The sequence below is a fragment of the Capsicum annuum genome, chromosome 1 (genome assembly GCF_002878395.1).
Source record: "Capsicum annuum cultivar UCD-10X-F1 chromosome 1, UCD10Xv1.1, whole genome shotgun sequence".
Taxonomy (NCBI): domain Eukaryota; kingdom Viridiplantae; phylum Streptophyta; class Magnoliopsida; order Solanales; family Solanaceae; genus Capsicum; species Capsicum annuum.
Genome location: NC_061111.1, coordinates 59,404,140 through 59,476,228, shown reverse-complemented (window position 1 = coordinate 59,476,228; position 72,089 = coordinate 59,404,140).

Genomic DNA, 72,089 nt, shown 5'->3' with positions numbered 1-72,089 from the left:
AAACCCCCAAATCATATTGGAAAAACCAAAATCATACAACATTCAAGTCATGAAAACATTGTATAAAATCATGCCTTTAGTTGGAACTAACAATGAGGGAAGATAACATGCCTTAATTAACAAAGTAGATGGAGAGAAACCACCAACAAAATCCCCAAATTAGTCCTCTAGTTGAAACCCTAGCATTCTTGCCCAAATGCTCTTGAGAGAATTATAGAGTATTTATGAAGAGTTTCTAAGTGTTAATGAATAGAATAATAGGGAACATAACCTCCCAATAGGAATATAAGTCATGGGACTTTATTAGGATAAGTGGGGAAATATCCAGATTGCCCCCACTTAAGTTGCACAAAAATCCCGTCATAGGGATACGACTAAGCCTTATGAGTCGTATCCTCCTTGTACGAGTGGTACCCACAAATAATATGCTTGGCCTCCCCATTGGATCCAACAATGTCCAAGGTATGACTCGTCCAACTCAAGTCGTATCCAAATATACAATTCATAACCTTTACCCGTATAGGTCATAACCGTGATCGACCCAAATGAGTCCAACCATCCAAAATCAATCAGTAACTAAACCATAAATCAAAAACATATATCCCATATTGAATGAGTTTCCAAAATAATAATATATAAAATCTGAAACTAAATTGAACGATCATAAATCACATATCGTCCAAGGGTGTCATCCCCAATACAAATACCAATACTATGACTGACACCAATACCATTGTAACGACCTAATTTGTAGAACCGGAATGCTACACAGTTCTCATGACCCCGAAGGACCAGAAGATAACCCATGATTGATATCTGTACCTGTATACTACATAAGATAACATAATAATATGGCAACATGCATTGAAAGGACATAAGGTTCGATCATGAACATAACTAAATAACATAACATCTGTGTGGGGTAATAGAATACCCAAAACAAAACTTAAGTCTAAAACATGATAGTCTGTATCTAGTCTGCATCTAGTCTGAAAGCCTCTATTTTCTGAAGAGTCTGAATAAGGAGTTGATGGTACATATACCCAACTAACTCTAACTAATAAGCTAATCAATGAGATACTATAAAATCATTATGTCGTTGAAAGATGAGGACTCACTTCTACTCTTACTGCTGAATCTAGAATCTACTGCTATCTGAAACTCATGTCTCTGAACCTATGATGTAACATAAAAATAAAGCACCATAGCGCAAATGCGTCAGTACATATGTACCGAGTATACATGTGAGGTAGGCTAAATGCAAGGGTTCACATGCATGCTAATGCTAGCTGACTGTCTAACATGAACGTGAGAATGCATACATAATTACGTAACTATAACTAACAATGTTATATCATGATTACTGAATTTGAATACTGATAACATGATAATACTGATAAAATAAAGGACTATATCTGAATAATACTGATAACATGGGTGACTGTAGCTGAAAGTCTTAAATCTGATGGAACTATCTGAGTTTTGTACTGTATCTGAGTTGATTATATTTGACAGTCCTAAAATTTGAAGAACTATCTGAGTTCTATTACTAAGACTGATTGACTGTATCTGACAGTCCTGGTTCTATAACATAAAACTATGGGAAGTAGTATCTAACCGACATGTCCTAAATATGCTATAATAGCTGAGCTGGGGTCCAATCTATGCCCTGATTGGAAGGGTGTCAATACCACGCCACTGGTAAGGATAACATGTGAGTAACCCTCATATAACAGGTAAATCTAGCGAGAACAGTGGGAACCCTCACATAACAGGTTAAGCCACCTCATCTACCCTCATATAGTAGGATACGATGTTTCAACCTATGTTGGCTACACAGTTCTGGAACGCAAGGATTGCTTCTAGGAATCACACCCTCGTATAATAGGTGAGTCCCCATCCTTGGGTTCACTCGGTGCTAATTCCTACTCCCATCTGAATGGACACTGAACATGATTTACTGAACTGAACTGAGCATGGACTGAGTTACTAAATTTTTGTGGCTAACTGATATCTGACAACTGACTGAGTCATGAGATCATGGAGATTTTTCCTGAGTCATAAGGCTATCTGAAGTCTAAGAGTTCATAGCTTGACTAAGGGTATCGTGAAAATATAACATGGATCTAGGCACATAGCTAATATTTTAAGTACAAGTAACCCCAGGACTCGATGGAAAGAAACTGATATGACTTAATATTCTTGAACACATGATAATCACCACAATACGTTTATTGAAGCATTTCATCAAACGTCTAATAGGCATAATCTTGTACATTTATGGGGATTTTCATGATATCATGCTAGTTAGGCAAATTTCCTTCATCTAGGCATTTTATCAAACATATGGTAGGCATAGTATATGTAAACATCATGGTATAGCAATTAAACATCATAGTTCACTTCCAATTTCATCATACAAGGTTTTAGTAATGAGATTTCATAAATCTTTATCTATACTAATCAACCCACATAGAATTTATCATCAAATCATGGAATAACAATCAATTCCTCATTTATCAACATGACAGAGAACATACAAAGCATGAACACATGAAGAAAATCCATAACTTGTAGTTGAAAAGGGATTCTTGGACTTCATGGACGAAAGGAGCCCATGAATGAACACTATGCATACCTTAATTCGTGATTTCGTGAAGATTGATGGTGAAACCTTCTTAAAATTAGACCTTCTATGAAAACCCTAGCTTGAGTTCTTAAGAGTATTTAAGAAAAACATCAATATTTTGGATGAATAAGGGCTAAATCCCATGTTTGGAAGCTTATATAGGGGGTAAATTAACCCTTTTAACCCTGTACACATAATTTCATTTTCAATAAAATTTCCCGAATTGGGCCCTTGGTGCGACGCAACATTATTGCGTCATGTCACTGGAAATTGATAATTAGGAAATGCATGGTGGCGCGACGCAGAGCTATCGCGTTGCCACCTTGTCTACGACCTAGAAGTTTGGTGCAACGCGCCAGTATCACGGAGCAACACTGGAAATTAACAATTTTCATTTGAGCTATCTCCGCGATGCGCTGAGGGCTCACGTCAAACACTGTCTCACTAAAAAGGCTCTAACTCTTCGCCCAAGTGTCAGATTTGGGTGAATTATATATCGATGGAAAGCTTATTCAATTTTCCATGTGATCGAAAGTGAAAATTATGGAAATACCACGTGTAAGAATGAATTCTTATTTCTAATCAAGTTCTAACGTCCTTGAGATGATTTTCAAGATAAGAAAAAGCACAGGTATTACAACCGTCATCACCCATTTAAACCCATAGTAGTCCTATAAAGCCTCTAACCAAAAGAAGAACAATATCCGGTTGGGACATGCCATAAACCATAGCCAAAAATAATATCCATAAAGTGACCAAAGTATGTAAAGATATCCATGATATGAAATAGATCCTTTCAAAATATGAAAGCTCATCACTTCAATTCAATAGCTATCTAGAATCTGATGAATAAGTAGGAGGAGTAGAATGGATGATTCCTGTATTTCATGAGGATACGACTGCCCGAAGATGGGTGAGCAGGTGAATGCTAGCATAAACTCAGGATAAGGATAAAATAATGTCATCCAGTAAAACTAAGTAAGCGAACCACATGCATACAACCGTACGTATACATATATATAATAATGTCGGGAAAGAAAGCTAGGTTTAGCATGACTTTAAACCATTAACCTGGGTATATGTAGCTTAACTTTCCTAGAGCCACCCATGGGCTATATGGGTCCAGTGTAACCCCCTGAACGGGCCTCAATACATGTATCCGCACACATCGGAGATACCATAAGAGTAGGGGATTCACAAGTACCCTTTGCTCTCCATGATACATATGTAAAGTGTACTTAGAGGATTCCCATGTACCTCATAGTATCATTTTTGTTCGCTATGACCAACCTTTATATCGGCAAACATGAGTTTGCAGTATCTTCCCATTAGACTCGCACCTTCACGGTTAGCTATCACACCCCCACCATTATTGGCCAATTAAAACCATTACCATTCAACCAAACCATTATTCCATTATTAATAACCAAGGCTATAAGTAGTGGTATCAGCATACCGACTATAACTTGCAAGCAATGTCCTTAGACAACCCTTTTTTTTTATGTAAAGGGATTCCCATGTACCCATGGATTACATTATCACGTTAACTTGGGGGAATCCCATGTACCCCACAAGTGTTCAATCATTATATTTGCTTAGGAGATTCCCTTATACCCTGTAAGAAAGTTTAATTAGCCATAACTCTCAACACCAAACCATTACATTTAACCATTCCAAACCATTTAAACCATGTATGTCATTAAGGCGTCTATTACTAAACCGTACCATGCAATAGTTCCATTAATTGTCTGGTAATATAGTAAAAGCATTCTCATAGGTATTTTATCAAATATGTTGGGGGCATAGTGTTTCTAAAACAACTTCTAATAACTAATTTACCATTCCTATGCAACCAATTGTCCAAACCACTATTAAAGCATGTAAAAATACAATTAAAATATGAGAAAACAATAGCCAAGCATTTAAAAACAAAACCCCAACATATATTTGAAGACCCCAAAGCCATACAATAATCATTACATAAAAATATTGTATAAAATATGTCTTTAGTCAAAACTTATAAGGAGGGAGGAGTACTTGCCTTAGATTACAAATATGATGGAGAGAAATAACCCGTACAAGCCCCAAATTGATCTTTAAGATGAAAACCTATTCTTCCTATACCCAACAGACTTATAAAGAGTTTCTAAGTATTTTAGATTTGAATAATAAAGTATATAATGTCCCAATAGTGATACAAGTAGTGGTCCCTTTAGAGGTTAAGTTGGAAATATACGAATTACCCCCAACTTAAACTGCTTAAAATTCTGGTCAGATGGTACGACTCCCCCATACCAATCATACCCTTCAATTCGAGTGGTACCCTTCATTCGTACCCTAGATCTCCTCCTTGGACCCAACACTGTCCAGTATACGAGTTACCCAAACCAAGTCGTACCCAAACTATATGATTAGTACCCTTAAATCTTATCCCTAGCAGAATAGTTACAAAGAAAGTTTGAATATGTCCTACTATACTAGTCCATAGTATAACTTGTACCCTATCTTACGACTCATGGTGAGCTACTCGTACTCAGATCTAAGTTAAGTTACTAAATATCAGATTAAGTGAAGGAAAAACCTAAACCATATGACCCATCACCAACCATAAGACTCATACCAACCGAGTCGTACCCGTTCTAGAAACCAATCCAACCTACCAGCCAACACTAGTTGCATACGAACAACCCATACCAACCATACCCCACCATATAACTAGTACCCATAAATTGTATGTTGTCCAGAAACCAAAAATATAGGAAATTTTCTAAGGTTCCAAATCCCAGGGTATTTCAGTTCAAGATTAAGGCTTCTTTTTACGCTATCTCTGGAGAATTTCTCTTCAAAAAGGCATGTTGGACACTTTCTTATTTAAATTATCTTTAAGTTGTGATATTTACTTGATATTATTATGTTTTGATGTTTGTTTAAAGTTAGGCTTAAGAGATTTGGTTGTAAAGTAATGTTATTGGTTTCCTCTAGTTTCTAATGGTTTCTATGCGAAGAAAATAATAGATTGTAAACTAAAATTGTGACTTATGATAAGGGTTGAATTTGGTAATATGGTTTTATAATGTTTATGGCTTTTACTTGATAAAAATATGAACCTCAACTCACTCCATAAATTTATTTTGTAAAGAGATTTTCTAGTGTTGAACTCCTCATTTGAAACATTGTATGGAACTAATGAAAAAATGGTTTACATTGGATTTCAAATTGAAAATTGGAGTTAAAATGGTTTAATGGAACAGTATAGCATAATGTAGATGGCTTGCAAGTCTTGGTATGGCGATACCAATTTGAGAATGCCTTTATAAAAAACTCCATAGTTAATGGTATGTGAAAATATTTTAATTGGGCTTTAATGGAAATTGTGTAGCTTCACCGAGAAGGTGTAGTGCTTGTGACCAATACTTGAAACCACGTTTGTCTACGTTGGGGGGGTCTATGACCACTGTGTACTTGCTTCACGTGGTTATACACAATTATTCCTTTGGGAAGTTATTGTCTATTGTTGAATTTATCATAATTTCCTAATCCATACGGCTAACATGGATTGGGGCTTCTCCGGTGGGGGAAATCAAACCCATATAGCCCGTGGGTGACTGAAGGTTAGTGAAAGCTACATAGTTTAGGATTAAATTTTAAATGGTCATGTTCTTGTGTTCCCAGTCCCATGCCCCTTACTATACTATTATTATGGATGATGAATATGAGTTTAATGACAGATTTTGGTAAATACATATTTTATCCTTTTCCTTAGATTGCATGCCATACTCATTGTACTGACCATCCCCGGATGCTACATCATTTCATGATGTAGGTTTGGAGGCCTTTTTTTATGACCCTATGCAGCATTAAGTGGTTAGATATTTTATTAGATAGCTAATAAAATAATGTGGATGTTCAATTTATTATTAGTGTTGTCACCTAATTTTTTCTTTAATTACTTTTTTGATGCTTCTTGGCCCTAAATGGTTTTTGAAAATTAAATAAGAAATAAGATTCGTATTTTTATCTCTATTTTCTATAATTTTTTAAATAATAAAAGAGAATCTATTTTCTATCATATTATAAAATATTTTAATTAAATATAATTAAATATTTTAACATCGAAATCACAAAAAATATTTTTTGATACTCGCATTCGCATTTTTCTAATTTTAATTTTAGGTGATATTATGACCATATATATACATTTTGTTATATAAAATAAATATTTTATATTTTATTCTTATTTTTATGTATATATTATTATTTTTACACATGTATATATATATATATATATATATATATATATATATATATATTGTTAAATCACAAAAAGCTATTAAGTCGAGCACGTATACAAATTATGTATGTAATCTATATACATTAAATAAAAAATAATTTTTAGAATATCAGAAGCATTAATAAATTTAATTTAATTAGAAAAAGAGTATTTGGGCTAACAATACTCCATTTTTTTTTATTTTTTCAAAACCAACTTTTATTTTATAAATTTCAACCAACAGTTCGAAAATCTACCCGAACCTAGTATGAGTCCTATACTCGTCTTTCCATTCCACCTCAACAGATACGATTTAATCTGATCCGTTGATTTATTTTGAATCTGAAGGATCCCCAAATTTTCAGTTATTTTTATATATAGTTATTTTTTGCATTTAATTATCTATTTATTTATATATTTATTTTTTCTCCTTTTCCTTCTCACTTTAAATTAAATTCGAACAGTCTGATCAGATATCGAACCGGTCAAAAAATAGTCATTTGAAAAATTCACTTTTTATATATTTATCCGTATAATACATTTTTCTTTTCTCATTTTCACTATTATTTTTAAGGGGTAATCTTTAGGATCGTTCGATTAAAAGATTGGACATATCAAAATCAATTCAAAATCATAGGACTAACACAAATTGATCCAGTCCGTTGAATATTTTTCAAATTGAGGATTTCAAATTTTTCAGTCATCATCATATATTCAGATATATATGTATATAAAGTATTTTCTTTATTTGATTATTTACTTATTTATTTACGTATTTATCTTTTACTTTCTTTTAAAGTAAATCTGGACAAAGACCAAACGGATAGAAAAAAAATAATTAATCAACCGTTTAATATAGTTATCTCTCTCTATATAAAATATTTTATTATTATTAGTTAAGGTGATATTTATCGAACGTCAAAAATCAATGCATTAAATGCAGTCCTACCACGCGTCTGGCAAAATCAAACGTGCGTGATCCTCTTTTTCCAACAAGCAGTGACATATCACTTTCATTTTCCTAAAATGGTAACAATAACCAGCCGATCCCTTTTTCTTCTTTCTTCTTTCTCCCTTCTCCACCACCACCAAAAATGCCATAACCCTAGTTTGCTGCCATGGCAGACACAACCGCCTACACCTGCATGAGAATCTCCCCCAAACCACCCCAAGCCAGTAAATCGCTAAAGAATCAGAAGAAACAGTCCCCATTTTGTGAAAATCGGCCATTAATGGCTCTGAAAAGTCCATTTGGAGGAGATTCTTGATTCAAAATTTAAAATCTCCCTCCTTTCCTTTCTATTTTTTTAATTTTAGGGTTTCAAATCCGGACTTGAAGTTCGAATTTGTGCCTATAAATAGGGAGGGGTGTGCTTTGCTTGAGACAAGGTTTTGGAAACGAAAAAAATAGAGGTTGAAGATCCAAAATAAAAACAAAATTTTGAGTGAGGTTTTGGATCTATAATAAAGAAAAAGAAATTTGAAGAGAGGTAAAAAATTCGGACAGAAGAAAAATTCGGATAAAACAGCAGTGAAAAAAGTTCTTGAAAGTTGTTTTTTTTATTTTTCAAATCAAAGGGGAAATTTGAAAAGAGGTTTTTGAGATAAAGGGGTTTGAAATTAGAGCAAAATTTGGAAGAAAAACAGAGAGAAAAATCAAAAGAGAGAGCAGCTTATACTTCGAAAAGGTTCAAGCAAAATTGGGTCTTGAAATAGCTGGCTTCTTTATAGTTTTTGTGTTAAAATTGGTGTCCTGGGTTGAGTTCAGGGTCGCCAAAAAATTTGATGTCGGTCCTTGTTTGCTGTGCCAATAAAGGTGCGAGTTTCGTCTTTTCACCTCATTCCCTTCGTCTATTTGTTTTTAGGAATATGTAATATTTTCGTTTTTGAGTTTATGTTGTCATTCTTTCATCTTTGTGGGTAGATATTACTTTCAATCCTGAGAAAGAAAAATCATCTACATATGTGAATACCCAGATCCGTAAAAATGTGTATATGCGTGTATACCTTATTGTGGTGTTGTTATTCCTTGTAAAAAATAAAAAAAAGAAACAAAAGCCAGACTTGGACAAGAATTATTATCCTCTCTATGTTATATTTTGTGTATTCTTTGTTGAATTTTGTTCTCTTTCCAATTTGGTTTTGGGACTATCGGAAGCAAATAGTGAAGAAATCGTTCTATTCCTTTATTTCCCTGTTCAACCATATTCTGTAAAAACGTACATGTAAGTTCGTTTAGATATTGCCATTTGAAGTACCTGCAAATCAAATTATGAACATGGGACTTGTAGACACGTAAAATTTATTGAATCAAATTCATATAAAATTTGAATTTGATCCATATTTTATTGGGTCTAAAATTAGTTTGGGCTATAAACCTGTTTTATTCTTCATCAAAGTCCATCTCACCTTGAGGCCCAAACTCATGCTACGTGTCAAATGACATGGCATCCCAGTCAAATTAAAGACCAATGAGGCAAGGCCAAACGATCAAATGAAGTGGTAATCCAAGTCAAATTCAAGAGCCAATGAAACATCGCCAAGTGTCCCAAATGATATGTTTTTGGCCAATTACAAGCAACCTTGTCACATAACATTTGTGATAAGCTTGAAAATTGAATGGACCAATCAGAATGAGGCAGAAGAGATTATTTACACTTGGACTGCCTACCCCTACAACTATAAATAGGAGGGTTACATAATTTTCTGAGGTCATTCAGCAAGCATTGGAGGAAGCTTTTGCATTGACTACACAACTCTTCAACGAATCGACTAACGGAGTTCTGCCCGAAGATCAACTCGACAAGACAAAGTGTTGTCAGACAATTCCTGGAGATCTAAACGCATTTCTAGGAGGCTTAAATCATCCTACATTCGAGAATCACGCTGCGAAGGCCCTCGAATCACAAAAAACTTAGGAGAGAAGAATCGAGAGAATAACAGAATTGTACCCGCAAATTTTGTTTATATAAAATCATTATTTCTTTTTATTTATTTTTGCTTGCAATTAATTTTTCGCATCCACAAAAATTTATTGTGAACAAATTTTGGCACGCCCAGTGGGACCATTTCTACTCTCCATCTCTTCTTCCTGCGAGATCAAATTTAACCACTACTATGGACTTCAAAAATACTAAAGTTGTCTCATGCAAGAACTCTGCTACTGCCATAATCTGATAAGATTAGCCATGTTGGTCCCGTCACTCGGCGCAAGTTGAAGACTAGTGGTTGGGATAGATCTGAATACTTCACTTCTTTGAAGAAGGCAAAAAAGACCAAATCTCATACGGCGGCTGGAATCGCAACTCCTGGGGGCAACTTGACATCCTTGCTATGTGATGAACTCTCTCAGACTGGCGTCAATTTTAGTAGATTAGAAGATTCGACTGATGCTCCAGTTTCAACAAAGGTCAACGCCTTGATGGCTGACATAACTGATATGGATGAGAAATTCGTAATAATGGAACAAACCATTGAAGTTTTAAAGAAATCTTTTGAAGATAAAGATCTTCAAATCGCTCAATTGATGAACAAGTTGGAGTCCTTCGACCCTGGAGAATCAAGCCACGACCCTGCTTATCCACCTGGCTTTACTCAGCAAAATAAGAGTGTTGACGAGTCACCTAGCAAGACTAAATCTCAAAAAGAGAAACAGTCTACTTTGGTTGGGGCTCTATCTATTTAGCAGTTGCAATACATGATAACTAACTCTATCAGGGCTCAATATGGCGGAGTACCACAAAGTTCATTGTTTTACTCCAAGCCTTACACAAGGCAAATTGACTGTCTATCCATGCCAACGAACTATCAACCACCAAAGTTACAACAATTTGATGGCAAGGGAAACCCGAGGCAACACATCGCTCACTTTGTCGAAACTTGCAGCAATGTTGGAACAAACGGTGATCTCCTGGTGAAATAGTTTGTCCGTTTGTTAAAAGGGAATACATTTGACTGGTATATTAACTTGGAGCATGAGTCAATTGATAGTTGGGAGAAGCTCGAGAAGGAATTTCTCAATCGGTTTTACAGCACTTGACGAATTGTGAGTATGATAGAGTTGACTGGCACTAAGCAAAGAAAAGATGAGCCTGTGGTGGATTACATCAATCGTTGGAGGTCATTGAGTTTGGACTGGAAAGATCTCCTTTCTAAAATATCCGTTGTAGAAATGTGCACTCAATGAATGCATTGGTGCCTTCTATACATACTACAATGAATCAAACCACAAATATTTGAAGAACTTGCTACACAAGCACATAACATGGAGTTAAGCATCACAAGTCATGGGAAGACGTCTTCTTTTGTTGATCTTACTAAAGAAAAGAAGGAGTTCAAGAAGGCTGCGACCCCAAAGATCCATACTAAAGAATCTATGGAGGTGAAAGCAACTTCTGTAAAGGTCACGATGAAGCAAAAAAGTAAAGGAAGATGAAACATTGAAGCAATAGCCATGGGAGGAAAAACGTCGCCCAACTTTGAAAGAGTTAGAAGAAAAAGTTTACCCATTTCCAGATTCAGACGTACCTACGATCCTTGATAAATTATTGGCCAAAAAAGCCATTGATCTTCCGGAATCAAAGAGGCCTGAGAAATTTAATAGGGTTAATGATCCTAAGTACTGCAAGTTTCATCGCGTCATTGGCCACCCGACAGGAAAATGCTTCATTTTGAAGGAGAAAATCATGACACTAGTAAGTGAAGGAAGAATAATCATCGACATGGATGAAACCATGGATGCAAATCATGCTAGTATTATCGATCGACAAAATTGCTTCATGCCGCAGACTATGCGAAGCACCATCTTATTGCAATTTGGGAGCTTTAGGCCGGTTGAAGTTGATGCCCCAAGAAGAACTTCTAAAGCTATAATAGAGGTAGACAACAATTCTAAGAATGATGAGGATGAAGGCTGGCCTCTTGTTTATCATAAGAAAAGAAGACATCGAGCGGTTCCAAGAATACGACTTTCTAAGCTGAAAGTGATGGGGCATAATGTGGATAAACTGCGGCCATCAAAAAGTGTCAAGTTTAATGATAGAAAGAAGATTAGTGGTTTCTTGTCACAGAAAGCCCGAAGGCCTATCACGTTGCATGAATTTTTTCTGAAAAAATTCCTTTAAGATAGCCAAGTCAGGGCTACGCATGTAATTTCCAGCATAGAAGAACCCAAGGGAAGAAAACAAGACCAGCATCTAACAATAGCACAAGAATGTCATGTTAAGCTAGCAGGTGCACAATATTTTGCTGTAATTTCCTTCACCGATGATGAATTGCTGTTAGGGTCCAAAATGCATAACAAGCCTTTGTTTGTCATAGGAGCTATTCGAGAACAATATCTCAATCGCATACTGATCGATGATAGTTCAACGGTTAATATCATGCCAAGGACAGTGCTCAAAAGGCTTGGAATCTCTATTGATGAACTGTCCAAAATCAATATAACAATTCAAGGCTTCAATCAAGGAGGGTAATGAGCCATGGGAAAAATCTCTGTAGAATTATCCATTGGCAATATGAAATCAAACATTTTGATTCACGTCATAGATGCTAAGACATCATACAACTTGTTTCTTGGACGCCCCTGGTTACATGAAAATGGAGTGGTGACATCTACTTTGCATTAGTGCATGAAGTATATGAAGGATGGTGAGGTAGTCAAAGTTGATGTGGATATTCATTCTTTCATAGAAATAGAGTCATACTTTGTAGATGCAAAATTCTACTTGGACCCTTGTGAGTTAGATATAAAGAAACCAACACCCTCTAACCCAACTGGGGTCAATTCAAAAGAAGAGGTAGGAGTGCAAGTGGGTGTTGCTAAGATATCTAAGAAAAGTACTGAAGGACTCACCATTAAGTTCTCATCATCTGAAGGAGACATAAAATCAAAGACAGATGACGAGCATTTAGTCTTTCACTATATTCCACGTGAGCGTCGACGAGAAGGACAACCCTTGATAGAAGCATGTACTCAACAAGTTCTCCATCCAAGAAAAGAAATAACCCATGAAATGTTGCAAGATTTGAAGAAGAGTATGACAGTACCAGTCGTACAAATCCAAGATATTACTCCTGAGTCCTCAAGAAATGACACCTTAGCTGAAAAGATAAATGGTCACTTTGATCAAAAGGCTTTCACATTACTTGAAAAATCAGGTTATGACTTCTCTAATCCGACAAGTCTAGGAGAGCTCAAGGATGACATCACTGGCAAAAAAATACACGGCCTTACAACATCCTAAATGAAGTTGAGAAAGCAAGGACATTACGTCACTAGTCCTAATTTTGGGCTAGGATTCAAATTGCCAGAGCCTCTTCAAATTTTAGCTAGGGAGGTGAAGGAAACAACTTCATCTCACCATATCTCAGTAGAAGGGAAAAAGAAGGGTGAGGACAAGAAAATACCACAACGGACCTCAGTGTTTAATCACATAGGAAAATCAATACCTCGTGTCTCTGTATTTGATAGATTAGGAGACAAAGATGGAGGTGGAGCTTCTAACTGTGTAGAAGGACGTGTCACCACCGTGGATGCCTCTGTTTTTCTTTGCTTGGGAGGCACAAAAAATCCATCATCTAGAAAGACATTGTTGGGGCACGAACAACAATATTTCTTTGAGGACATTGATGACAAGGAATCTCATAGTGCTTTCCCATCGCGTATGAAAAGAAAGTCTATTTTGTAAATTACCATAGATAGCCCGTTGAAGGTAAGAAAAAGAACTATTGGTTTTACCAACCAACATCTTGGAGAAACAAAAGAGGATCCAGAGGAAGCCAGTGCATCATATCATATAACAATGGAGGACAATCTGTGTCATGATGAAATGGATGATGATGTTCAAGAAGCACCCCCTCAACTAGAGGATGGAGTACAATCGATAGTAGATGAACTCAAGGAGATAAACCTTGGTATATTGGAGAATCCGCGCCCAGCCTTTGTTAGTACACTTCTTACACCACAAGAAAAGAGGGACTACTTCAAGTTATTAGTTAAGTACAAAGATGTCTTTTCCTGGTCATACAAATAAATGCCTGGCCTTATTCCTAAGGTATCTATTCATCATTTAGGGATCAAAAAGGTGGCACATCCTGTAAAGCAGTCACAACGAATGTTTCGCCCTGAGATAGTAACACAAATTAAAGTAGAGGTCAATAATCTCATCGAAGCCGGATTTATTGGAGAGGTAAAATACCCATCATGGATCTCAAATATTGTACCTTTCAAAAAGAAAAATGGACAACTACGTGTGTGCGTTGATTTTTGAGACTTGAACAAAGCGTGTTCGAAGGATGATTTTTCGATGCCAATCATAGAGATCATGGTTAATGCGACGACTGGACATGAAGCTATGTCATTTATAGATGGGTCATCTGGATATAACCCAATCAGAATGTCCCCAAGAGATGAAGAATGCACTGCTTTTCGAACTTTAAAAGGGATATACTGCTACAAGGTTGTGCTGTTTGGTCTAAAGAATGTGGTTGCCACCTACCAACATGCAATCCAAAATATTTTTGATGACATGTTGCATAAGAAAGTGGAATGCTATGTCGACGACTTGGTGGTAATGACAAAGTATAGGGATGTCCATCTTGATAATCTTCGTATTGTTTTTGAGAGGTTAAGAAAATTTAACTTGAAAATGAATCCACTCAAATGCGCATTTGGAGTTACTTCAGGAAAGTTTCTTGGCTTTATTGTGTGTCACCGCGGAATTGAAGTTGATCCCACAAAGATTGATGCCATTCAGAAAATGCCGGAGCCAAGTTACTTAAGAGACCTCCACAGTCTGTAAGGAAATTTGGCATTCATTCAGAGGTTCATCTCTAACTTGGCTGAACGTTGTCAACCCTTCATCCATATAATGAAGAAAGATGCCCCTTTCTACTGGGATCAATTATGTTGAAATGCTTTTGAAAGAATCAAAAGATATTTGTTGAATCCACCTTTATTAGGGGCATTAACTCCTGTTAGTCCATTGATACTCTACATTACATCATAAGAGCGATTACTTAGAGCACTTCTGGCTCAACATAATGAAGCCAAGAGAGAACAAGCATTTACTATCTAAGTCAAACTTTGATAGGAGCTGATTTAAATTTTACGCCCATTGAAAAGATGTGTTTGGCTTTGCTTTATGCGATAAAGAAATTAAGGCATTATTTTGAAGCATACACCATCAAGCTAATTTCTTAAGCTGATCCCATGAAGTTTGTGATAACATGGCCAGTTCTTTCAAAATGTCTAGCCAGATGGTCTATATTGTTTAACCAATATGAGATCATATACATGCCTCAAAAGGCTATAAAAGGGCAAGCACTTGCTAATTTCCTCGCTAATCACCCCCCGTCGGCAGAATAGGAGATTTCAGATGAGTTTCCTGATAAAGATGTATTATTTACTAAAGAAACGCCAGCATGGACGATGCTCTTCAATGGATCAGCACATCAAGATAGTGCAGGGGAAGGTGTCGTGTTGATATCACCAGAAAGACTAATCTTGCCATTTTCATATGTTTTGGGTGAAACATGTTCCAATAACACTGCAGAGTACCAAGCTTTAATTATTGGACTTGAAATGGCATCAGATATGAAGATTTCGCAATTGGATATCTATGGTAACTCTAAGTTGATCAAAAATCAACTCTTAGGCAGTTACGAGGTGAAGAAGGAAGACCTTATACCATATCATCGATACACTACTCGTCTGCTTGAAAGGTTTGATCAAGTGTTCTTAAACCACGTCCCAAGAGAAGAAAATCGCATGGCAGATGCTCTGGAAAACTTAGCTACGATGATGGCACTCAGAGAAAATGAGTCAACAAAGGTGCAAGTAAGTTATCGATGGGTTATTCCCGGTTGCCTTGACCTTCAATTAGAAGAAAGCCTCCATATATCTATCCGAGTTGTTGAATAAAAAGATTTGAGAAAACCACTAATTGAGTGTCTCGAACATGGAAGGCTGCCCGAGGAGCTGCGAAAAAGAGCAAACATTAGTATAAGGGCACTATGATTCATCTTCCATGAAGGGATTTTATTTCATCGTTCTTACGAGGGGTTAATATTACGGTGTCTTAACAAAGAAGAAGCTCAACAAATAATGTAGGAAGCATATTCTGGCACATGTGGAGCACACCAATCAGGGCCTAAACTTTATTTTCGCATTAAAAGGATGGGCAACTACTGGCCAACAATGGTGATGGACTGTCTAGAGCATGACAAAAGGTGTCAAGCATGTCCATTTCATGCTAATTATATACATCAGGCTCCATAGCATCTTCATCCAACTATAGCATCATGGCCTTTCGATGCGTGGGGACTTGATGTTGTTGGACCCCTCCCAAAGTCATCAAAAGGGAATATGTACATCTTAGCTGCTACCGATTATTTCTCGAGATGGGCTAAAGTCGTGCTGCTAAAAAAGGTGAAAAAGGAAAATATTGTTGATTTTATCAAGTCGAATATCATCTTCAGGTATGGCATACCAAGATACATAGTTACTGATAATGGAACGCCCTTCAATAATAAGCTCATGAAGACTTTGTGCGAGAAGTTCAATTTTAAGAAACATAAGTCTTCAATGTACAATGCGCCTGCCAATGGTCTTGCCAAAGATTTTAATAAAACACTTGGTAACCTCTTGAAGAAAGTGGTTGCGAAAAATAAAAGAGGCTGGAATGAGAGGATCGGTGAAGCTTTGTGGGCATATCGTATGACCTGTAGAACTGCTACCTAAGCGACTCCATATTCGTTAGTGTATGGCGTAGAAGCAGTCCTTCCACTAGAACAACAAATTCCATCGCTACGAATTGCGATCCAAGAAGGTCTTACAACTGAAAGTAATGATCAACTTTGTCTGGCAGAGTTAGAGACATTGGACGAGAGTTGGAGTTTTATCAAGATCGACTTTCTAGAGCTTTCAATAAGAGAGTGCGACCGCAATTATTTCAAGTAGGATACTTGGTCTTAGCAGTTTGAAGACCTATAATCCTCAACAAACGCATCAGTGATAAGTTTACATCTAAGTGAGATGGGCCATATGTTGTGAAAGAAGCATATTCAAGTGGTGCTTATAAGATCATCGATCAAGATGGTGTAAGAGTTGGTCCCATCAATGGAAAGTTCCTAAAGAAGTAATTTCCATGAAGGTCGTCTACACACCTTAAGGCACGAGTATAAACTATATGTCCACTCCTAGCCCGTATGAGTCTAAACTGTGAACGGCTCTCTAAAAAAATAAATAAAAATTAACTCATCATCCTGAACTACATTATGAGTTTATCCTCCCGAGGTACGTAGGCAGCTTAGAGTATGCTTTTACTCTAAGTTCAGTCATATGAGTTTAAAAAAAAGAGTAAAGGAAAAGGATTCATCATTACTTGAGCATGACAATAATACTTTGAAGTGACATAGATGTCGCATGAATTGAACATATCTTCTCTTAGTTTACCACATATGCACAAAAATGAAGAAACAAGTAAAGGCTTGTACGTTGAATTATGAATTTTCTACCATAGCCACTCAAAGCTGCAAAAGATACCCTCACGTTTCGAACTGAGCTGACTTCAATGACGAATCTGTACAAATCCATAAAGGATATGGTCATGATTTTTACATGTGTTGTATCTATTGGTGTTATATTTGGAACCAAAAAAAAGTCTCTTAATTCAAGGATTTCTGCATCGAGTTATGAATTTTCTACCATAGCCACTCGAAGATGCGAAAGATAGCCTCACATTTCAAACTGAGCTGACTTCAATGATGAATCTGTACAAATCCGTAAAGGATATGGCCATGATTCTTACATATGTTGTATATCTTGGTGTTATATTTGCAACAAAAAAGACATCTCATAATTCAAGGACTTCTGCATTAAGTTATGAATTTTCAACCGTAGTCACTCAAAGCTGCGAAAGAGACCCTCACGTTTCGAACTGAGCTGACTTCAAGGACAAATCTATACAAATCCGTAAAGTATATGGTCATAATTTTTACCTATGTTGTAAATCTTGGTGTTATCTTTGAAAAAAAGACGGTTTATAATTCAAAAGCTTGTACGTCGAATTATGAATTTTCTACCATAGCCGCGCAAAACAATGAAATTGGACAGATTCATGGTTAACTTAAAAAAAAAAAATTTAATTCCGGTTAATTGGAAAGGAGTTTGATTTTGGTACATGTTGTCAATAAGCTCAAAATTTATTCATGATTGGTGGAAAATTCATCTAGCTTGATCATTTAAAAAAAAAGGAAACAGACGAAACAATATTTGAATGAAAGATAAAGGTCACTTTTATTGCACCAAAGGCAAAAATGTCACTACATCATAATAAGAAATAAAAAACAAAATCCTAAGCAAGTATCTTAACTATGGAACAACAACAACAACAACAACAAACCCAGTGTATTCCCACCTAGTGGGGTCTGGGGGGGGGGGGGTAAGATGTACGCAGTCCATACCTCTACCTCTGATGAAGTAGAAAGGCTGTTTCCGATAGACCCCCGGCTCAAGGCACGAGATACCACACAAACACATAGTAAAGCACAGAAGCAGATTACATAACATAAATACGACACCCATAAGTAACATAAAACAGAGGAAAGCAGAGGAAAGCACACAGATTCGTAATAAAACATGGAACACGGAACACGAAATCATAACAGGAATAAAACCCCCACCAAGTAATTTCCTACACTAGCGACCCAAACTGGCCCTAATCCTCTGCCGAAATTCGCGCCCTCCAGACCTTCCTATCTAGGGTCATGTCCTTGGTGAGCTGTAACTGTTCCATGTCCCGCCTAATCACCTCACCCCAGTACTTCTTCGGCCTACCCCTACCCCGCCTAAAACCATCCAACGCTAGCCTCTCACACCTACGGACCGGGGCATCCATGCCCCTCCTCTTCACGTGTCCGAACCATCTCAATCGTGCTTCCCGCATCTTGCACTCCACTGAAGTCACACCAACCTTCTCCCGGATAGTCTCATTCCGAACTCGATCCCCTCTAGTCAGTCCACACATCCAGCGCAACATCCGCATTTCTGCCACCTTCATTTTTTGGATGTGGGAGTTCTTAACTGGCCAACACTCCGCTCCATACAACAAGGCCGGACGGACTACCACCCTGTAGAATTTGCCTTTAAGCTTGGGCGGCACCTTCTTATCACACAGCACCCCTGACGCGAGTTTTCACTTCATCCATCCCGCCCCAAGACGGTGCGAGACATCCTCGTTAACTATGGAAAAGGTTGAAATTCCAGAATTTGATGACCACTCACCTCAACCGTCTCTTTCAGTTTGGATAGTATCTCCACTTTGTCTTCGGATAATGGATGTTTCTCCCTAATCGCACCAAGCTTGGCCTTAAAAGTGATGATCTTCTCTTGGCATTTAGACAACCGTTATTTCTGCTCTTTTATGCATGAAATACTCTTCTCCCTCTTCCCAGATAAGAGCTTCAGTTCTTCATCAAACTTAGAAAGATTTGATTGGAGATCCTCCATGCGCCCTCTCTCTCCTTGGTGTTTTCCTCTTTTGCATTAATAAGACTTTGTTGCACGTCAGAAAGCAATTTTTGATGGTGATCTTTAGTTATTTTCAAGGATAAAGATGATTTCATAGTGTTGTACTTCTCATATATTTTTATGAAAGTATTAACAGAGCCCTCTAGAATAAAGGTATTGATGACGTTAATTCCTTTGAGCTCCTCCATAAGCATGTTCACACCATTTTTCAACTTTGAAAAGTCATCTGAAGATTCAACGGAGAACATGGTTATCCATTTATGCAATGCACCACACATTTGAAGAATGTAATACTTCTTGAAAGTAGAGATCGTCTCTTATGGTTAAAAATTTGGGGCCACAAATGACGATAAACAGAATGAAGGCGCATGAACTTTAGGCGACTTAGCTTGGGCAGCCACAACCTCCATGTTGTTTTTCAAAACTTCTGTGACAGGAAGAGAATATGTATCAAGGTAAATTGGACTCGTAATGCCATCAAAAATGCCATTAAGCATATCGGTAGAAATGCCTTAGAGATTCAGCTTCAAAAAAAAAAAGTTAGCTGGGTATTATTATTTTTCTTAAAGATAGAGAAGGAAAGTAATCTTACTTGTTCTGCGAGTTCAGTCAATGGCATAGTGGAGCTAGGGTCATTAACAAAAAATGCCTAGCTATCTATGGTAGCATTGCCCAAATCAACAAACTCGCTAGATTGGTCTTTTGCCTTCTTTCTTTTGCGCTTCCAATGTTGGTCTTGGTTTCCTTCCATTGATCTAGTGTCATCATTAGCATCTACAACTTCATTAACTATGCGGATAGGCGAAATCTTATCGTCGAGTGGAGTTTTGGTTGGCATCTTTCCACTATTAGTCTCAAGTAAAGAATAATCGTTGTTTCACTTGCAAGTCTTATTCGAAGCCACAGAAGGAGTTTCATTCAATTTCAATGAAGGATGAATTGATCCTTTTCCAGTTTTCACTAACTTACCTCTAGAAAGGGAAGACTTAGAAGACAACGGGCTCGTCTTTGACTTAATAAGGGAGGAAGTGGAAGACTTACCTTGTTCCGATGGATGAAGGGGAACTTTTAAGACAATTTTATTTTGCCCAACAAGGTTTGGTCGACCAATATACCACGAATTTGTATACCTATTGGTTGTTAGAGGCCTTTCAGAATGTGGTGGTATACTAATGGTTGAAGAACTACTAAGACGGGTGCAAGAGTCCCAAAGCCATACCAATTCTTTAAGTGTGTCGTTAAACGGTCATTTGATGAGGTTTCTAGGCAGGTCTTGAACAAATCCAAACTGTCGGCTGAATCTATGGGGATTGTAAGGCTCCATGACTAAGTGATTATTACACCGCAGAGTAACGTAGCTCGAATGAAGACTAATGAAATAATCGTTCCAAGAACTAGACAATTCTCCATTGTTAGCTATAAATAACTCCTTGGGTTGTAGCATGTCCAAGGTGGGGAGACTGCAGATATCGACATTTTGAAATAACCATCTTGCACCACAAAGATCAAAGCTTCTAGCCATCCTTTCCCCAGCAATCCTATATATACGAGCACCATTGTAATGACGTGCTTGATAATAGGAGTTAAAATATGCACCAATCCATCCATAGACATATTTTATAGGAAAAATTATGTCGCCTGCACCTAAGGTTATTAAAGTTGTGATCGTTGTCAAGCCTTTGTAGATACTAGCCAAAACGGGAATTGCTAGTGCAAACCTCTACCCATGAGCCATTAGACTTACAATTTTAAATATTATAGGATGGATGTGGTCAAGTTTCTTAATTGGAAGAACGAACTTGCAAATCCAGCAAGCAAAAAAAGCAGCCAAGTTCGTCTCTTCTCTAAGAGACCCTTCCACACCTAACTCGACAAAAGGGATGTTCTCTTCTTCCGTTCGTGGTAAAAATGACATATCAATGTAGCCGTTCAGACTATGATTTGACTTTGGTTTAGCTGGTTATTTAGGAACTCGTGGTGAAGGCTCCTTGTATCGCTCTGGTCATTTGAACCAAAAATTCACCTAATCATGGACATAAACCTCCTTAGATGATGCACCATTTGAAAGCCGATAGAATGCTGAAAATAAGTAAGCACAAGTTTTAGGCAAAAAGGGCTTCCCTTGCTGATCTGCTTGTGACAATTCTTTGGCCGAAGGGACGACTTCATCAAAGAAAGTTCCATGTACTGGAAGACCCCCAATAATACGCATGTCCCATAATGAAATAGAAAGCTCACCGATGCCGACACAAATTGTATTGGTCGAGGAATGCCAAAGTTCACAGAAGGCCTGCAAAACATTCTCGTTGACATCGTAAGTGAATAAAGAAGCGAAAACAGCATCATAAATCTTACTTCACTCTAGTGCCTCCTTGCTACGTATAAGGACATCCTCTAACCATTCCCAATAGCAAATAACATAACGAAACTCACCAAAGCCTGATTGGGGATAATTCCATGTAACAAGGCCCTTATTCGAGCCTTTGGGATATGTAGCAGTAGACTCCTTGTTATGTATAGATAAATGCAGCACAAAAGCAGTAGTATTAATGACCTTTTTGGAGTCAAGGACGTCAATTTATTCTTTTGTCGACCATTTGTCTAGATGAAGAGACATGTCAGTCAATCCTTTGTCAAGCGGGAAGACACCTATTATCGGAGGATAAACTTTCAAGGTAAGGACGCTAGCAGGAGAATATCGTTCATCGTTTGTTATTTTAAATAGAGGATATGGTATCGTTTGGTCTCAAAAGTTCACCATAATTTCAAAGCACTGAAGATAGCCTCTCTGTGTTTGAAGGCCTGCCAAAGATATTAACTTAACCGGTAAGTCTGCTAAAAGAAAAAGGAGTGTCACAAGATTTAGGTTGAAACTTCAAGAATTTACCTGAGAAAATATATAGGTTTTATGCTGATAGATTTCACGTGTAACGAAGATCTGTGAGTCTTCTTTCCAATTCAAAAAATGGTACCTAATTCCAATACGTCCATATCGAGATATGAAATTTCTCGTGACGCTGCACAAAGCTAAAATAACAAGCAAACTAGGATTAGAAGGCTGTTTTCAGAGTAATATCTGGGAAGATTTGGATGCAATATGATTGTGTTTTCCACGTGAGATGTATCTCTATTAATCTACTTTTCATTGCAAAAAACGACACATACGCGTGAGATATGAAATTTCTCATGACACTGTGCAAAGCTGAAATAACAAGCAAACCATGATTAGAAGGTTGTATTCGGAGCAATATCTGGGACGATTCGAATGCAATCTAATTGTGATTTCCACGTAATAGGTAGATCTATGAGTGTAGTTTTCAACTCAAAAAACGGCTCTTGATTTTGATGTTCCTAAGTCAAGATATGAGAGTTTTCGTGAGACTGCACAAAACAAGTAAACAGTGACTAAACAAAACTGAAGGTCTGATTTTGAAATGATACCTGGGCAGATCTGGAGATAAGATGAGCCTGATTTTCACGTAGAACGTAGCCTTGTGAGTCTACTTTCCAAAACTACAAGCAGTTCGTGATTCATACACCTCTACGATGTGTTATGAAGCTTCTTCTACAGATGCGCCAAAGTGCCGAAAGCTCAATTGTGAAAAAAAAGAGCAAAAAGAGGAGAAGAACGGAAGTTGAATTTCTGCTCAGGCTAAATTACAATAATTAAAGGGGGAGTTGATGTCCTTTTATAGACTCTGAAAGGCTTCAATTTGATTTCAAATTGGAATCTGCTGAACAAAGTTATCTTCAATAAGAACTGGGACGTTTAAGTGTCCAAAATAAGTCAAATTCCTAATCTATTTTGAAGTGGGATAGCATAATTAATAAATCCTATTAAAATTCGATATAGGACTAATAGCCGAATCCTACATGATTTGGATATATTTAGTCTTAAACAAAATTTATACTGAATTCACATTATTCTACACAGATAATCATGACTTTGAGGAGTCGGACATTGATAAAATGCTCAAGTCTTTTAAAAAAAATAGGGTTTCACAAATACTTCAAATCTCATCTCTAACAGGTCCGACAAATCAAACACCTTGATGACCCTTGAAGTAGGGGGCATATGTAGACACGTAAAATTTATTGATTCAAATTCATATAAAATTTGAATTTGATCCATATTTTATTGGATCTAAAATTAGTTTGGGCTATAAACTCGTTTTATTCTTCATCAAGGTCCATCTCACCTTGAGACCCAAACTCATGCCACGTATCAAATGACATGGCATCCCAGTCAAATTAAAGACCAATGAGGCAAGGCCACACGATCAAATGAGGTGGCAATCCAAGTCAAATTCAAGAGCCAATGAAACATCGCCAAGTGTCCCAAATGACATGTTTTTGGCCAATCACAAGCAACCTTGTCACATAACATTTTGTGATAAGCTTGAAAATTGAATGGACCAATCAGAATGAGGCAGAAGAGATTATTTACACTTGGACTGCCTACCCCTACAACTATAAATAGGAGGGTTACATAATTTTCTGAGGTCACTCAGCAAGCATTGGAGGAAGCTTTTGCATTGACTACACAGCTCTTCAACGAATCGACTAACGGAGTTCTGCCCGAAGGTCAACTCGACAAGACAAAGTGTTGTCAGAAAATTCCTGGAGATCCAAACGCATTTCTAGGAGGCTTAAATCATCCTACATTCGAGAATCACGCCGCAAAGGCCCTTGAATCATGGAAAAACTTAGGAGAGAAGAATCGAGAGAATAACAGAATTGTACCCACAAATTTTGTTTATATAAAATCATTATTTCTTTTTATTTATTTTTACTTGCAATTAATTTTTCACATTCACGAAAATTTGTTGCGAACAGGACTCATTTTAAATTTTTAAGCCCCCCCGCGTCATTTTGAAAATATGGTGAAATGGTTTTTCATTCTACTGCCGAAATTAAGTGTAGGAAGACACGTGGGTCTCTTTGTTTAAACTGTACTCCTTTTCCTTTTATTTTGGGTTCCAGGTTCTCTTAAGTCTACAATGTTGGGGGTTTTCATTTTTCTTTTTCTTGATTCTTTATCGATGAATATAACTTTTGGGTCTAACAAGGGTTATTTCTTAAGGAGGTCTGTGAGTGACTATATGTGTTTGTACTCATCTTGCTTATGTTTGTTTTTACTCATCTTGCTTATGTTATTTTCGATTTGATTTCAATTAAATTAATATTGTTGTAATCAATTTAAAAGGCGAGCTTATGCGCTCCGAAAATGAATTTGCCGGTGGGTATCCCACCTTTTTGAGGGATTTCGGAGCCCATGTTGATAATTTCAATTTGTTTTACTAGCAAATCAAACTCATGTGTTCCTTTAGGATATGCAATTGTCTCAAGTTCGTAAGAGTGACTCGTATCCCCTTGTTGATTTTATTGTTGTTTTTGGTGCAAGGCTTCGCCTGAGTATCATTGTGCATATGAAATGGCATGTGCAAGCATTGATTATTTTTTTTACGGAGGCATATATTCTGTGGACGGTGAGAATGCATTTTTAGAATGTTATCATCTCTTTTCTATTCTAATGTTAAAACTAATTTGCTGTTTGCAATAGTCCCAACATGGACCCCGCGTGCCCAGCACCTCTATTAGCAAACATCACAGAGAAAAAAAACAAACATTTATGAGAATATTATACTACTGTTGATGTTTGTATCCTGTATGTCTATTTTTTGGAAATAATAAGGATCATGATTATGTATTGACGTTGATGTTAGGTAGTAGCTAAAATTCAATATTTGGGGAGTTTATGTTATATGTGTTTCCCTTAGTTTATATTCTTATGATTAAGTTTTGTATCTAATCCTTATTTTTCTTTCTTTACACGCAACTCGGGAGTTGGAATTCCGTGATAAAATTCGTTTTGACTCCAACATTGGGTCAACCGCAACTAGGATCACAGCGCCTCGGAGTTCCGCAAATTAGGAGTCTGAGCTCCTAAATCGAATCTATCATTCTCTATCACCTTTCGATTTAATTTATATTTTTCTATTGAATTTTATTCTCAACTACTAACTCTTGTTTGTTAAGTTTATTTACAATAGCTTTATTTAATTATTGAATCCGTGTTTCTTTGTTCCTCTTAGAAGTAGTTTTAGCGTATGGGTTTCCGCAAATCACTTGATTATTGCTAGAAATATATATCTTAGCATACTTGGATAACTCTTTTGACAACTCGTCGCCCATACATTTAAATAAAACTGGCATAGTAACCTTCATGTTTCTCTTAAACTATATAACAATAAAAATAAAATTTTTAAAACTAATAGGAAAACATTCCCAAAAACAAAATACTACATTTTTAGGAGTCCACTCATCAATGTAACTTATTTTTTTTAATAAATAATTATAATATTTAGTGCTATATTTTACTCGAGTTTTCATAATAGAACTGTAAGGTATATATATTCATACGCTGCCACGTACAAGGTATATTATTTTATACTATAATAATTATTTTTTTATTATTATTGATCTTTATTATTATCACTAATATTTACTATTATTGTCATTATTATTTATATCGTAATTATTGTCACTATTTATCGTTGTTGTTGTTATTATTATTATTATTATTATTATTATTATTATTATCATCATTATCATTACGAGAAAATGGTCAAAAACCTCCTCAATCTTTACCGCAAATTTTAACTACACACTGATACTTTGCAGGGGTTCTATGACCCCCCCTGAACTATTTTAAAGTGGAATTATTATCTCCAAGATCTGACATCCAGTCATTTTAGATAAGGTGTGATGCATGCGCCAACAACATTTTGACACGTGTTTTTTTGTTTAAAATTAATTTTTATTTACTTTTTTTTTTCATTTTTATCACTTTTTATTATTTTTCATCATTTTTTCACCATTGTTTTTTTCATCATTACTTTTCATCTCTTTTCCTTTTCAAACTTTATTATTCCTACTATTATGCAAATAATTTTTTGACGACCTTGAAGTGAAAAATAATGAACAATACCGAATAAATTTAAAAAATTCCAATGATCTTGAAGTCGAAAATATTAAACAATATCGAATTTGAAAATTTCCGACAACCTTGAAGTGGGAAATAATGACCATATAATTATTAATTTTTAACGATCTTAAATTCGGAAATAACGAACAATACCAATTTCAAAATTTTCAACGACCTTGAAGCCGGAAACAATGAACAATGCGAAATTTAAAATTTTTTATGACCTTAAAGTCGGAAACAATAGAGAATTTTGAAATTTTCGACGACCTTGAAGTCAGAAATAATGGACAATACCCATTTTAAAATTAACGATGACCTTGAAGTCGGAAATAATGGGCAATATCAATTTTAAAATTTTCGATGATCTTGAAGTCGGAAATAATAAACAACATCGAATTTAAAATTTTTGACAACCTTGAAGTGGGAAACGATGACCTTGAAGCCGAAAATAATGAACAATACCAAATTTAAAATTGTCAATAACCTTAAAGTCGGAAACAATAGAGAATTTTAAAATTTTCAACGACCTTCAAGTTGGAAACAATGGACAATACCCATTTTAAAATTTACGACGACTTTGAAGTCGTAAATAATGGACAATATCGATTTTAAAATTTCCGACAATCTTGAAGTTGGAAACAATGAACAATACCCATTTTAAAATGTTCGACGAACTTAAAGTCGAAACCAATTGATTTTGTGCTTGAAGATGAGGAAAATGATAAATTAATTTTGGATGTCATTGATGAGTTCTTGGATACCATTGTTTGTAAAAAAGAAGATGATGATGAAGAAGAAGAAGAAAAAGAAAGAAAGAAAAAGAAAGAAAGAAAATGAATAAAGAAAAGAATAATTAAAAATGAATAAAGAAAATAAAGAAATATTAAAAATAATTTTTTAATAAAAAAATTCGTTCTCACTCTTTTTAAAGAGAGTGGAACACACTCTCTTGCCATGTCAGCGTTCAGGGGATAATAATTCTACTTTAAAATAATTCAGGTGGGTCATAGGACCTCCACAAAGTATAAGTGTGTAGTTGAGATTTCAACTAAAGATTGGGGGGTAATAAACCATTTTCTCTTATCATTACTATTATTATTATCTCAACTTCGTTACACCTATGCATTGTCATTTATTTCTCACTTATTTTCAATCTAAATCTACTTGAGTGAATTTTACATCCTTTCATATTTTCAAATATATTTACATTTGTCTTAAATAAATTACTTCATGCTTTAAAATATTTTTATAAATTTTATTTACATATTCAACTCTATGCATTTAAAGATAATAAAGTTTCTTTATATTATCACAATTATAAAAAATAAAAGACTATTTTTCATATCTTAAAATATCTATATAATATATATACAATAATTACATTACTTGTACGTAGTAACGGCGTGTTTATTATACTTAAAATTCTCTTTTGAATGAAAAAATAATAATAAAAGTTTTTTCATTATCACCATTTTAAGCAAATAACAAATAAAAGTTTTTTTAACATTTTCCTAAACTAAGTGTAAGGACTATCTTTGGATAGGCTCTGAGAGGTGTCTAACACCTTCCCCTCGAGTAACCAAAACCCTTACTCAGAATCTCAAAACGTTTTCGATAGACTAAAATAGAGTTTTCTACATAAAAAATGATTTTTCCTAATTTTCCTAAAAATTTAGGTGGAGACTCTAAAAAAAATAATTTTTTCATATCCCTAGAGTCATTAAACGCCACCACATGTTGTGTACTATTTTGACCGGTTTGAAAATAGGACGCGACCAAATGACGACTCTGCTGGGGATCAAATGAACTTAGGTTTAGTCTTAACAGGCTTAGTTTAGGATTTTCGTGCTTATTTATGTTATTTGCTTACCTGTCTTTATATCATGCTTTCTGTGAAAGGACGCAAGCCAAATCAGAACTTGCGTTCCTTGTTTGTTTGTACAACACTGCTTGTTACTGCTTTATCACTCGTATTTTCCTATCAATTTTTTTTGGTCGTACACAACTCACACACTATGGTTCATGCGGGGAGTGTCTTATACTCCTCCAAACCTTCTTTAGATTCTTTTGTTTCAGAGTCGGTGCAATTAGGTTAGTGCACCTTCTCGCAACTATTCAATCCCGCTCTCAAACATTTAGGGAAAACTCTTACTCTAGAAATAGGTCATATTTCATAAACCTTAGGCGTGATGGTCCAAGGTATCGTTATCACAATTAGGAAATCATCCTTGTGTCAAAGGTTACAAACCTGTCGACATATTTTGTGTGAAAATTTGTGTGAACAGTCCAAACTAAAACACATAATGGATTTGAGATAAATGACTTATCATATCTTTTACCATTTCTTTCAGATGAATATTAATCCAAATTTACCAAACATCCAAATAGTCATCTCTGCCCCTGATAGCCTGCAAAACTGGTGGAGAAATATCTATGTGGCGCATGGTGTAGAGGTTCGGGAACATTTGGGGGATTTATTGTCGCTAATGAGGGTTCAAGACAATAAGACCCTCATTACACTATTGACGGATTTATGGGACCCAAACACAGTGGCCTTCAGATTTTTGGACTTCGAGATCACCCCTACTCTGGAGGAAGTTAGTATCTTTGCTGAGTTGCTACTTCAAGGGAGGCTGTCGGTACTCCCGTTACCTACAAGGAAGGAGGATTTCTTGAGGCTTTTGGGATTGGATATATTTTCTTTACTAAGGAATGTAGAGGATGGAAAGTCAAAGATGGAGTATCTTTTTCGAAGATACGGTCATTTGGAGAGTTACGATAAGCATAGGAATGAGTTTGTTTGTACCCGCAGATAGTGAGTGCATATGCAGTCAAGGGTCTCGTATTGGCATTCTTGGGAACTATGATTTTCCCAATCAGACGACACTGTGCTGACATTAATATTGTGCCAGTAGTAATGAATGTCTTACAGAGCCATAGAGGCTTACTTTAGTGCACATGATATTTGCAGAGGTATTCCGGTCATTATCCACTTGCTCTTGCGGACATGACTTCTTTGGGGGTTACAACCTGCTGCTACAGATTTGAATGGTAGAACACTTCTATTGTCGCCCTCCATAGATGGATTATACAATCGATGCATACAACCAAATTTAGAGTCATGAAGATCGTTTAAGGTATTGGATCACACCAACTGGAGAGGAAGAGTGGCGCGAGTTTTTAACTAATCTTACTGGGGACTCCATCCAGTGGAAATATTCTTGGATATGGGGATTTTCCTTCGTCAGAACTAGGCATCTGTACTTTATTGAGATGATTGGGCTGTTTCTCTGTGGGTCCTTAGACAGTTGGTGTCATCTAGGATATCCCGCTTTGGTCTACCATGGTACTTCATGAGGACAGTTATGGTGGTTTAATTCTGACGGCATGAGTGGTGAACCTGTAGATGGAGTGGGATTACACGGTTATGCTAAAGATATAAGGAGAGAAATGGTGCATGCTAGAATATTATACGTGGTGTACCACCATAAGTCACATAGCTAGACCGACTGAAGATGGTTTTTGAGGACCCATAGAACCTCGATGGGTCGAATGGGTTAGGAGAGAGGTGCTTTGCTGCATGGATCTCACTACACCTATGTATAATTAAATAATCCCAGGCTTTATTGATTACCTGATTCCGGTGATCGAGAAAGACCCCGAAGAGGACCCTGAAGAGGACCCCGAAGAAGACCCTGAGGAAGACCCAAAATGAATGGAAGAAAACCCTCAGGAAGGCTCGAAAACTGGTTCTAACATTTATGATCCCAAGGATGCAGGAGGGTGATGGATGTAGATATAGCACCTAATATGGCCTAGATGGATCCCTAGAGTACCACCCAAGGTCATACTTTAATGTGGGTAGAAATGAGGACGATGATGCCAACTGGCCCTAGACTTCTTTTCTTGTTGTAGCTTTTTATTTTCCCTACAAGAGCCACATGGCCCACCCCATTGTAAGCCCTTGCGGCCATCTTTGTACTTTCTTTTAAGCTATCTTTGATCTATTTTGATGTAACCGTTTGACGCCTTTGTTTAATGAAAGTCATGTTTATTCTTAAACCAAATATGTTTAAAGAGACCATTTATCATCAAATTGATTGAAACGTAGGCCTACCTCTGGCGAAACGAGGCTCTATGTTAGGATGCATTTGAATGTCGCCAACTTGGCGTATATATGTGTTGCTTGTTACATTTTCATTATCTCCCAAACTAACATAGTTTTCCTTTTCTTTTTTCTTTCTGTCCTTTTGTTTATCCCCTAAAAAAGAAAGTTGATTTGTGTCGACTGGAAAATTAGCAGAATCCCAATACAACCTTTGATCAAAAGACAAAATGACTAACAGAGAGAGATAAGGCTGCGATGATACCAGTAGATGACTCTGAAAGATCGCAAAGGCTGTTAGACACTCAGAACGATGAGCAAATGGCCAATATGGCGTGAGAAATTGAAGTGCTAAAGGAAGAACTACATCAAATATGGGATGTAACCAAGATTACAATAGCTAGATTTCCCACTCAGTTGCAGTATCCAAGTATTGAATTACCTCCAAGCACCCCCGCTAACAAAGTAAATATACCGCATGCTCAAGCCCCACCTGCTCTTCAACCCACTATCGGGACTGCACCTATTTATTTGTCTCCTGCTCAGAACTTTACTATTCATGTCCTCGAAGGATGATGACTCACTTCTAACTCTTACTGCTAAAATTTACAATGCTACTGCTGCTCTGGAACTCGTGCCTCTAAACCTATTGCATAAAATAAAACACCATAGCATGAATGCATCAGTACGTCTGAATGTACTGAGTATATGAGTGAGGTAGGCTGAATGCAAAGGGGTTTATATGCATGAACAATACTGACTAATATGAACGTGAGAATATATACGTGCGTAAGTAACTAAAATTAACTCGTGGTGATACTAACTTCTGAGTCTGAATTTTGACAATATGAGTTTACTGGTACTGAGATACTGAATAGATAAACGACTATGCCTGATAGTTTCAATTATGAAGAACTGGTCTGATTGACTATGTCTAATAGTTCTGAACTAAATACTGATAACGTAAGCTATTACGACTGATATAACTGATATGTCTGTGATGATTGGCTTAACTGATGTAACTGATACTGAATGACTATATCTAATAGTCTAAATATTCTAATATTGATTAAGAGTCACTAAGCTTGAGATCAAGCCTAACTAACGGGTGATCTTTGGAACTGATATTAAGAATACTCAACTGAATCTGAGACTAAGATCAAGCCTATCTGATGGGTGACCTCTGCAAATTTTGATACCGAATAACTTTATGTTAGACCAAGCCTATCTTACGGGTGGTCTATAAATCTATAGAACTATTGAAGTTCATTACTGATATTGATGACTATATCTGACAGTCCTGATTTATGAGTTCTACTCTGAAGAATAATACTAAAACTGTAACTGTGAGAGTGCTCACTTAACCGATATGCCCTGAATCAGAACTGGTGGGGTCCAACCTATAACCCTAGCTTGAAGGGTGTCAATACCGTGCTACTGGTAAAGACCTCTCTGGTCAATCCTATCTAACGGGTGACCCTCGTAGGAAGTCAAGCCTAAGGTAGTATAATAGTCAAGCCTCTCTGATGGGTGACAAGCTTTTTTCTAATAGGTGACTCCTACATCCAGCGTTGTCTATGCAATTCTGGAGTTTAAGTATTTCTCCTAACGAATCTGCCTCTCTGACGGGGAGCCATTATAACTGCACTCGCTCGGTGCTAGCTCCTACTCCCAACTGAAAGACTCTGAATTGATTCTTAGAACTTGTACTTAAACTGAACTAAAGTTGTTACTGATTTTCTTACTTGACTGAGCTGACTGAGTTCACTTAGTTCCGTTATCTAATGAAATACTATTGAATCTATTATCTGACTGAATGATACTGAGTTCTGAATTGATTTCTTGAATGCTAATGTAATCTAAGATGAGTACTGAACTAAAGCTGGAATAATAACGATACTTAGATTACTGAGATTTCTTAGGTTCTATAACTGTCTGAAATTTCTGAATTCTATAACTGACTGAGTTCTACTGATCATAGCATGACTGAGATTATCTTGAGACTGACTTGGCTCTAGGCACACAGCTATATTTTTTGGGTACAAGTACTCCCAAGACTCGATGGAAGGAAAACGAAACATATGATACTTCTTGATCATAGGAATAACATCCATAATTCATAATATCATAAGTAGGGGATTTAATACTACACATGGTTCTCAACATACATGCAAGGAAATACGTATAATATGTAAATATTTGCATAACTTCAATTTCATGATCATTCCATATCACAATAGCAATACACAACAATTAGTATGGAATTCATGTAGAGTCATAAGGAATAGAGCATGGACTTGTCATTTAAGTTCTATTTAGCTATAATACATGATTTCTAGTCTCTTAGGTATTTTATCAAACACCTTGCATGCATACCTTGTGGCATAGGCATATTCATCACATTAATGATTCAAACCACCCAAAATTCATATATTTCAATTTTCATGTCATCCTAATTTCATAAAACCACATAAAGATTCAAACTTGGGAGTTGCATAATAATCAATCACACAAACATAATCAACCCACAACATAACTTCATGATTCATAGTTTAAAAGAGGGTTCTTGAACTCCACGGATGAAAGTAATCCATGGATGAACATTACACATACCTTAGAAAGGAAAATTTGATAAGTTGCTGGAGAGTTCTTGGATTGGGAAACTTAATTCTTGTTTATCTTGGAAAAAGGGCTTGAATCTTGCTTTTGGGAGATGATTTTAATAAAAACCCTAATCTTGTGGTTGAAAGTGTAAGAAAAGGTTTTTGAGATGTTTCACTAAAGAAAAATAAGAGAAAGTTACATCTCTTGAGGTTTATAAGTCGTGGGAGATGAAGGAAAAGACCAAAATACCCTTATGAAATCACTTCCCAATTACTAAAAATCTTAGCTGACGAACACGGCTAAAATATCGTTAGATTTGTGATAAGTCATCACAAATGTCATCACTTGGGAGCTGGTTTCTTCCTAAGGTTGACGACGTTTGTGATAAGTAATAACACTTGTGATAAGTTATCACGAATGTCGTAACTCAGTTTTCTAGGCTGACATGCTGGAGTAAAATGGGTATAACTTTTTGCTCCGGTATCAGATTTGGGAGAAATTTGTATCGTTGGAAAGATAACTCAAAGAGATTTTATTTTAAATATAGTAGGTCCTCTTGTTCAATATATACAATGATTTATTGTCAATTGAAGTTGACCTAAGTTTTGACGCTCACTAAAACTTAAATGATAGGAAAGCTTTCAACTTCTCCTTGAGTTAGGGGACCTAAATTCATTCTCAAATAGATTTACACACTAATAATTGATTAACACACTAAATTTAAATAGGATTCGAGGCTTTTGGAACATCTATGCATATGAATAATGGATTTTCATTCTAGTCCAAAATGTGGGGTATTACAGGTTACCTCTACCTTGTCTGTCATATGGAAATAAATGTTCCTAGTAGGGAAGAATGTTACATCTGGGTTTTTTGACTTATAAATTTTTTCTTTAAAACCATTCTTCGAACCTAATACGACTCAGGGTGCGAACCATATGCTGGGATACGAGTGGTATCATCCTGTCGTAAGCTGACCAGTATTAGTTGGGGGGATGGTTTTGATCAATGAAAAGGTCATGACTTAAGGGTATGAGTCATAAGTATTGATACAAGTCATATCAGTGACTCGTATGGTGGATAGTGTTTGATCCTTCTGGTAATTCATTCTGCTAAGGATACGGATCATGGGTAAAGATCCTATGCTAAGGTTACTCATTGGTTGGATGAGTTTTCTACTAGACAGTGTCTGATCCAAGGTTAAGGCCTCGGTACGACTGGTAGGAACTAATCGTAAGGAAGGGCATGACCTGTAACAGGGCCAGTCGTATCTCTATGACGGGTTTGTAGGGACATAACTGGGGGTATTTTGGATATTTTCCTACTTGCCCTAATTATGACCCACAACTTTTAATACACTTAAGAGGTTATTTAACCTATTATTCTATTCATTAACACATATAAACTATTCCTAAACTCATAACAATTCTCTCAAGAGCTTTTAGGGAAAGAGAGCTAGGGTTTTAAGAAACTTGGGGATTGCTTTGGGTCTTTCTTTTGGTGATTTTCTTCCATCATCTTTCTCGGTTGAAGGCATGTGTCTCTTCCCTACTTCATATTTCTCAAAAGTCATGAATTTTATGGTTGTTTTCATTATTTAAATTTTGCATGGTTTATGGTTTTTCAACTATTAATTGGGGGTTTTGTTTATAGTGGCTTGGTTATTTTTTCCTATTGTTTAATTATTCTTTTATATGCATCAATGATGGCTTTGTGAAATTGGATTTCATGGTAATGGTTTAATGGTCTTTGGAGTTGGTTTTTTTTATATTATATCCCCAAAGTGTTTGATAAAATGCTTATAAAGATATGTTCATTACATTGACTTCTTTAAATGGAACTATTTCTTGTTTTCAGCTTATATATGAAACTATAAATGGTTTAAATGGTTTACAAAGTTTAAAGTCTAATTGGTTATGCTTGTGGAGAACATGGTAGTCTCCTAAGATGTTAATATGGTAAACGAAAAAGGCATTTGAGAGTCCCCTTATCCTAAATGGTTTAGCTATGGATAAACCTTGCAAGTGTGATTGGTATGATGATACCACTAATAAATGGCCTTAGTTAATAAATGGTAATTAGATTTTCTTGGATATGATTTTAATTTGGGCATTAATGGTGGGATGTGTAACTAAGCCATGGATGGTGGAGGTTCCAGGGGAACCAAAACTGAAAAATCATATTTACCGATATGAGGGGTCTTCAATGACCATGTGCGAGTGTCATATTTTATATTGGAGGTATGTACTAGTCATACCATGGGATATTTCCTGGTCATGCGGCTACACGCACTGGGACTTTTTCAACAGAGGTAGTTGAACCCATACGGCCCATGGGTGTGGTTAAACGGCAAGGTTACACAACCCATGTAAATGTTTTAAATGCATGCTATACACATATTTCCTTTCTCGTCAATTTTATATATATATATATATATATATATTTGTGTGTATGGTTGTATGCATAATGGATGGTTTTACTTGGTTGTTTAAATGACATTACTTTATCCTTATCCTGAGATATATGCTAGTGATCACTCGTTAAACCGACTACTGGCGGTTGTATACCTACGTTATGTAGGAACTAGTTGTTTGACTCCTATATAGTGATTGACTCGGGGACAACATTTGGACTAAAATGGTTATCTTCCATCTTTTCGGAAGGCTCTATATCATAATATAGACATTCTTAGACACTTTACTTTCATTTTGGATATTGGTTTTGTCAATTGTTTGGGGCATGCCCTAACTAGATATTTGTATTATTTTTGATAGAGGCTTTGTGATACTTCTGGGGGTTGGTATGGGCGGGATTGATACTAGTGTCGGCCTTGGCATTGGAATAAGTCGGGAGGCTGGTATCATCTAACTATATATCGGATATTCTCTTTGGATTTGTATGGTTGGATGGTTGGTTTGGTACGATTAGACTCGGTTGGGTCGGTCACATTCGTGATCCTATCCCAGAGTATTGTGTAAACAATAATGCTAGCTCATTATATGTTCAAAATTTAGCTCATATAAGGCTGTAGTAGGCGGTTGGGTTGGAATAAATGAGAGGTCCCTGCTCCTGGTTGAACTTGGGATGCCCATTATGTTTAGGACCTGGTTTGGGTCGTGACAAATAGACCCAAGATGGACTTCATGGGAACTAAATCAAGCTCGACTCTTATACCAAAATGATACGAGATAAAAATACAAAAATGGAAATGACACAAAAACAAAGGAAAATACAAAATATGAAAAACACAAAAACAAAGAAACAAGGAAATGGAATGATAATGTAAAAGATAGATAGATTGACACAAATTGATAAAGAGAGGACAACCAAAGGGTATATTAAATCCAACGACCTTCCTATCAATTATCAATAAACACCAACCTTTTACGTAGACCTTACGAAAATGGAATCCCGAGAAACCTACATTTCTAAACAACCAATAAGCTCCTAACAAGCTCAATAAAAACACTCTAAAGTGTCAACTTACATACAAAATCATCTCCTAAAAATGAAGGAAAACCTAGATATTTACATTCATGGGCTACTTATTACAAGATTGTCCCAAAAGTGACCCTAACTATTAAGTGGGCCCAAAAGTTACCCTAAATGCTAATTAGGCCCAAAAGTGGTCCAAAAGCCTAAATAGACACATTTCTATGATCTTTGAGGCCCACACTATTATCAAAATACTATGTTTCTCCTTACTCCCTTTAATAACATCATTAAATATAGTTCATTCCTAGTCTATCCTCTAATCACGTATATGCTTTCTTACGATGATCAAGTCATGGATCCTTAAGTTTGGTCCTTGAATAATAGATCCCAAAAGAGTGGAGCCAATTTGGCTTGTGTCAGGTAGCCTATGAGTTAGAGTTGCCAGCAGAGTTAGCATTATTGTATCCAGTATTCTATGTCTTTTTACTAAGAAAATGCATTAGTGATCTAGCTTTAATTGTTCCTTTTAAGAGTGTGGACGTGGAGGATAGACTCTCCTATGAAGAAGTCCTAGTTAAGATCCTTCAATACGTAGGTTGAGGAATACAAAAGTTGCTTTAGTGAAAGTTCTGTGGAGAAATCAGTCAGTTGAGGGAGCTACTTGGTAAGCAGATGCTGATATGTGAGCCAAGCACCCCTATCTTTTCTCTTCGAATCTAAATTCATCTTGAGGTGATGGTTTCCTAAATTAATTAATTCTCTTGTTTTCTATCTCAACTATTCATCCATCCTTATGTCATAGCATCAATTCATGTGTTTAGTTTAGTCCATGCATCATGTTTCAGATTTAGATAGTTAGTCATGATTCAGCATATAAGTGTTTACTGCATGATCTTAGTTTTTCCTAGTACCCCAGCTTAGACAATTTCATTTGGGGAAGAATGATCCAGAGAGGGAGATATTATAATACCCTAAATTTTCAAGCTCTAAACCCCTCAAAAAATAGACCACTAAGTTGGTTTTCCAACACCACAAGTCTTTTCTCGATCTGATATCGTGATAAGAAGTTATGCAATTTTTGCTTTAGGTATCAGTTAGCTACCAATGGCTACAACTCATGTGATGACCCGTAATCAAAAGTTATAAGTAGTCATAGTCACAATATAAAGAACTTTTAGTTTCAGCCCAGTGTCCACGACTCCACTCCATGATTCGTATCCCGACATTACGAGTCATTAGGAGGGACTTATAGTCACAACAGTATTCAACCAATAATCCATTATAGTGGGTTACAAGTCCAGAACATAACTCATAGTCAAACATTATGAGTCATTTTGTCAATCCTTAAGCTATAGCTCTACCTAGTGACTCGTAGTCAGTCGTAACGAGTTGTAGGAGGAAGGTCGTAATCACAATAAGAAGAACACCGACCTAAGAGATCTAGGTTATGACTTAGACAACGACTTATGACTGGTCATAACGAGTCATGGGGTAAGTCGTAACGATTGGGAATAGAATTCCTACATGTTTTTAATAAGGGCTTTTTGGTAATTTTCACCTTTTTTAACCCCTAACCCACATCATTTGGGTACCCCAAAATTAGTTATTGGTGGATTAAAGCTACCTTAATACCTTATAACTTTAGAAATCACCTCTCTTAGCAAAATAAAGCAATTCCCTTCTTCCTCAAGAGAAAACTAAGGTTTCCCAAGAACAAGATCAGCTTCAAGGATTTTACCAAGGCATTTATTCTCTTATATGTGGGATATTCATCAATGGGCCTCTTTCACCCATTGGGTCCCAAGAAATTCCCAAGATTTACAAATACAAATCCTTTTTCCCTTTTTATAGAGTTTCAAGTTAAATATGAATTTTATCATCTCTTTTTCTTAGTTGTTTGGATTATGTACCATGAACATATGTTTCCTCTTGAGAATTGTGTTTTCATGTGTTTGATAATCCTTATTGTTCATATCAAAATCATTCATTCACGTGTTGAGTATTAATTGTGATTTTCCATAGTATGGTTAGCTTGACCATTTTTATGATCAGTTGTACTAGTTGATGCTGGAAGGTTATGAACACCCGATACGAAGGTTTTAAACATTCATCAATTTAAAAGTTCATGATTCCTTCAGTTACATATAAAGTATTAATTTCAGAATACCATGATTTGTGCATATCATTATTAAGTTTATGTTTTAGTTAAATTCTAGAGGCATTCATTTGGGAGTAACACATAGCACCGAATCAATGTAAGGATGACGTCTCCCCCGTTAGTTAGGCAGAGTCATTAGAAGCAGTCCCTAAGTTTAAGAAATACATTGACAACATAGGTTATGGGGGGTCACCCGTTAGTTTAGGCTTGACACCCTCTTAGGGGTCACCCATCAGTTTAGGCTTGATACCCTAGTCCTTCGAGACATCAAATTAGTGGACCACGCTTGCCATAATTGGTATCCTTGGCAAGGTATAGAAACCCTTTCAATTGGGTTATAGGTTAGACCTCGATTAGCTTAGATTGGGGTATGTCAGTCGTAGCTATCCTCCACAGTCCTCAGTTAAGCTGTTCAGATTATGTGAAGCTTAGGTTTGCATGACTAAGTGTTTAGTATCTCAGTCATCCAATTATTTAAATTATTTTAGTACATGTTTATACTTGGTCTTGTATTAGATTTTTCATGTTCATTCATCCATGCTTAGTATACATATATCATCTAGCTTTCATCTCGCATACCAATTCATTCAAAGTACTAATCATATGTTTTTTTACACTATGTTGTCTTATAATATAGGTTCGGAGACTTGGTCATACATAGTCCATTTCTATGCCACTCATCTACAGTATTGGTGAGTCCTCATCAGCCGAGGAAAAGTTATATTATTATTTATTCATCCTAGTATTCTTACTTCATGCTACGTCAGTTAGTTAGAGTTAGTTAGGGACCAGTCCCAATATCTCATCATGTTTAGAGGCTTTTAGATAGTCATCTAGTTAGACATATTTTTAGTGATTAGTTTTAGTTATCTTTGATACCATTTTTTATTATCAAATACTTTTGAATGACTTATGTGCAGTATTTTGTTCCTTCTTTCAATATTTATAGCTTGTTCCAGATCATGAGTTATCTTAGGTTCACTCGTGACCTTAAGCACCGTGTTATGACTAGAGTATAGTCTCGAATCGTGACACATAGAGTGAAAAACAACAAGTTAAAGTTGATGATGCTAAGATATCGGGGAAGTTTGAGTACCCAAAAGCTAAGGCTGTAGAGGAAGTGCATGAAAGACCACCACAACCATTCACTCTAAGGATCAAAAAAGCCAAAAAGGATACTTGTTTCAAGAAGTTATTTGACATGTTCAGAGAACTTCATATTAACCTTCTGCTTTTTAGATGTTTCGCAGGGAATGCCTAATTACGCCAAGTATTTGAAGGACATAGTGACTTATAAGATTAAGTTGCAGCACATTGAGATGGTGTCACTTACAAGCATTCCAGTTCTGTGGTGATGAGAAAAATTCCTAAGAAATTGAAGGACCCATGGAGTTTCACCCTCCCCATACAAATTGGTGATAGTGATGTGGTTGATGATCTGAGTGACTTGGGGGAAAGTATAAAGTTGATACCCCTTCCAGAGTTTAATACTCTTGGTTTGGATGAGCTAAGACCATGCTCTGTGGTGCTACGGATGGTAGATCAAACTAGAGTCCATCCCGAAGGAATCATCAATGACATTTTTATTAAGGTTGGTAAGTTTATTATTCCTGTTGACTTTATTGTTCTTGACTATGATGCAGATGATAGGGTGCCGATCATTTAGGGATGTCCATTCTTAATAATGGAAGGAGTGGTGATATATGTGAGAGAAGGAATTCTCAAGATAAGATTGTGTGATGAAGATATGGTATGCAAAGTCAACAAACCACTCAACCAAACTTACCGTTATAAATATTTGTGTATGATCACAACCATGGAAGTGGATGAGTGCGGAGTGATACAGTCTAAACCACCATTGACCTGTTCGAACTCTCTCAGCTAAAAAACCTATTGCTGAAAAATATGATGACCTTGAGAGTAAACACTCAAAATGTCAAAGAAGAGTAATAATATGGACTCCAAGTAGTAAGAAGTGGGTAAATAATTACGGTTGAGATGTGGTGATGTGGGTCATTCCGCAACACTAAATCAGTGCTGCTTGAGAGGCAACCCAAGTTAAGGTAGGTATTTTCTTTTAGTATTTTTAGTTTTACTTCATTTATTTTTGTGTTTATTGATTCACAAATTGATGGAAAGTCTAAGTACTTGAGCTAAGGAGCATGAAAAAGACTAGGTGTGGGGTCCCTAGACCCTCTTAATGTTAAAAGATGCTACTAGCTAGGCCTAGAGCCCTCAAGGAGTATTTTTATCCTTACTTTTGAGTTTAGTTTGTGGACAAAGAGATTTATTAAGTATGGGTGGGGAAATTCCCATGGTTACGGGTGAAGTGATGTTATAAGGTCTTAATTCTTAGTTGTTTTCTAGTTTTTGAGTAAGTTTCAAAAAATTACAAAAAGATTTTGCTTTTTAGTTTTAGTTTATTTGGGTTAGTCTAGTAGGTGCACACTTCACCCACCCCGTTGTTGTTCTTTTCAGTTCTTTTCTACGAGGCGTCCTTTGAACCCAATATTCTTTTTTTTAGGAGTAAATTTTAAATTTTTGTGTTAGGTGAGTAAGATGTTCTTATTAATGCTATGTGTGATTGCACGATGTAAATTATTTTCGGTGTAAAAAGCATGGTGTTTGTGTGAATGGGCACTTTTAAGACTCCTAGGCTCATGTTTATGACTCTTGAATGTTGTTGGCTTAATTTTGAATTCATGTTGTTACTTGGTTGAGAGTTTGTAATGATCCTACTTAATTTAAGCATGTGACATGTGTGAGTGAGGTTTTGGTTGTAGTCCTTTTTGCATTTTGATGTCTAGAACTTACCTGGTGTTTACAAAGCAAAATAAAGTGTGTGGTTAAGGAAATGATATATGTATTTCCTTAATAGCCATGTTTCACATTCTCTCTTCTATCTACCTATGTGCATAATCTTAGTTAACCTTGTTGAGCCTTTAACCTATTCTTTGGTAGCCTTATAGGTAGCATGTCCCTTTTTCTATTGGCCTTAATTAGATCCAAAACTCATAAGCTCTTTACTTGAAAATTAATAGGGTTAAGGAGTAAGGAAATAATTAGGAAAAAGGTGAAAAGGAATCCCCCAAAAAGTATCCATTGGTGTTAAGAAAAGGTAAGATATGGTAGTTAGGAGTTTTTTAATGAAAACAAAATGAGAAATTGTGTTGGAATTTGATTATGAGTTGATAAGAATAATCCCTACATAATAATTATGAATTATCTTAATGAAATGGGGAAAAAATAAAGAGAATGGGAAAATAGACGTGGTCAAAAGTTTGGTTTTTAGAGACTGATCTTCATGTATGTGTGATTTATCAAAGCACTTAGGGAAGATAGTCACTATTCCTGGTCAAAATAGTTTCTATCAGTCCCTTAGCCTACATCACAACCCGTAAAGTCCTATTTGATTCTAGGCTTCAATATTCTGACATTAGTGGAGTACTACACTAAGGGAAAGCCTATGGTTCATCTTGTGTAACTTGTGAAGTCTTTGGAAAAATGAGCATAATTTGATTCTTGTACCTATTCTTATGATAAATTGAATCTCCATGAGTGAATATGGGTAACTCTCTTATGGTAAGGGAATATGTTTGATGATGGTTAGGTGATTTATATGATCTATTAATTAATTAATATACATGAGTTTTCCAACGTCAATTCTTGAGGTTAGGATTTTTTGAAATAGTTTTCTGTAGCTTTCATATTATATAATGTGCTTAGTGTAAAACTTGTTATCTGTGTAGTCATTACAGTGCTATCTTGAATGTTTTGCTAGTAGTAATAGTTTTGAAGTCTTCTTTTATATGACTCTTAAAATGAAGAGTTTTTTTAGGATGAACAAGGCTTTAAGTATGGGGTAATGATCTTAGGTGGATTTATCCACCTTAGTGTGGCTATCTACGCATACTTAGCCTAGTTTTGAGGACATATCATGTGCGTAGTGAGTTAATCTTTGTATAAATGAGCATTTAAATTTTAAGTTATGTAATTACAATGTTCAAGTTGTGTTTAGAATGAGCTTGGAGTCCAATATTAAGTCAAAGTTCAAATGTGAATACTAGTACTCTTAGCTTGAGCTACGTTCATTTCTAGTTCATCGTGTTGGATTCAATTGAGTTTTGAGCTCTAATTTATGGTGCATGATCTTGTAGGATTCTTGTTGAGTTGATCAATGTGATAAATGGATGATATAAAGGTCAAAAATCAAGAGGAAAATTCATCACAAAGCTTGTAATTGAAGTACAACTTCATGGGACAAAGTATTACAAAATCTGGAAAAACTGGAGTCAGTGGCATGCCATAGACCCTATTCACCATGATAGGGGTGTGAAACTCCCTTGGTGAAATTCTTAAATAGAAATTCCATTGTGACTCTACAATTTCATAGTGCCACGTACCCTAGGCCACGTGATAAGGGTGTGGCACGTTTGTATGTCCAAATCGGCAAACTTTGGCCTAGTATAAATTGGACAATGAACATTATTGTAAACACCTTGGATGGAATTAGGTCTTGGAAACATGATTTAGAATTTCGAAAATAGGTTTTTTATTTCCTTCATTTAATTTTTCTATGGACTATAACATGGATACATCTATTGTGATTATATGTATGTCTATGAGTGGTTAAACACCCTTTTTCAGGGTTAAGTCCAAGAACATAACTACTCTTTTTATGAATTGAATTGGTTCTGGTTATTTATCATTGTTGATTGTTTATTTATCCTTGTGTTATCTATTTTAAGGATTCTCTACCCTTAGAATACATGCTTACTTCTATCATGAACCCGAGAAGGAATGATAGGATAGAATGTGGGATAGGTGGAATAGGATTATAATCTTAATTGAATGATATTATGATTTACATTTAGAATAGTAATATACCTAATTCCCTATTCGGTTCAATTATAGGATAGAATATGAATGCATTTAACTTAGTTCTCGCATCCCTGCTCAATGGTGTAGTAGTGGGTCTAAGTTAGATAATTGATTAGAGGTTCGGAAAGCCATAGTCATAATATTGCCCCTATGAACCAACAACAAAGATAATTAAACTAACCAACGAAGTTAAATATCTTAGTATGACTATTTTTAGTGCCTTAACCCAGGGTTTCTCCTACTTTTATTCAAGAACCTTTAATTTACAGTATTGTTAAATTTACTCTTAGTTTTAACTCTCAATTACTTTAGAGTTATGTTTGCACTACTTAATCTATATAGTAGAATATAATTGGATAGTTATTCAAAATAAGTCCTTATGTGATCGATACTTGGCTTGTAAAAGGTCATTTTACTACTTGGTGGACCACGTACACTTGTGTGTGTGCTTGGGCGGAACATGTAACACCCCATATGTTTTGGCTAGACTTTGAAGCGTCATTCTTACGTGTTTTAACTAAAATATCATGAATTTCTTTTGAATACACATGTCATGATCCTTATCCTAGTGTGTGAAGTGATCTCAAGGTGAAAAATGTTCATAAGAATCACTTATAAGAAAGTTCAGCTAAGAGCCTTTGATTCTTCCAAAGTTTGGTATTTAATTCTATGAGAGTCTAATTTGAATGTGTATAACTTTTGATATACGTAGCATTTTGCAGCTCTAGAACCACCAAATTATAGATAATTGAGTCAGTTTTCCAGCAATAACATTTTTACCTTATTTCGATACCCAAGAGAAGAGTTATAGCCATTTTTGTGAAAGAGAAAGTGACGGCACACGATTTCCCGCAGCGCACGCTTTATCGCCCGCCCCTATTTTAGAGATTTTGGTTCCATATTTTTAAGGGAAAATGGGTCATTTTCCCTTCACCCAAGGGGTCCATAACACGGGATTAAGGATCCCAAAAGGCAAAATTGGCCCCTTTATTCAAGATTCAAGCTCAAGCTTCAAGAAAACCACCAAAAACTTTCACAAATTCATCAATTAAGGTATGTATGATGTTCATCCATGGACCTGTTTCACCCATTGTGTCCAAGAATCCATTTTCAAGATTTAAATCATGAATTTACATGTTTGCAATCAATTATCTCCATGAATCCATACGAATTTCAATTTTATATGGTGTTTACAAGTAATTGTTCTTGAAGTTAAACCTTACAAGTTGGAATAATGATGTTTTCATGTTAAATCCCTGATTTATGATTTATTATTGTAGCCATGTGATTATACTATTTTCGTGCTTTAATTCATAACCCTCATGTGTTTGATGAAATGTCTAAGAGATGAGTTTTGAGCAATGGTTCCTATCAAGCTTTTAAAGTGATCATGTGTTCATATTCTTATTGCTATCGAGTCCTGGGGGTTATGAATACCCAAAATCTTAGCTGTTTAATTAGTCTTAGTATGTTTAGAATGGTTTCAGATATGTAAGAACATTATCAGTCTGTCAGCTATCATATTCAGTTAAACTTAGATCAGTTTAGAAATCAGTCTCTTTTAGTTAGAAGTAAAACTTAGCAGCAAGCAAATGGAGGAATGGTGTCTCCCCCATCAGTAGGCATCAGGAATTTGTCTCCCCCCATTAGTAGGCATGAGATGTTAGTAGCAATTCCTAGGTTTCAGACCTACAGTATCACCGTAGAGTTTGAGGGGTCCCCCGTCAGTTAGGCATGATACCCTCATCCTTTGAGACATTAGATTATGGATCCACACAACCATTATTAGTACCCGTGGCACGGTGCTGACACCCTTCCAACTGGGGTTATAGGTTAGACCGTGATAGTACATTGGGGCATGTTGTCTATAGCTAGCTCATATAGTGTCAGTTCAGTATTCAGTACAGAGCTTAGTTTCAGGTTTGCTTGACCATAGCGTACAACTATCAATTATTCAATATTAGTATTTCAATTTACAGACTATATCAAAATCATGTTTTATGCTTGGTCACGCATTCTCATATTTTTACATCTTTTATGCATTCATATTTAGTTACCTCATGCTATTTTAGTTAGTTATTATCTCATGCATATGACTCATACATTTCAGCATATCCTTATCTCATATACCATTACATTCAAAGTACTGACCGCATACTCATTTCTTGTGCTATGATATTTTATATCATAGGTTCGGACGCTCAGGTTCCCAAACGTACTAAGACATTCCAGCACATCAACATCAGTAGCAGTGGTGAGTTCTCATATATTAAGGATTGTTTATGTTTATCACAGTCTTTCAACTCAGTAGTCAGTCAGAGTTAGTTGGGGGCTTTTTCCATCAACTCCTTAGTCAGTTAGAGGCTTTTCAGACTATTTCAGACAGTTAGTCAGTTTACCAGTTGTTATTATCATACTTCTCAATATTGTTTTTAGATGCTTTTAGAACTATGATTTTTAAATTGCATGTTTCAATATTTAAAACCTTATGGCGGTTTTAGTTAAATTCCGTACATGTTCTTTTGTTATCAGTTTTATTCAGTGCTCATAACAGGTACTAGCTCATGGGTTAGCTTGTGGTCTCTCAAAACCGTAAGGATCGTGTGGCATCCAAGGTGTATTTTCAAGGCATTACAAACTTGGTATCAGAGCCTAAGGCTTTAAAGTATCCTAGGGAGTCTAAAAGACGCATTGAGAAGAGTCTTTTGCATGGGTATGAAGCACACCACACTTATGGATAAGAGGCTATGAGAAGTTTTAGGAAAAATTTCCCTTCTTTTAGTGTTCATGTCATGAAAAAGAGCATGAGCTCTATTTAAACTCTCTTCCTAACTCATCTATCCTTCTGTGTATAGAAAATGCCTCCCAAAAAGAACAACGGAAGAATAAACGAGAATCAGCCCACACCTCCTCCTATTTAGGAAGATCCCCTGAATGAGCATGTCTCTCACTCCGAATTCAGAGCTATTTTTACTACCATAGATTATTTAGTAGTTGCTCAAAACAATTTTCAGGCTCTAAGTTACAAGGTACTGGTAAGGGTGTTCATACTAATCCACTTTGCAGAGAATGTGGTAGGAATCATAAGGGTGTGTGTAGAGCCAATAGTGATGTCTTCTTTGGGTGTGGCAAAATAGGACACAGAGTCAGAGATTGCCCAAAGAGTCGTCAGCAGGGTCAGTCCAACTATGTTTCAGTTCTATCTGGTCACCCGACTCAGCAGGGTACCGCTTCCAGCGCAACCAGTGGCCAACATAAGAATAGGTTGTATGAACTTCAGTCCCAATAGGATCAGTAAAGTTCTCCTGATGTGGTTACGGGTACATTAAAGGTCTTTCATTTACATGTTTATCCTTTGTTAAACCCTGAAACTTCTCTCTTTCTTGTAACCCCTTATATAGTTCTTGAGTTAAGTATCAGTCCCAAGAACTTAGCAGAGCCTTCTCAGTGTCTACCTAAGTTGGCAAATCTATACTAGCCAGACGGGTATACAGAAACTGCCCGGTTTTAGTATCCCAAAAAATCACTGTAGTTGATTTCAGAAATAAAGTATTCAGTTTCAGTTTCTGAATGAACTGGTCATTGAATAGAGGGGTAGTACCACAGTTCTTAGGGGTTAGATGTGTTTTCAAAGATGATCCTAAAATCCTATGATAGTAGATGACCTAGAATTAGAAGAATGAACCCAGAAGTTTAGTAGCAATAAAGTGGGGATAGTATTATCTGAATTTGGTGGATTACGTATCCATGGGGCTAGTTGTATAAAAGGTGAATCAGTAGTCTTGAAATAGTGTATGCAAGAATTTGAGTTAAGTATTATGGTGTGGGTGTGCTCATGTAGCATCCTTGATGCTAAGTTTGGATGGGGCTAGTAATGTAGTAATCGATGTTCTTACCAACTAAGTTATGGGCTATAGCATATTGATGTTCGATGTCCAAGTGTAATGGTAATTCTCATAGTTTAAGGAGATAAACAAATAAGTATAGAGATGTGATATTAGCAGGATATAAAGGGAGTTAGTATGGTTCATTAAGAGGTTGAGAATATCCATTTTAAGTGATAGAATTTAAGCTTGAATCTTTGAAGATTGAGCTACTAGAAAGTAGAGTTGAAGCACTAGATGGTGTGAACTCATGGTATGGTAATACTCTGGAAATTCTAAGTTAGTTAGTCTTTCAGTTATTGTTTGATGATTGTTGAGGCTATAGACAGATAAGAATTGTGTATCAGAAGGAAGTACTTGCATTGGGTCTTACATTATCAGGTATAGTCTTTCAGGGTAAGTGTAGACACGTAGTTTTGTCCCTCCTGGGGTGTATCTTACCCATCTTTACCCTATCTTACCATTTACCTTCACTCATGTGATAATTTCCACTCAATAACAAATCCAACAAACTTTTAATCATTTTTGACATCTCACCCTAACAAATTTTATCTCATCCTTACTACCCTACCCCCTCTACCCATATAACCCCTACCACTTGCTCACATTTTATTCCATTTTCGTACTAAACTTAAAGAAAAGGACAAAAAATATATATACACCATCATAAAATACACACAGAGGACCTTACTGGAAAACTTCTTTTCTTCTTCACAAAAACCACAACATTCTCTCTATATTTTTCTATATCACACACATCACGTACAGAATATTCTCCCTCACCATAAACACACAGTAAAGAAAAAACATACACCTCATATTGCACAACACACAACTAGCACATACAACACCAGATACACACACACAATGGAGAGCGAGAGAGATTTAAAAGGTATCGAGAGAGAGGTATAGAGATGAGAGAGAGACGAGGGTGAGGGAAAAGAGCAGTGAAGTTTATTTCGATGACCAGATCTCTCTGGAGATTCCTCCAACATCTTAAAATGACCAAAAATTGGCGACCCTTCATCAAAAAAATTAAGAAAAGCTGGCGAGTGAATAGGAGTTGAGAGAGATCGGTGAACATTAAGGAAATTGGCCAAAAACGGTGAGAAAAATAGTTTTTCCGATGACATACCACTAGAAACATCATTGTTCTAGGTTTTTTGACTCTTTTCCTCTGTTTTGTTACTATCGAAGCTCACCAGAGTTTTGAAAAATCGCAACAAATAACCCAGTGCTTATTCCAGCAGGATTTGGCCAAACTCGATTCGAAATCATTGATTTTGGGGTTTGTATCGACGTTTTTTGAGGTGGGTTTGATCCCTATTTGGGTTTGCGGGTCTCGATACCAAGCTAGTGTAGTCTATTTTGAGATTTTTTGCCAGTTTCCAAATCTGTCTAGTGGTATTTCTCAATACTGAATTGAGTTTGGTCATTGTCGAGGTTCGAATCAAGGTTTTTTGGGTGTGGTTCTTTCTTTGATATATTGAAATCAACAATTAAGGTCTAATTCTTTGACTCTCTCTTTTTGCCTTATTTTGATTTGGTACATTGATGTTATGATTGTGTGTTGGTGGTTGTGATTGGATAATCTTGTTGATGTTTGATATTGTTTATCCGTGAATAATTAATCATGGTATGAATTTAATATTTACATGGGTTTGGATAATTGCTTTGTGTGAAAATTTAACGTATAAAAGGAATTTGGGGAGGGTTTGATCTTTGATAAGGTGAATGTTGATTATTTTTTATTCATTGATGGATATTGTTGAAATTGATAGTATCATGTTTCAGATTGTTAAATGGTTAGGCAAATACTAAGTATAGGTAGGTAACTCGTAGGATTCTATATCATTGAATGTGTAAATGTCTGTGTTTGAATTATTTCTCCACTTTTATTATATTTCATCAAATATATTCATTCGCCGGGGAATGCCCCGAGGTCACATTGTATTTATTCATCGGGGAATGCCCTGAAGCATCATGTACGTAAAGGAGGCTCATTATCAAGGCCCGAGGCATCAAGTAAAGCATTGGAGCATAGTTTAGGACTAGTGTAGGTTAGTGTAGGTTTACATTTTAGTACCTTTTTATTTTGGGTCTATAATAAATTGGATTGGAGACTAATTTTGGTTTTGTTTGTTTGAATGTTTGTTTCGTGTTTGTGTGTTTGTTGGTTTTACATTCATAGTGTTTATTCTACCCGATATACTCTACAGAGTGACTGTGGTTGAACCACGGGACCGAGGGGTGTCTAACACCTTCCCTTTAGTCAACAAAATTCCTTAGCCAAAATCTCTATTCGTGGATTAGTTTTAGAGTAAAACCATTTTGAAAAAGGATTTTCAAAGGTGACTTGGAACACCTGATTTATTTCAAGTGGCGACTCTGAGTTCAAATGTAAAAGAATCCTTTTTAAAACAATAAATTTCACTTTTGTCACTTAATAATAAAAACCCTTTAAAACCGTTAAAATCTGATTCTTTGTTGTTGAAAAAAGGATGTGAAAGCTTTGGTGACTCCGCTAGGAATTTTTCAGAATTTGAGCTTATTTTTGAGTTGTATCGGCTTAGTTTGACATTATAGGTGTATAGAAACTTTGTTTGTGTTATTGTCTTATCATTGTTGGATGCCTATGTGCTCTTTGTTTATGATCTTTCTTTATGTGTTAAAACTTTATATCTGGTATCATTTACATAACTCGATTCATTTATTTCACAACAAGTTTCGGAGAACACGTCATGTACATAAACTCTAGTTGAGTTACCCTTATTTTAGGAGGGGGATCCATCGGATGTATGCAGTGGGTGGAAAGCTCTCGCAGCCACTATCGACCATACGCTCCCCCGAATAGCCTTGTTAGTGGAACCAGCGTAGGCCAGTCTTTAGGTCATGCTTATCTGCATCATATTGAGACCTAGTGGGACCCACTTGGTCCTTTGTATGAGACTTGCCCCTAAAGCATCCCTATGTTCCAATTGTTGCATGTTTGAGGGTAATAAAGTCATTTAATAGACTGATTCAGGGAAAGCATATGCTAGAATTAAAAGAAAGTATGTAGGCAAGGAAAATTTTGAAAGAAAAAAAAAGAAAGAAAGAAAGAAAAAGTAAAAAAGAGTTTCATAGTTGTTTAGATTTTTTATGGCTTTTATTTTCCATAATCCAAAAAATCAAAAAGAGTTATACCTTTTGCACTCATTTTAAAAAAAAACAATAATATCAAAAAGATTTTCCTTTTGTTTCTTTAGTAAGCAGTCACAATTCGAAAACTCCAAAAAGATTTTTTTTCAATAGGAGCTTTTTATAAAAAGAAAACTCAAAAAAGATGGTAGAAGTTTTATACATTTCATATAACGAAAATACCCAAAGATATTTTTTTCTTTTCATAGTTGTTGGTGTCATATATATGTGAATTGTCAAATTGAAAACTCAAAAAAGATTTTATTGGCATTTTTCATCATCTGTGTTTGGTCGTATCTCCTAAGTCAAGGTTTAGTTTATTATTTAATCCTTAATTGTCTAATTTGGACACACCTGGTTCTCCTCTCTTAGGAGTGAGATACGTAGGCATCCCTTCTAGGTTCGATGATCTTATTTTAAAAATTCAAAAAGATTTTCTTCACTCTTAATTTAGAGTAGGTGTTTCATATACATCCTTAAAAAGAAAACTACAAAAACATTTTTCTTTAATAGTTTCAACTTTCATTTTAATATGAAATTCAAAATTAAAAATCTAAAAAAAAAAATTCTTTGGTAATTATAGGTTTCATTTTGTATAGGAAGCTAAAAAATTTAAAAAGATTTTCGTCCATTCTTTTGACAATTTGTTATTTTCTTTTTTTCTTAAAGTTTCAAGAAAAAAGAAAAAGAGTTTTACTGACTATTTTTTGGCCAAGCTTCACAAACTAAGCACACTTGATTCTCCCCATTCGAGGGTGAGATACATAGGTGCCTTTCTGGGTTCGGTGATCTTTTCAAAAGAAAAAAAGAGAATGATTTTGAGAAAATGTTGAACTCTAACACATTTGTTATCTCTTGTTCAGTTAGTTTAAGGTGGTTGGTTTATGGTAGCCTAGCTGGTCCTCCATATCACACCAAGTCTAATGAAGAATTAGTTATGTCCAACAATGATATAAAGAGTGACATCATGGATCAAACAAAGAGTTGGGAAAATGAGAATTTAAAGCAATAGATTAGGAGACTAAGGCAATAAATAATGGAAATGCATCGAGTTTGGGTTAGTAGGTTGCCTCCTCCTCCATTTACCGCTATTGATCCTGAAAATACCCTGAGTTTTCCATCAAAATTGCAAGCTCTATTTCCTAATGTTGTTGATGCACCACAACATACCTCAGAATTCAGTCTGAGCCATAAGCATCCCAATGCTTCCATCACTCAGATTCTAGATCTTCAGTATAAATCTACCACATTGATAGCACCATATATTATCTGTGCTTTTGTTACTCAACCATCTACTGAGGCTTCCACTTTAGCTATCAATCCAACAGTTGTGCTGCCCCAGTCTGCTAGTGGACCCATATTCAATACTCTTGATGATCATTGCTATACTCTAGAGCCCACATAAATGTTAATTGGACCACAAAAATTTCTTAACAAGAAGTCTAGTGTGCCAGAAGAACAGAGAAAATGGTTGAAAAAATGAAGAGAGCAAAAAATGCTATGAAAAGTTCCATAGGACCTGCGGATATAAAAGATATTTCATACAAAGACTGGGGAATGTCTTTAAGTGTTAACCTTCCTCCAAGCCTTGAGATATCAAAATTAAAGGAGCGAGTTGGACATGAGGAATTTGTGAAACATTTGGTATAATATTGCAATCAATTAGAAGAAATTGGAGGGAAGAAGAATAAGGAAGATACATCTGCTATTGTAGTTGGAAACCGGGCACATCTAAAAGACCACGTCATTGTTATCCTCAGTCTCAATCTTAAGTTCATATCCAAACTCTCTATAATCACTTCAAAAATCCATTATACTCCATTTCCCCAACTCCATATCTAGTATATTGTGCACAACCATATGTCCAGCTCCCTTCTTACTCATAATGGTGCGTGCCAATGCCTCAAATTCACCCTCCAACTCCACAAACATATCAAATCCCTTCTATGCTTGATGTTCGATCTTAGTCAAAGAATTAAAAGAGGCAGAATCCTAGGGATTGTTTAATGTCAATTGGATAATCATATGCCAATTTGTTCCAGGGATCAGTACAATGGGGCAAGAGCACTTATCTCTTTGGGTATACTCCTGACCCGCATTCAATAAATTTTGATCCTCATGTACAATATACATATCATTATTATGTTTAGGGTCACAGTATTGAAAATTATCGTGTTTTTAAAAGAGATAGAAAAGATGATTCAACAAAAATTAATTGTGGTGCAGAACATTAATAGTGGTGGAAGCTCTAGTCATGATGATATGCAACTCAGTGGCTAAGATGTCAAGCTCAACAATTGGGAAGTCACTACTCTTCTTATCAGGAGCGATTGTTGGAAGTTTGTTTTATTTTCCTTTCTGTTTTTGAATTATTTCAGGGTTATAGTTTGAAATCTATCTTATTTTGTTTCTCTGACATCTTTGTTTAAACCCTTCTATTTTTCCTTTCAATAAAATATGGTGTCCCTTGTTGTTTTGTATTATTTTAATTTGTTTTCTTATCATCTTTACATAATATATTTTATGTTGATTCTTGTGGTATAACATGCCTGTGAAGTTTTTAGCTGATCTTAAAATCTAGTTTAATCACCAAACATTGAATCAGAGGGCTAAAGTTAGAAAAAAAAAGGCATCTGAGAAATTGGTAAAGTGTTGAGACATTTGGTGACTATGTTGAATCCTTATTTCAGAATTAAGGTAATTATTTGAGAATTACAACAATAAATTAGTCATCAACTGATAAGCATATCTCAATTAGGTCAAATAGTGGACGCGTGATCCCTATATCAAGAGAAACAGAAAGATAATCAGCTCCATGAAAGCATGAATCATTCGATGTGAGTGTTGGACAATGAAGGTGGAGTTGTATGTTTGAAAAGTGTATAAGGAGAAGTGGAACACATGTTCATTTAAAGTTAGATTTGTTAAACTGTGACAAATGATCTTCATCTTTCACTTCATATTGCATGATATGCACTTGCATTTTCAAGGATTGATATAATGAGGATATTTCATTCTTCCATACAAACATTGTGTCATCCTTTGTTTACCTCATTTAAGCTTTAGTTCTACTTTCTTTTATACCCCTGTTTTGGAATTAAGATAGAGTCAGAAAAGCTCAAAAGAAAAGTGTCGAGCAAAACAATAGCGTTAGAAAATTTTCAAAATAAAAAGAAAAAATATGTCCAAAAAGAAATGCAAGAGAAGATTGTCAAGAAAAATAGAGTTAGAAAAGGTTCCAAAGAGAAAACAGTCAAAAAAAAGAAAGCAGAACCAACCAAAAGAACATGTTGTCGGAATTACTATAATACCCCATATTTTTCTAGCTCAGTTTAACTCTCAGTATACAAGTATTCCTATATAAAAATTTTATAATACTCAGAATTTTTCAGTTTAGAGCTTACCAATGAATTGGAAATTCAGTCTGCTTTCTGACGGTATAATATTCGCCCAAATTCGATACCCGGGTGAAGAGTTATAGCATTTTTAGTAAAACAGTGTACCACCTGGTACTTCACCGCATCGTGGAGAGGGTGCAAATGGAAATTGTCAAAATCTGCTGAGCCATCATGATCCCACCGCATCGCGCCACCAGCCAATTTCCTAAGTGTCACTTTCTAGTGTGACTCTGCAATTATGACGCGTCGCGCTAAGGGTTAAATTTGCATACAATGAGGTACTGCAAATTTCCAAGTCCCAATTGTCCAATTTCCAGTGAGCTAGCTCAATTTTACCGCATCATGCCAGCATGCAAAATCGGGATCTTTAGTTTCTATGATTTTTTAATTTAGGGACTATTTGGTCAATTCTCAAAACCCCTAATCAACCTAAACAGGAAATTAAGCCCCTAAATAACCTATTATGTCATTATTTACTCACTTTTCTCAAGATTAAGAACATTCTCTCTCAAAAAGGGCAAAACCCTAGTTTTCAAGAAAACAAGAACAAATCTCAAGAATTTCTCTAAAAACCTTCAAGAACTTTTCTTCTCAGGTATGTTAGGTGTTCATCTATGGGTTTCTTTCACCCATAGAATCCAAGAATCCCTTTTTAAACTACGAGATTAATGATTCATAATTTATATGCTTAAATTGGATTATATTCATGTTCATGACATTGATTGAGTTTCAATCCATGATTAATTATTGATTCCATAAAATTGAAATAGCATGTATATTGAATTGTGTAATTCCCATGTTATAATCCTTGAATAAGCAAGTTGGGTGTTGTAGTTTCCATGTTTATATATTGTCCATGATTATATACATTAAGTTGTGCTCCCCAAGTGTTTGACAGAATTTCCATGTGAATTAAATGGTGAAATCATGACATGCTAGCATATGTACGAGCTTAAGTCCTACAAGTGTTTGATAAAATGTCTCTATGAATGAGTTATGAACAAGTGAACATTGTTATGCTTTTGAAGATCATGCTATGCTTTACTTTTTATGCTATCGGGTCCTGGGGGTATTCAATACTCAAAAAATCTAGTTGTTTACCTAAAGCTACAATTGTTACAGAATAGTTTCAGTAAGGTCATGATCAGTAGCACTCAATTAGTTACAAAACTCAGTAAAACTTAGTATCAGTCTAGTTCAATTCAGTATAATAATCAGTGTCTTCAATTGGGAGTAGGATTCAGCACCGAGTGAACCCAAGGATAGGGACTCACCTTCTAGTAGAGGGTGTGATCCTTCAAAATAGTCCTTGCATTCCAGAACTATGTAGCCTGTATAGGTGGAGCCATTAAACTGCCAGTTGAGGGTTGATGAGGTGTTTTAACCTGCTAGTTGAGGGTACCACCATTCTCATTCAGAGCACTTGCCAGATGAGGGTGACTCTTCAGTTTGCCTTTACCCATGGCACGGTACGGACACCCTTCCAACTAGCGTTAGAGGTTGGACTTCAGTTATCTTATTTGGAGCATGTTGGTTAGATGATTACCTCCAAGAGTTTTAGTTTTAGTCTCAGTACAGAACTCAATTCAGTTCTACAGAATCAGGACTGTCAGAAATAGTCACTCAGTTATTAGTGACTATAGATATCAGTTATTCAGTGTCAAAAATCATTACTCAGCTTCCGTGAAAGCTCATATATAGAATATATATATGTATAGTATTGCATACTCAGTATTATATAGTAGTTTCAGTTATCCATGCATTCTTATTCAGTTACTCTATATCATTCAGTCAGTTACTGTACATGCATATGAACCCTTGTATACTGCTTTGCCTCATCAAGCATACCAGTACATTCCACGTATTGATGCATACTTTGTCTTTGCGTTATGATGTCTCATATCATAGGTTTGGACGATCAGGATCCTGAATGTGCATAGACAGATTAAGATAGCAGTGGTAAATTTAGTAGTTAGTCCTTATCTATCGAGGATATGCTTTTATTTCAGCATTTTCATTAGCTTTAGTATTTCAGTAGTTGGAGTTAGTTGGGGGATTGTCCCATTAATTCCTCTTTTAGACAGTTCAGTTAGAGATTTTTCAGACTAGACTAGTTCAGATAGTTTTAGTTTTCAAATGTTATTTCAACGCTATATTTATCAGTATTCTGATTATAAACCTTATGGTATTTCATCCTATTTTCTGCATTATTTTATTATTATTATTCAGCGCTCACGGCAGGTACCAGTCATGGGTTAGCTTGTGGTCCTTGGGGGTCGTAAGCACCGTATGGCATCCAGGGTGCAGACTCAGGGTGTTACAAACTTTGTAATGCCCGGAGTCTGCACCCTATACAAATAGTGCCTCCAAATATTTAGGGCGAACACTACAGCTGCTAACTCAAGATCATGGGTAGGGTAATTCTTTTCAGGGTGATTAAGATGTCTAGAGGCATAGGTTATGACCTTACTTGTCTGCATTAGGACACAACCCAAACCTACTCTGGATACATCTCAGTACACAACAAACCCATCTGAACCATCTGGTAGAGTCAAACTAAGGTTGTAGTGAGTCGAGTATTCAACTCCTAAAGACTCTTCTCAAAAGAATCTGACCACTAAAACTTGACTTTTTTCTGAGTTAATCTGGACATGGGGTATGCAATAGACGAAAACCCTTCAACATACCGACGGTAATAGCCATCTAAACCCAAGAAACTCTAAATATCTATCAGAGAAATAGGTCTAGGCCAGTTTCTTACTGCCTCAATCTTTTGAGGATCAACCCTAATGCCAGTATCGAAAATAATATGACCTAGGAACGCTACTTACCTTATCCAAAATTCATACTTACTATATTTGGTAAACAACTGATGGGCTCTGAGAGTCTAAAGTATGATTCTGAGGTGATCTGTGTGATCACTATTGCTACGAGAGTAGACAAGAATGTCATCGATGAATACTATAACTAACATATCCAAGTACTTCTTGAACATACAATTTATTAAGTCCATAAAAGTCTATAGGGCATTTGTGAGACCAAAGGACATGACAAAAAATACAAAGCAACCATATCGGGTTTGGAAGGCTATTTTTGGAAAGCCACATTCTTTGACTCTGAGTTGATGATAGTCTGATCGGAGGTCTATCTTAGAAAAGTAACTGGCACCCTAAAGTTGGGAAAATAAGTCATCGATTCTAGGAAGTGGGTATTTATTCTTGACTATGACTTTGCTCAACTGACAGTAGTCCATACACGTTCTGAGTGAACCGTCTTTCTTATGCACGAATAAGACTGGTGCGCCCTATGAGGAAACACTGGGTCTAATGAACCCTATGTCTAAAAGGTCCTTTAACAGTTCTTTTAGCTCTCTATGTTCAGCTGGTGCCATTTTGTATGGCAGAATAAATATGGGTTAAGTATCTGAAAGAAGGTCTATTCTGAAGTCAATCTCCCTTTTGGGAGGAACTCCAGGAAGATCTCCAGGAAACACATCTTATAATTCATTCACTACTGGAACTGACTCAAGACTAGGAGTCTCTGCACTAGAGTATTTGACTCACAAAAGATGATAGACACAACCTTTGGATATTATTTTTCTCGCTCTAAGGTATGAAATCAACTGACCCTTAAGCACTATAGTACTACCCCTCCATTCAAGGACTGGTTCATTTGGAAACTGAAAATGAATAATTTTATTTCTATAATCAATTGAGGCATAGCATGAATGGAGCCAATCTATGCCGAGAATGATGTCGAAATTTGTTATCTCTAACTCCACTAAGTCTACTGAAGTGACTTTCCGCGATATGACAACCGGACAGTTCCTGTATACCCACTGAGTTATAATAAACTGATCCACTGGGGTAGAGATTGAGAATGGTTCTGTTAAAACTTCTAGTCTGACTTTAAAGTTGATTGTTATGAAAAGAGTTACAAAAGACAGAGAAGTTCCTAATCTAATAAGGCATAAACAAGTAAGTGAAAGATCTGTAATGTACCAATGACCATGTCAGGAGAAATTTTTTGATCTTATCAGGACTGAAGTGCATAAAACCTGTTTGGGCATTGCCCACTGGTGGTACTGGAAGTGGCACCCTACTGATTCGCGCGATTGGATGGAGCTGAAGGATGATTATACTGACCCTAGAAACCTCACTGAGACAACCTCTAACTCTGTGGCCTATCTTGCCACACCCTAAATATACATCACTGCCAGATCTGCAGACACCCTAATGGTTTCTACCATATTTCTAACAAAGAGGATTTGTTCGAACACTGCTGACACTACCCTGAGATTTAGAGCCTGGCGCCCTATCTTTGTTACCATTTTTGAACTTAGGTACTGGAGCAGTGGATGAAGATGGAGCTAGAACTAAAGACTTTAGACAAAACTGGGGACAGTTATCGCCCTCTGACTTAGGCTGAGAAAAATTAAAGCAATCTGTTCTAGCTCTCTTGTTCTCCCTCTCTTTCTCTTTATTCTTTGCTTTTTCTATCTACTGAGCATGGACCATAAGCCTGGAATATTCATCTCCTTAATTAACATCGCAATTCTGTACTTCTTAACCATACTCTCTGATACCCAGATACCAACCTGCTCATTCTAGACCTATTATCTGCTACTACATGGGGAGCACACCTGGCTAACTGAGTAAACTTGAAGGAATACTCTTTCATACTCATGTTGCCTTGCCTAATATTGATGAACTCTATCACCTTGGCTTCTCTTATCTCTAAGATAAAGAATCTGTCTAGAAAGGTAGTAGCAAACTCTTTCTATTCTATTGGCTCTGCATCTGTGCCCCTATATACCTTTCACTTCTTAAACCACGTATGAGCTATATCCTGTAGCTGATAGGTAGCTAACTCAGCACTCTCACTGGAAGTCACTCCCATAATATATGTGACTTTATAAACCTGATCGAGGAACTCCTGTGGATCCTCTTAGGGCGTAGATCCTGAGAATAGAGGAGGATTTATTCGAGAAAAGTCCCGATTCCTGACTGTAGTAGTATTGGCCACTGGGTTGGCCTGAATAGCAGCTGGTTATTTATTCTGAGTTGCTACAGTATTGGCTAGAGTGGTGAATGCAACTCTGAATTCTGCATGGGAGACATGCTCGTCCAGGGGATCTACCTAAACGGGCTGAGGTGCTAACTGGTTTTCATTCTTTTTTCATTAGCTTTTCTAGGAGGCATGTTCTGTAAACAAAAGAAAGATATGAATTAGACTAAGAGTTTAACTTAAGCTCATGCTCGCCCACATGACATGAATACTGAAAAAAGGGAAACTTTTCCTAAAAATGTCTCATAACCTCTTGTCAATAAGTGTGGCGCGCTACACACCCATGCACAAGACTCTACTTGACACGAATTTAAGACTTCCTAGGATTCTGTTGAACCTTAGGTTCTGATACCAAGTTTGTAATACCCCGATTCTGTACCCCGTATGCCGCACGATTCTTACGACCCCAAAGGACCACAAGCTAACCCATGATTGGCACCTGCTGCAAGCGCTGAATAATAATATTAAAATAATAAGAAAAATAGGCTGAAATACCATAAGGTTCATAATCTAAATACTGATAAATATAGTGCTGAAATAATATTTGGAAAGTAAATACTGGCTGAACTGAACTAGTTTAGTCTAAAAAGTCTCTAACTGAACAGTCTGAAAGAGAAGTTGATGGGACAAGCCCCCAAATAACTCTGACTACTGAAATACTAAAGCTAATGAAAATGCTGAAATAAAATCATATCCTCGATAGATGGAGACTCACTACTAAATCTACCGCTGCTATCTGAATCTGTCTATGCACGGTCAGGAACCTGAGCATCCGAACTTATGATATGAGACATCATAGCGCAAAGAGAAAGTATGCATCAATACGTGGAATGTACTGGTATGCTTGATGAGGCAAAGAAGTATTGAATACCCCCAGGACTCAATAGCACGGAAAGTAAAGCATAGCATGATTTTGAAAAGCATAACAATGTTCACTTGTTCATAACTCATTCATAGAGACATTTTATCAAACACTTGTAGTAAATAAGCTCATACATATGCTAGCATGTAATGATTTCACCACTTAATTCATATGGACATTCTATCAAACACTTGGGGAGCACAACTTAATGCATATAATCATGGACAACATATAAACATGGTAACTACAACACCCAACTGTCTAATTCAAGGATTATAACATAGGAATTACACAATTCAATATACAAGATATTTCAATTTCATGGAATCTATGATTAATCATGGATTAAAACTCAATCAATGTCATGAACAAGAATACAATCCAATTTAAGCATGTAAATCATGAATCATTAAGCTTGTAGTTTAAAAAGGGATTATTAGACTCTATCGGTGAAAGGAACCCATAGATGAACACCTAACATACCTGAGAAGAAGAGTTCTTTAAGGTTATTGGAGGAATTCTTGAGCTTTGTTCTTGTTTTCTTGAAAACTAGGGTTTTGCCCTTTTTAAGAGAGAATGTTTTTACTATTGAGAAAGGTAAGTAAATAATGATATCATAGGTTATTTAGGGGCTTAATTTCGTGTTTAGGTTGATTAGGTGTTTTGAGAATTGACCAAATAACCCCTGAAAAAAAATTACAAAAACTAAAGATCCCAATTTTGCATTCTGGCATGACGCGGTGAAATCGCACCAGCTCACTGAAAACTGGACAACTTGGAACTGGATGCTTAGTGCAACGCGGTACAATCGCAGTACCCCATTGTATGTGAATTTAACCCTTATTGCGATGTTCCATAATCAAAGAGTCACACTTAAAGTGACACTTGGGAAATTGGATGGTGGTGCGATGTGGTGGGATTGCGATGGCTCACTGGATTTTGACAATTGCCATTTGCACCCTCTCTGTGATGCGGTGAAGTACTAAATGGTACACTATTTTACTAAAAATGATATAACTCTTTACCTGGGTATTGGATTTGGGTGAATTTTATACCATTGGAAAGCTGACTGAATTTCCTACGCATTGGTAAGCTCTAAACTAAAAAATTCTGAGTTTTATAAAAAAAATTATATAGGAATACTCGTATACTGAGAGTTAAACTGAGCTATGAAAATATGAGGTATTACAATTATGTGTGACCTGATTCTCCTCTCTCGGGGGTGAGATACGTAGGTTGCCCTTCTCTGGGCTTGGTCCAACTAAATGAAAAATTTAGAGTCACCCAGCCAAATGAAACTGGGGCATAAGTTAATACTTATTGTTTGAGTCGATTTCAAAATTTGTAAGTCCTACCCTACTTCAAGTGTTGTTTGGGCCTCATGCTATTCTTTGTTTCAAACCTTATCCAAAATCCAAGTTACAACTAAAGAAAGACCTTCAGATCCATCTTTGAGAATGTTAAGGCTAATCATACAATGGATATTATGACATTCTTTGGGAACTACTCATCTTCCTCAACATAAAGAATAAGGAGAGAAATAAAAATAAAAGATTCTTATTGATGAAGACCATCACGGACACTGTATGGCGATGGTAAGTTGAGAAAGATAAAAATGAGAGAGTTTTATCAGTGAAAACCCTCATGGGCACTGTAAGATGATTGTGAGTTGAGAGAAATAAAAATAAGAGAGTCTCATTGGTGAATAACCCTCATGGACACCATAAGGAAATGGTGAGCTGAGAAAAAAAATGAAAGAGGCTTGTTGGCAAAAATCCTTCAAGGCACCACCAGCCAAATGAGGTATCCAAATGCAATTGGCCCAAGGAAGCAACTCAGTTTCAGGGCCATTAACTCAAGAACAATTCGTAGAAAGTTTGGATGGAAAGATCAAGCAGCTTAATCCAAAATGCATGGCATAATCATTAAATTTGATTGTCATTTTTAGATAAATTTTTTGTTTCTTTGTTTCAAATAGGGATATTCATTGTCTTTTCTTTCTTCTCTTTATTTTTATTTTATTTTCTTAAGTCATTTATACAAATAAAAAATTATTGCCATTTTTCTCTTGTATTTGAGTTAGTCTATGTCAAAATAAGTGAGAAAAGATCTCAAAACTTGCTACCAACTTCTTCAATTGCATAAGTCAATACAAAAGATCAGCACATGAAAGAAACATGATTGTAAGTTCAAAAAAGACAAGCAAGAAGTTTTGTCAGAAAAAAAGTTTGGAAAATCAAACGGGAGATTTATCTAAGAGACATAGAAAAATGGAGATATTGTGCTTGCTTCTGATTCACTTTTAATGATCTAAGTTTGTGTCAATGGTGCAACAAGACAAGTGCAAGAGAAATCACCTCCAAGGCCAAAGTCACAAGTCAACCACCCTATTTTAAACTCACAAGTTTTCTTTTTATGAAACAGGAATAGTAGCTACCTTCTAATCAAAGGCTTCAAAGCGCAAATATCCAGAGGTGTAATTCCCCATTTCTCCAAATGCAAGAGTAGTGTTGTTGTACAAGTTTGGTAATCACAATAATAATAAAACTCATCATCTTGTACCCCTAAGAGACACATTCTCTAATTTTGGGTCTTTCACGTCTCATGGCTAGGAGGTTCACATCCTAATTTGAGCCTTTAATCCTAAAAGATGCACTTTTTGTAAGAATCTTTCACTTTCAGTCTTAAGAGAGGTACTTGTTGGTCTCACTCAACAACTTTACCCTCAAAAGGTGCATTTGTTAATCAGAATCTTGATTTTATTTTTGTAGTATGCATTGTTACATGTAGTTGTGATTGGGTTTGACACCCACAAAAGCTTTTGATGATAAACTGGGGAAAAAAGAAGATTTAATTCTTGTTATTTGGAACTTCAATTTAAGACCCTCCTAGAAAAATAAGACTTTATGTTTCTTGAAAATGAAATCTTTCTTTATCATAATCTTTGTGTGGGATAATTTTTGTTCTAGTTTTGATTTTGATTTCAGGAGCCCGCCTGTAAAATAGGGTGATGAAATTGTAACTCAAGAGCCTTCCTGAAGAACAAGGTGATGAAATTGAAAGTTAGGAGCTCGCCTGAAGAACAGGGTGATGAAATAGCAAGTCAGGAGCCCGCCTAAAAAATAGGGTGATGACATTGAAAGTCAGGATCCCGTTTGAATAATAGGGTGATGAAATTGCGCGTCAGGAACCTACCTGAAGAACGGGGTGATGAAACTGCAAGTCAGGAACCCACCTAAATAACAAGGTAATGAAATTGAAAGTCAGGAGCCCGCTTGAAGAACAAAGTGATAAAATTACAAGTCAGGAACCCATCTGAAGAACAGGTGCTGAAATTGCAAGTCAGGAGCCTACCTGGAGAATATGATGATGAAATTAAAAGTCAGGAGCTCGCCTAAAGAATAGGGTGATGAAATTGCAAGTCAGGAGACCGCCTGAAGAATAGGGTGATGAAATTGAAAGTCAAGAACCAGCATGAAGAACAGCGCGATAAAATGGCATGTCAGGAGCCCGCCTAAAGAACTAGGTAATGAAATGGCAAGTCAAGAACCCGCCTGAAGAACAGGGTGATAAAATTACAAGTCAGGAGCCCGCCTGAAGAACAGGGTGATGAAATAGCAAGTCAAGAGCTCGCCTAAAGAATAGAGTGATGAAATTAAAAGTTAGGAGCCCTCCTAAAGAACAGGGTGATGAAATTGCAAGTTAGGAGCCCGCTTGAAGAACAGGGTGATGAAATTAAAAGTCAGGTGCCTATCTGAAGAATAGGGTAATGAAATAGCAAGTCAGGAACCAGCCTAAAGAATAGGGTGATGAAAGTAAAAGTCAAGCAACAGGGGGAAGAAATTATAAGCCAGGAGCCCGCCTAAAGAATAGGGTAAAATTTTTAAATCCAGGATCAAGGTTCAAAACTACCATCGACGGAGCATGGTAAATTTGTGAGTTCATCGCCAGCATTATATTTTGTATGGAGAAAGAACTTATTCTCATGTTCAACGTAAAAAGATCAGACCTTTTGTCAATTTTGAAAGCATCAGACACTCAAGTCAAGAGTCTGAAAGAAGCTGCATAGATAGTACTTTGGTAATTTCATTTATCTTTTTAGCTTGAAATTTTATTTTAGATGTAATGACAGAGCCGTGCACCAGAACCACCTCACTCGGCTCTCTAACTCGGTATAGTCCTTTTTCTTTCCAACCCTTTGAAATACCTGTGACTCGATTCTCTCATAATCTGCGTAAGTAGGATGTATAAAATCAAGAATCGGTTGCATTCCTTCCTTCTGCTTTCTTTCGTCGAATAATGGTCGGGTCAAAATTCTATCTCATTGTCTACTTTTTTCTAAAAACACTTTGTGTTTACATCCAAAGAAGGGCATGATGTAGACACATAATTTTTTCTCTTTCGAGAGTGGGTATTTTTACCCCGTCTTACCACGTACCTTCACCCATGTGTTAATTTCTACTCAATAAAAAATCCAAAAAAACTCCTAATTCTTTCTTACACCTCATCCTAATAAATTTTATCTCATCCTTACTACCCTAACCCCTCTACCCACATACCCCCTGCCCCTTGCTCATATTTTATTCCATTTTCTTAACAAACTCAAAGAAAAGGACAAAAATATATATACACATCACAAAATACACATAGAATACCTTACTGGAAAAGTTTTTTTCTTCTCCACAAAACCACGCTTACAGACCACAACATTCTCTCTATTTTTTATATATCACAGACATCACGCACAAAATACTCTCCCTTACTATCAACACACAGTGAAGAGGAAACACACACCTTATATACGCATAACAAACTGCTAGCACACACAATATTAGATACACTCACACATTGGAGAGCGAGAGAGATTTGAAAGAGATCAAGAAAGAGAGATAGAGATGAGAAAGGGATTCAAGTAAGAGAGAGAAGCAGTAAAATTTATTTCGATGACTAGATCTCATCGGAGATTCATCCAACACCTTAAAAAAACCAAAACTAGTGACCTATCATCAAAAAAATAGAGAAAAGTCGATGAGTGAAGAGAAGTTGAGAGATATCAGAAAACGGTAAGGAAAAGGGATAGAATCAATGAGAAAAATAGTTTTTTCAGTGAAGTATAGCCATAAATGTCGTTGTTCTAGGTTTTTTGACTCTTTTCCTCTGTTTTGTTACTATCAAAGCTCATCAGAGCTCCGACGAAGTGCAAAAAATAACCCAGTGCTGATTCTAGCGAGATTCAGCCAAACTTAGTTTTTCAATAATTTATTTTAAGGTTCGTATCGACATCTTTTGAGTTGGTTTTGATTCCTATTTGGGTTTGCGGGTCTCAATACCGAGATGGTGTAGTCTATTTTAGGGTTTTCCACTGGTTTCCAAATTTTTCCGGTGGTATTTCTCGATACCGAATTGAGTTTGGTCATTGTCAAGGTTTTAATTATGGTTTTTCGAGAGTCGTTCTATCTTCGAAATATTGAAATTAAAAATTGAGGTCTAATTCTTCGACTCTTTTTTTTGCTTTATCTTAATTTGGTACATTGATGTTATAATTGTGCATTGGTGGTTATGATTGGATGATCTTGTTGATGTTTGATATTGTTTATCCGTGAATAATTAGTCATGATGTGAATTTGATGTTAGCATGGGTTTGGATAATTTCTTTGTGTGAAAATTTGACGTATAAAAGGAATTTGGGGAAGGAATGATCTTTGATAAGGTATATATTGATTATTTTTTATTCATTGATGGATATTGTTGAAATCAATAGTATCATGTTTTAGATCATTAAATGGGTAGGTAAATACTAATTTTGGGTATGCAACTCATAGGATTCTATATCATTGAATGTGTAAATGTTTGAGTTTGAATGATTTCTTCACTTTTATCATATTTCATCAAATGTAATCATTCGCAAGGGAATGCCCTGAGGTAACATTGTACTTATTTACTGAGGAATGTCTAGAAGTATCGTGTATGCAAATGAGGCTTGTGATCAAGGCCCGAGGCATCGGGTAAAGCATTGGAGCGTAGTTTAGGACTAGTGTAGGTTAGCGTAGGTTTACATTTCAGTAATTTTTTATTTTCCATCTGTAATAAATTGGACTAGACACTAATTTTGGTTTTGTTTGTTTGATTGTTTGTTTCATATTTGTGTGTGTATTGGTTTATACATTCATAGTGTTCATGCTAGCAGATATATCTACAGAGCGACCGTGATCGAACCACAGGACCGAAGGGTTCCTAACACCTTTCCCTCGATCAACAGAATTCCTTAACTGGAATCTCTATTTACAGATCTGTTTTAGAGTAAAATCATTTTGAAAAAGAATTTCCAAAGGTGAATTGGCACACCTTATTTATTCCAACTGGAAACTCTGAGTTCAAATGAAAAAACAATCCTTTTCGAAAAAATAAATTTCACTTTTGTCACTTAGTTATAAAAACTATTCAAACTTTTAAAATCTAATTATTTTTGGTTGAAAAAGGGGTGTGATAGTAAGTATAGTGCTTATGTGTATTATTCTACCCTATACTCTAGAGTAAAGTGGTGACAGTTCAGTTTAGAGTTGTTGATTAAGTGGTTCACAGACTTAGAATGGTGGCTTTAAGCTAAGGGGGAGAAGGTAGAACAAGTAACCTTGTCAGGCTCTCAGATCCTAGTAGTAATGCCAGTATGTGTAGAAAAGCAGTAGGAGGGGATGATGTCCAACCCGTTCTTATCTCAGTGTAAGGTTTTTCAGTCATCACAATATCTACTCATGCCTTACATGTCATCTCCATGATTATAGTTCATGTTCATGCACATTATAGATAATCATGTGCGTTTCCAGTCCCTTGTATAAGGAGTTCTAATTTTTTAAGTAGTACGAATTTGTTCCATGAATTTATAAACTCTAAAAATTAGGTCATACAGCTCATGACTCATATATGCATATTTTACAGTATGTTCAGTTCCAGTACTCATGCAACACTTTTAATGATCAGTGAAATTCAAATTTATGTCATGTATGTCCTTAGTTCAAACCTCTTTGATGAATTCATGTCATTGATACTCTATTCCTCAGGCCTCAGTTGAGTATCAAAGTTATTATTTCATGCTTCAGGTCCTCATGTCCTAACCTTTCAGTGACCTCCCCTTATGAAGTGATAGGAGTGATAAGTAATTGCTAGATGGGAGAGAGTAAATGTTACTTGTTGACAAAACTCATTTCATCTTACTATTATATGTTAAAAGGGGCCCAAGACTTAGAAAATTTTACTAAGTGTTGGGACTTAGTCATTTCTAAAGCTCCCAAACTTCGATGATTTTATTTTTGATCTTCTCAACATTAGAACGTTAATTTTTAAGTTGATTCATGATCGGGGTGGTCAATAGTAAATCTCGAGTGAGTTTCAAAATTTTTAGACCAGCATAAGGATATGTTTAGACTTCCAAAATAGTAGCACCACAGGGATAAGCCCATGTCATGTGCCCTAATCCATTGGTAGGGGTTCCTGCAGCGCGTGCTCCAGTCTAGTGGACCAGAGCCCACAGCGCGTACTATATCACAACCTGCTTCAATTCTAGACTTCAGTCATGGTTAGTTGAAATTTTGTGTGTATTTTCTTGGGGTAGTTCATGGAAGTTATTAATGATAGAGGTTTAGAGGATATGAGGAAGAGACTTTAATGGGTGTTTGTTTAGAAGGGCATATATGGTTATGAAGATAGGCTTGAATGCCATGTTTGTATATATATGGATGGATTCATTATGCATTAGTGAATGTTTAGTAAGATATTGAATGTAGCTGCTGAAGTGGTAATAATTATTCATGAGGTGAAAAGTTGTGAAAATGCAGGGTGTATGGAATTCATAACTCTGACTAGTTATACATTGTTATCTATACATTTTGTCGGTTCAAGTAGGCTTAAACATAGTAAGAGAATTAAGTTCATCTCAGACTTCAATAGGCAGAGTTATCAGTGCTTATATGAATATGTTTAGTAGCCTTAGGTAAAGTGCAGGATTAAGGTGAGAAGAGGGAGTATCTAAGGTATGTCTAAGCTTAAAACTAGCAGTTTCATTATCTAAGGCACAACAATTCTATCCTAGCTTGGTTTTCGTAGGCCTATGTTCCATGTTACAGAACTATAGCCATGTTGGGATTCCTTATATAGATGTCTTATTCAGATCATGCCCAAGATTCCCTGCTCTCTAATGTTATTAGAACTTCTTAGAAAGGGCATTGAAGAAATGCTCCAATTGAGTTTAAGTTTTCAGTGTGATTTAGTCCGTATAGCAACAATTCAGTTTAGCAGTTACACAGACAAGTTCTTATTATTTACTATCTTTTGACCTAGTCTTACGATTTAAAGTTTTATGAGTATGGCCATTCCAATAGATAATTTGTTCACATCTATTAAATTGCAAGTTCAGCTCAGTTCATGCATCATGCATCAGTTTTAGATTTCGGTCTTCAATCATGGTTCAGTTCCAAAGTGTCTCGTGCATCATCTCAATCTTTCTTAGTATCTTTGCCAAGTTAATATCATTCAGGGGATGAACTATCCCCAGGGGAAAATGTCGTAATACCCCAAGGTTTTATGTCCTAAAACTCTCATCTTTTCTTCACAAAAGTAGATCCAGCCCAAGGTAATGGTTACTCATAAGTTGACTCCATTGTTTCTATCTCAGCCTTATAACCATTCTCATGACATTGCATGTATTCATGAAATCAATTCTGTTCATATATTATGCTCAAACTCAGTTATGCAGTCATGTTCCAATTCACTATCCAATTTGTGCATGTTCAGAATATGATCTCTATTTCCTTAGTACTCTCAGTCTAACCAGTCTCATTTGAGGATGAATGATCCAAGGGGGAGATAATGTAACACCCCATATTTTGGGGCTAGACTTTGAAGCATTGTTCTTATGTTTGTTAACTCTAATCCCATGAATTTATTTTGAATACACGTGGCATGATCTTTATCCTAGTGTGTGAAGTGATCTCGGGATGAAAAATGTTCAAATGAATCACTTAGAACAAATTTCAGCCAAGAGCCTTAGATTCGTCCAAAGTTTGGTATTCGATTCTATGAGGGTGTATTTTGAACATGTATAACTTTTGATATATGCAGAATTTGCAGCTTAATACCGACTAAATTATAGATAATTGAGTCAGCTTTCCAACGATACCAATTTCTCCTTAATCCGATACCCAAGCAAAAAGTTATAGCCATTTTCATGAAAGAGGCAGTGAGGACGCACGATTTGCTCGCGGCGCACGCTTCATTGCCCGTCCCTATTTTAACGCTTTTAGTTTAGTATTTTTAAGGGCAAATGGGTCATTTTTCCTTCACCCAAGGGGTTCATAACACGAGATTAAGGGTCCCAAAATGCAAAATTAGCCCCTTTATTCACAAATCCTCTAAAAAAATATTCTCTCTCAAGAACAAACCCTAGCCTCTCCAAAATTCATGCTCAAGCTTCAAGAAAACCACCAAGAACTTTCACAAACTCATAAATTAAGGTATGTGTGATGTTCATCCATTGACTCTTTTCACGCATGGTGTCAAAGAATCCATTTTCAAGTTTTAAATCATGAATTTACATGTTTGCAATAAACTATCTCCATGAATCCTTACAAATTTTGATTTTACATGGTTTTTACAAGTAATTGTTGTTAAAGTTAAACCTTACAAGTTGGAATAATGATGTTTTCATGTTAAATCCCTAATTTATGATTTATTATTGTAGCCATATGATTATTATATATTTTAAACCATTCCCATTCTTTAATTCATGACCCTCATGTGTTTGATGAAATGTCTAAGAGATGAGTTTTGAACAATGGTTCCTATCATGGTTTTAAAGTGTTCATGTGTTCATATTGTTATTGCTATCGAGTCCTGGGGGTTATGAATACCCAAAAACTTAGTTGTTTACTTTGTCTTAGTATTTTCAGAATGGTTTCAGATATGTAAGAACATTATCAGTCAGTCAGCTATCATATTCTGTTAAACTTAGATCAGATTAGAAATCAGTGTCTTTCAGTTGGGAGTAAGACTTAGCACTAAGTGAATGTAGGGATGAAGCCTCCCCCGTTAGTAGATATGAGGCACTTGTCTCCCCGGTCAGTAGGCATGAGACATTAGTAGCAGTCCCTAGGTTCCAGACCTACGGGTCATCGTAGACTTTAAGGGGTCCCCGGTTAGTTAGGCATGACACCCTCGTCCTTTGGGACATTAGATTAGTGGATCCACACAGCCATTGTTAGTACCTGTGGCATGATACTGATACCCTTCCAACTAGGGTTATAGGTTAGACCCTGATAGTACATTAGGGCATGTCGGTTATAGTTAGCTTCCACAATCTCAATTCTGTATTCAGTATAGAGCTCAATTTTAGGTTTCCTTGACCATATCATATAGCTATCAGTTATTCAATATCAGTATTTCAGTATTTCAATTTACAGACTATAGCAGAATTATGTTTTATGCTTGGTCATGCATTCTCAGATTTTTACAGCTTTTATGCATTCATACTCAGTTACCTCATGCTATTTCAGTCAGTTATTATTTCATGCATATGACCCATACATTTCAGCCTAACCTCATCTCATATACTAGTATATTCAAAGACAGACCGCATACTCATTTCTTACGCTATGATGTCTTATATCATAGGTTCAGACGCTCAGGTTCCCGATCGTACGTAGACATTCCAGCGTATTAGCAGCAGTAGCATTGGTGAGTCCTCATATATCGAGGACCATTTATGTTTATCCCAGTTTTTCAGCTCAGTAGTCAGTCGGAGTTAATTGGGGGCTTGTCCCATCAACTCCTCGGTCAATTAGAGGTTTTTCAGACTATTTCAGACAGTTAGTCAATTTACCAGTTTTTATTATCAGTCTTCTTAGTATTGTTTTCAGACGCTTTCAAAACTATGGTTTTAAATCGCATTTTTCAGTATTTAAAACCTTATGGCATTTTCAGTTAAATCCCGCACATGTTCTTTTGTTATCAGTTTTATTCAGTGCTCACAACAGGTACCAGCTCATGGGTTAGCTTGTGGTGTCTTGGGACCGTAAACACCGTGTGGCATCTAGGGTGTATTTCCGAGGCGTTACACAACATTAATCCAAAAATATAATACATTATAGCCTATTTAAAAGTGAAGTACTCAAACAGAACTTCACAGATAGTACAAGTCATATCCATCGACCATCATAACTATCACCATCATATGGCAAGATCTTTGAAAATATTATATAATTTCGGCTAGATGTTCAGTTATAAATATAAAGGTATACATACTAATTATATAAAGTATATTTTTAGGATAAATTACTTTAAACTACAACTTTACTTTATATTACTACACAATATCTCAAATTCCTAAACTAATTACAAATATCTCATTTTTACAATTTCTATCTCTATAATTCATATACATAACACTACTTTTCTATTTATACATTTTATTTTGCCTTATAAAGTGTCTACCGTCAAGGAGTCACATTCATGAGGTTACCAAGTTTGAATACAAAACTAAATTCCATCTTGGAGAAAAACTCCAGAAAAATTCCCCACCAGACCTCTTAACACCATAAAGATGCTCTTCTATCAACTGTCAACTCCTGCAACAAAGGTACATGACGTCCATGATCTAGTTCCAGTTTCTAAACCACACACATTAATATCATTCCAAATCTATAAATCTCACAATAATTTCCTTCTCCCCTTCTTCCAGTTGCATCAATTTTTGGTGTTAGATTTGCATTATTGAATCTGGACAACTAAGATGTCTGGTGATATCATTCTTGTTAGAAGAAAATAAAAAAGAGGAAGAAAAAAAAAGGTATGTATATGTATGGAATTTGATATTGCCAAGATTTTTTATGTCACACCATATACATATGTATGGAATTTGTTGTTACTTTATTCCATATACATAACATTATTATGTATATGATCCTATATACTTAAATTTGTTATGTATATGTGGTGAAACAAACACTGATGGGCTATTTATTTCATAACATATACATTACAGAGTTATGTATATGTTATGCATTAATAGTATTATACATCGCACAGTTATCTATATCAATCCATATA